The 72,089-nt window shown below is 49.1% G+C and overlaps 1 protein-coding gene across 1 annotated transcript; it reads right to left on the bottom strand.

Annotated features, from left to right (window-relative positions):
- Positions 1–21,610: 21,610 nt before the first annotated feature.
- Positions 21,611–51,019, bottom strand: LOC142295703 (WD repeat and coiled-coil-containing protein-like). The gene is made up of 3 exons (XM_075338799.1): positions 49,196–51,019; positions 27,939–28,053; positions 21,611–21,904 (listed from the first exon to the last, which is right to left on the bottom strand). The coding sequence occupies exons 1-3, from the start codon at positions 51,005–51,007 to the stop codon at positions 21,771–21,773; spliced, it is 2,061 nt and encodes a 686-aa protein (XP_075194914.1). The 5' UTR covers positions 51,008–51,019; the 3' UTR covers positions 21,611–21,770.
- Between the last annotated feature and the right edge of the window lie 21,070 nt (positions 51,020–72,089).

Here is a 72,089-nt window from a genome sequence, read left to right as displayed (position 1 = left end):
ACCCAGACACTCTACACTTCACTCCTCTCACTTCAACCTCCTGAACTAAACTGCTCCTTTTCCCGCCTCCAGGCCTGTGAACTCCTCGGTGGGCGGGACCAACCGCCTGGCTCCGCCCCACCTGGTGTGGACATCAGACCCTGGAGGGAGGCAACAAGGGTTTTGTGTTTGGCTAATGTTACTGTCTAGGGGGGTGGGTGTGTGTGTGTGTTACCTGTGACGATCTGGCTAGTCCAGGGCACCACAAGGTGGCTTTACATGCTACGATATCGCTAAAGCGATCTCTTTGGGGTCACGGAATTTGTGACGCAAATCCGGCCGCTTTAGCGATGTCGATGCGTGTGACACCTATGAGCGATTTTGCATCGTCGCAAAAACATTAAAAATCGCTAATCGGTGACATGCCCCCCTATTCCCAATTATCGTTGCTGCTGCTTGGACGATGTAGCTCGTCGTTCCTGCGGCAGCACACATCGCTGTGTGTGACACCGCAGGAACGAGAAACCTCACCTTACCTGCGTCCCGCCAGCAATGAGGAAGGAAAGAGGTGGGCGGGATATTACGGCCGCTCATCTCCACCCCTCGCTTTGATTGGGCGGCCGCTTAGTGACGTCGCTGTGACCCCGAACGAACCGCCCCCTTAGAAAGGAGGCGGTTCGCCGGTCACAGCGACGTCGCTAGGCAGGTAAGTATGTGTGATGGGTCCGCGCAATTTTGTGCACCACGGACAATGATTTGCCCATGATGCACAACCGATGGGGGCGGGTACGCGAGATCGCAGCATGTAAAGCGGCCCTAAGGCTGATTTTGGAGTTAAGGTGACTCATTATTTCTATCAATATTTTTGACATGATTATTGTCTATGTCCCTGTATGATTCTATGATAACAAAGGCTGCTTTCACGCATCAGTTTTTTGACATTAGGCACAATCTAGCAAAAAACGGATAAAACGGATCCGGCGTCGGATCCCTTTTTTTACACATTAAATTGTATTAGCACCAGATTGTGCCTGATGCCCTTGCGTTGCATCCGTCGTGCGCCAGATCTGGCGAAATTTCTGTGTCCAGCTGCCGGAAAGGACGCAGCATGCAGCATTTTTTGGTAGCGGTAAAAAAATGGACTGCGCCGGCATCATATACAATGAAAGCCTATGGGCGCCAGATCCGTCGTAATGCGGCATACAACACATTACAGTGTCGGATTAGTTTTTTTTCTACTGAGCATGATCAGTAGCAAAACGGATCTGTCCAAAAACTGAAGGAACTGATGGAAAAAACTGATGCAACGGATCAGTTTTTTGCCTGATTCGTTGCATCAGTTTTTACACCAATGCAAAAAAACTGATGTGTAAAAGCATCCTTACTTTACTCCCAATTATTGTCATATATAGCAGTATGATTTTTTGTATCTATTGATGACAAAGAGTAATTTGTGTATATTTATGTTGAGACCATCACATGTGTTAGGGCCTACAGTATATTGCCTTAATTGGCAACCTTCCGGTTGGTTGGGTTAAAATTAATACCTTTGGCACTTTATCTTCTCATTACATGAGTTATACTTTATGATGATAATAGTATTGTTTAACTAATTTCTGAATAATTGTCCTTTAAGAGCAATATGTATAAAATCTTACAGAGGTCGTATTTTTGGATTATTTGTTTTTAATTGTTTTTTTTATATGTGTGTGTGTTTTCTATGGATTCAATAAAATTCTAAATTAATTCCAATTGGATGTGCGCTTCTGTTATGTGTGACCTTTTCTCTTGTTTGAGACAGAGACAGACAGACACAGACAGACAGAGACAGACAGACAGGGAAAGAGACAGACAGGGAAAGAGACAGACAGGGAAAGATACAGACAGACAGGGAAAGACAGAGACAAAGAGACAGACACAGACAAAGAGACAGGCAGACGGGAAAGAGACAGACAGGGAAAGATACAGACAGAGAGAGACAGACAGAGACAGACAGAGACAGGCAGGGAAAGAGGCAGACAGGGAAAGATACAGGGAAAAAGATAGACAGACAGAGATAGACAGGGAAAGAAGCAGACAGGAAAAGAGACAAACAGGGAAAGAGACAGACAGGGAAAGATACAAACAGACAGAGACAGACAGAGAGATAGAGAGAAACAGAGAGCGACAGAGACAGAAAGGGAAACAGATAGACAGACAGACACACAGAGACAGACAGATACAGACACAGAGACAGACAGGGAAAGAGAAAGGCAGAGACAGACAGAGAGAGACAGACAGAGAGACACAGACAGAGACAAAGAGATAGAATGGCAGACAGAAAGAGACAGACAGAGAGACAGACAGAAAGACAGATAGAGAGAGACACAGACAGAGAGATAGAGGGAGACAGAAAGAGACTGGGAGAGAGGGAGAGTGGAATAGAGACAAAGAGACCGTTACTATCCCGGACAACGCCGGGTACTACAGCTAGTCTTTAGTATATAACACATGATCAACCATTTACAATTGGTGATGTCCCAATGTCCCGAGCGCGCCCCCGTCCCAGAAGCGCTCCGACCGCTCGGATCCGGACACCACTGCTTGGGTGGCTCGAAGGTCTCCGAGCCCTGGGGCTCGGGGGGTCGTGCCGCTACAAACTGAAGGGGTTATTTACAGGGGAATTTAGGTCGTTCGTGACTCCACCCGTGGTGTGCGATAATGGGGAGTACCGCCGCTGTCAGGAGTACCCGGGGCGATGGAGTGTGGCAGCTAGATGACATGACTCTACACGGGTAGGGGATTCCCCCGGGACTCTGGATGGTGTCTAGGGAATGCAGGGGCTCACAGGCTTGCTGGTTGCAGGGGTTAATCAGGTACTTACTCAGAAGAATGCAGACACTGACAACGTAGTAAACCAAGTCTCTGACTGCCGCTGTCTCCTGAGGGTAGCTTGTGCGGGTCCCGTCCCCTACAGCACTGGCTAGTGGTCTGTGGCCTATCTCCTGGCACCTGAATTTAGATTATCCGTTGTGGCCCGTCAGCCTAGAGCTTTCCGGGCCCCGCTCCATGTTGTAGCTAGCAAAAGGAGCTTGCTCTCAGGAGCTCACGCTTGGGATTTCAGTGGGCTGCTTTATTTGGAAAGCCCTATCCCCCTTATTGCGCTAGTGCCCCCAATCTCTGAGCTGGTGGGAACAGTCCATATAGGCCCTGTCCTCTGGAGGTTAATTGCCGGATTGCTTGAAGCTTCTCCCCGACCTAGGGTCCGTGTACCCCAATGTGCCTTCAGTCCCAGCCCGGCTGTTGAACTGTGGCTGATCGCTATCCTCCGAGATTAGCCCAACACCCAGTCACAACCTCCCGCAACCAGGTCTCTGACTCCTCCGGGCCCAGACCACTGTCTGTGACTTAGTTTCCTTTCCCATGGGAACTCCAACTCCAGCTTCCTCGAGCTCCTCACTGCTCGAGGGCTACCACAGACTGACTTGTCACCTCCCACCTCCCTGCCTGACCCCTGGGTGGGCGGCCCTATTCCAGCTTAAGCAGCCCACTGGTGTGCCTGACAGGGTGTGGTGCGAGGTGTAACTAGGATTTGTGAATGCTGGTGGAGGCAGTACTGCAAGATGGGGACCCACAACCATGGTGGTTGAGCCCTGCACGGGGAAAGATTGTGCAGAACCCTGTGACGACCTGACTAGTCCAGGGCGTCACACCAGCTCATCTCCTCCTCCTGTACAATGACTGATAACACCTCTATATATGGTTTATAACACAGGATCCACCATTCACAGTATGTGATATCACTGCTCACATCCTCCCCTTCCTGTACAATGACAGATACCACATCTATATACAGTAGATAATAAAGGATTCACTATTTACAATAGGTGATATCATAGCTCACCTCCTCCCTCTCTCTCTCTACAATGACTTCTGCTCAGATAAAAGCATGATGAGATTACACTTCAAGAGAAAAAAAACTGTCAGTCTATTGCTGCAAATGTCTATGTAACAAACAGAAGTAGGAGTCAAATTAAGCCTACTGACCAGTGTTAAAAGTGCACATTTTTTCTCTATTTTTAATATAGCGAAATAAAAAAAACAACTTAAATTTAAACAGAATAAATTTAACTTGAAAACTTGATGTAATTTAATGTCATCTTTTGATCATTTTGATCATTTCCCTATAAAGTGCTATTATCATTTAGTTCAGGATATACACACGTGGTCAAAATTGTTGGTACCCCTCGTTTAATGAAAGTAGAACCCACAATGGTCACAGAAATAACTTGAGTCTGATAAAAGTAATAATAAAAAATCTATGAAAATGAACAAATGAAAGTCAAACATTGCTTTTCTGCTTCCACAGAATTTAAAGAAAAATAAAACTTGTGAAATAGGCCTGGACAGAAATGATGGTACCCCTGAAAATAATGGGACAAAAGGGACATGCTAAATCAAGGTGTGTCCACTAATTAGCATCACAGGTGTCTACAATGTTGTAATCAGTCAGTGGGCCTGTATAGAGGACTACAGATACTCACTGTGCTGTTTGGTAACATGGTGTGTACCACACTTAACATGGACAAGATGAAGCAAAGGAAAGAGTTGTCTCAGGAGATTAGAAAGAAAATTATAGACAAGCATGTTAAAGGTAAAGGTTATATGACCCTCTCCAAGCAGCTTGATGTTCCTGTGACTACAGTTGCACGTATTGCTGCGCTAGAGTTTGTCTCCTGTCCTGGAGAGACAATTTGGTCGTATTATTCAGAAATGTAAGATCCATGTGACTGTAGCCAACCTCCCTGGACCTGGCCGCAGGAGGAAAATTGATGACAAATCAAAGAGACTGATAATATGAATGGTAACAAAAGAGCCCAGAAAAAAACTTCTAAAGAGATTAGAGGTGAACTTCAAGGTCAAAGAACATCAGTGTCAGATTGCACCATCCGTCATTGTTTGAGCCAAAGTGAACTTCATGGGAGACAACCAAGGAGGACACCATTGTTGAAAAAAAATCATAAAAATGCCAGACTGGAATTTGCCAAACTACATGTTGACAAGTCACAAAGCTTCTGGGTGAATGTCCTATGGACAGATGAGACAAAAATTGAACTTTTTGGCAAGGCACATTAGCTCTATGTTCACAGATGGAAAAATGAAGCATATCAGTAAAAGAACACTGTCCCTACTGTGAAATATGGAGGAGGCTCTGTTATGTTCTGGGGCTGCTTTGCTGCATCTGGCACAGGGTGTCTTGAATCTGTGCAGGGTACAATGAAATCTCAAGACTATCAGGGAATTCTAGAGAGAAATGTGCTGCCCAGTGTCAGAAAGCTTGGGCTCAGTCGCAGGTCATGGGTCTTATAACAGGATAATGACCCAAAACACACAGCTAAAAACACCCAAGAATGGCTAAGACTGGACTATTCTGAAATGGCTGTCTATGAGTCATGACCTAATCCTATTGAGCATCTTTGGAAAGAACTGAAATGTCTGGAAAAGGCAACCTTTAAACACGAGACAACTGGAGCAATTTGCTCTTGAGGAGCGGCCAAAATACCTGTCGAGAGGAGCAGAAGTCTCACTGACAGTTACAGGAATTGTTTGATTGCAGTGATTGCCTCAAAAGGTTGTGCAACAAAATATTAAGAGGAGGAGGAGGAGGAGGAGGAGGAGAACGAGGAGGAGGAGGAGTAGGAGGAGGAAGACGAGGAGGAGGAAGAGGAGGAGGAAGAAGAGGAGGAAGAAGAGGAGGAAGAGGAGGAGGAAGAGGAGGAGGAGAAAGAAGAGGAGGAGGAGGAGCAGGAAGAGGAGGACGCCATCATTTCTGTCCAGGCCTATGAGTTTTGGGGGTTTTTTTAGATTCTTTAGAAGCAGAAAAGCAGCAATGTCTGACTGTCATTTGTTCATTTTCATAGATTTTTTATTTATTATTACTTTTGTCAGATTCACGTTATTTCTGTGGCCATTGTGGGTTTTTCTTTCATTGAAGGAGGGGTACCAACAATTTTGACCACGTGTGTAAGCAGTTATTATGGTGGAATGTGCCTTTAAATTCTTTTAAAAAATATTAGTTCTACAGATGAGTTCTGTACTGCATGTGTATATATACACATGTATAATAGCTACTCAATGATATGGGTCTTTGTCTCTAACCCCCAACCTTGATTTACAAAGCAGTCTGGTTATATTGTATAATGAAGGCTGCTTTTCCCGCTTTCATTGATTCCCAAGGAGATGAAATAAAGACATTTGTGCAGGTTTTATAAGCCCTGACATCTGGAGTCAAGGAGAGAAGCATGCAAATAGCGAAAGCGTGGCGAATAATGACTGTACAAAGCGAAAACACGTAGGAATGTGTATACAAAATGTATAGCGCTTTGGAAAAGCATGTGCCTATTGTATATCAGTCCTGCCCATTGGTTTCTATTCCTTCTGTAATATATGATATTACTTGCAGTCACATGATGATTTCTTTAACCTTGTATGGTTGTTTTGGCCTTGAGGGCGAAACTTTTTTTTTCTTCCTTTTTTTGACTTCAGAATATTTTGATTTTTCTGCTATCTTTGCTCCATGGGATCTTGATTTTTTTTTTACAATTCGTCATTTTCTGATTGTACTTGTATGTATACACTTTGAGGTCCCTGTCGGCTTGAAATGTACTCGGCGCAAAGTGTGCATTATACAAGAGTTTTGCAATGAATTAGACCAGAATTTGAAGGGACCTGAAGGTAACTGGATGCATAGATACTGAAAACAATGTTTCAGTTTCTCTTCACTTTCACCCCTATAATACTTCATTTCCTACTGCCCCCTCTAATCCCTACACCCAGTAATTAACTGGTCATCTCTCCCTCCATACTCCCCACCCATCTCACCTTCTCCTCAGATTTGTTCCTCCACATTACACCCTGTATCTCCAGACACAAACAGCCACCTCATGGACTCTCCTGCTCCCACTTTCTCTACTTCTTCTCATTTCTGGTGACATCTCTCCAAATCCTGGCCCACCTTCCACATCCCCACAGTCATTTCTAACTCCATTCCACGATCCATCACACTTTCGCAACCTTTTCAAGCTTACGCTCATTCACTCGGCCCCAGCTCCCCAGGCCCTCTAACAGGAGATCTATGGAACACCAACTCTGTCTACAATAATCTTTCATAGATCCATGACCTTTTCATCACCAACAAGTTTTCCTTCCTCGGTATCACTGAAACCCGGTTCACACCCTCTGACACAGCCTCTCCTGCTGCACCTTCTTATGGTGGTCTCCATCTTTCTCCCCCCCGCCCCAGTAACCAGCACAGTGGAGGAGTTGGTTTTCTCCTGTGTGACTAATACACCTTCACACCAATTCCACTACCACCCTCTGTTACTCTTCCCTCTTTTGAGGTGCACTCCATCCACATCTACTTCCCCTCCAACCTCCAACTGGCTGTCATTTACCACCCTCCAGGACCGGCCACCACCTTTTTTTGACCATTTCACCACCTGGCTAATACATTTCCTTTCCACCGACATCCCCACTATATATCATCATGGGAGATTTCAACATCTCCATTGACACTTCCCACTGAACTGTCTCCAAACCTTTACCACTTACTTCCTCCTTCGGCCTCACCCAATGGTCCTCTGCAGCTACTCACAAAGATGTCCACACGCTGGATCTCATCTTCACTCGTCTCTGTTCCCTATCTAACCTCGCAAATTGACTTTTCCCCCTTTCTGATCACAACCCACTCACATGCTCTTCCCTCTCTTCTTTTAGCATTTATTTTATACAAATGTCCCAAAAATTTTATTCTAACTTTTTGTCCTTTTAGTTCTCTGAACACGTTACATTATTTTAAATTTAAGTGAATAGGGCATGTACTGTATGTATCTTTATATGACTTTGTCTTATTAGCCTTCCTTATGAAGGAGGGGGGGGCGCTCCGTAGTCAAGCAGACTCTGTGTGCAGATGTGACTTTTGGTGGGGTCTTTAGGCCAGTGTCGACCACCCCGCTGGCAGTCATCATCGTAGGCAGTCTGTAACACACGCAACACCAGAGTTCACTTTGCCAACCAGAACCTTTTATTCTTCTCACTGTTATGACAGACATGGCCTTGCTTTCCTTCCTTCCTCTCAATGTAGGATACTGCTCCTCGACCTATTCCCCCCGCTATCTTGGATCTCGTCCTCAAGATCCTCCAGGTCTTTTCATCTTTCCCTTTGATTCCATTCACCTTCATCTGATTCTTGGCCCCGGTGTTTCTCTACCTGGATAGCTAAGCCCGTCGGGGTGAGCAATAGGTCCCGGACCTCTCAAGGATACCTCAGGGTTCTTTGACTAGCCCTAGCACCGAGACCACGTCTTCTCACACTGGAAACCTATTCTTCACTAGTCTCGTCTCCAGCCTTCCCTCTTGTTTTCTTTCCCGCCATCTGCTACTCCTCCTTTCCACTGCCTTAACCCTATTTTATCTAACATATAATCAAAAATCGACTTGCCACTGGATGGCAGTCGTTGGTACAAACATATATTTATTATAATATTCATCAGTCTATAAAACATGGTACATGTACACGGTGGGGCGCAGACCCCCTACTATTTTTGTATTACAGCAATGCTTTGTAAATAGAAAACGGTTGCAACTGAAAAGAACAACATTTACGCACACACAGGTTTAAGTATAAGGAAGTCTCCTAAGTGGTCATTAAGCCGTCCGTCTTTTACTATGCTTGTGTGACGCCACTGCACTAATCAGGGTGTCGCAGGGAACTGCACTCCTGTCATTATAGTGCAGAACCCACCCTCCTTGGTTCTAGGTTCCACCCTATGGTATTGCTAAGAACCGAGCAGATAGAATCGGTTCCTTTGTCCACCCCAGCGGAGGTAAAGCCTGTGGAGGGGCTAGTTCCACCGCCACGCGGCCACCCGGTGGCTGTCGGGGCCACAGGAATCCGTATGCAGTAGTGGTAGCTGAACCAGGATGGGTACCCACCAGTTTTGTTGAAAGTTTGAAAACTGACTGTTTCAGGACTTGTCACCCTTGTTGAACCTTACCGTGTTAATTGGAGAAGACCATCTGAAGCCCCAGGTGGAGGGTGGCAAAGGAGTTAATATTTCAAGAGGTGCCATCCTTTTTGAACCTATTTATAATGCTTTGTTAAAAATAAAAAGGCCATCAGTGGTGTGCCATGAGGAGGTGGTACCAGAGGCCCTTGGTGGGGGATGGTGTAGAGGACAACGGCTGTACGGGCTTAACCGGTTCGTCTGAAGAACTGAAAGCAGCTGCAGCCGTCACGACGGACAACTACAGGGAACTCAGGACAGTGCAGCACCATGAGTGAAGGTGGCACTGGGGATCCGGGTGGTTGGGGTGGCGGGTTGAGGGAAGGAAAGCTGCAAGTGGAGGTAGCATTCATACCTATGTTAATTTTTTCTGTTTTTTCACCATTGAAAGCAATGAGTATGAAAAATCAAAGCTGCGTTTTTGTTTGCTGCATTTTTTGCTCTTGGTCAAAACAGTAGGCTGCGGATATGCAGTACCCGGCCGAGGCAGCTCCGTCCTATCATAAGGATAGGCCATCAATGTAAAAGTAGTGGACATGCTGGCCATGCAAAAAAAACTCACGCAATTCCATCATTGGTGGTATAAAAATGGAGACACAAAATATTTTTTTTTTTTTTATAAAGTTCAGAATTTTTTTCACTGCTGAAATAAAAACCAAACAAACTGTACAAGTTTGGTATCATATTAATCGTATTCGCCTAGTGAACAACCCTATGAGGTTATTTTAACGGAATAATGTAGTTTTTTTTAAAAAAACATGGTGGAATTCCGTTTTGTTCAACATTTTTATTGCAAAACGAACGATGTGAAAAACAATAAATAGAAAATCAAAGTGTTTTTGTTTCACCATTTTACCACACCAGGAGCTTTTTTCCTGTTTGTCAGTGCATGAAATTGTAAATCGAATGGTGTCATTCTAAACTATAAATAGTCCCCCATAAAAGCCTTTTTACAGATATGTCGATATAGAAATTGTCATGAATGTGTCGCATCCGCATGTTACCTCTGGGAGATCTGGAATCAGGAGGACTCAATGCTTAAGTGGCATCCACGTGACTGTTATCATGTATTAGAATGGATTTACTTTCATTTGATGCTGAAGGGGTTAAGGAGCCTTCCTTTTCTGGCTGAGATTACTCATAACCTTAATCAGAGCTGCAGCATCATATCATCACTCCTTTCAGCTATATTTACCTACTTGTGGCTTCACTCCATGCCGGTTATAGATTTTCTATACCAGTGTTTCTCAACTCCAGTCCTGAAGACCCACCAACAGATCATGTTTTCAGGTTTTCCTCAATCAGGTTTCTAGGATTGCACAAGTGATGGAATTATTCCCTGTCTAATATTGAGAAAAACCTAAAAACATGATCTGTTGTTGGGTCTTGAGGACTTGAGTTGAGAAACACTGTTCTATACTGACCACTTTGAAGGAGCCTGCCTATGGAGAAGCTGACGTGTTTGTTTCAGTTACAGTTGTGAAGTTTCCAGCTGGAGAAGCTGAGAAGTGCTATTTGTTGTGTCTTTTCTCACCCATTTGTCTTACCTTCCTCCTGTTGTATTACTGCAGTAGCGAGACTAGCCTACACACTAGTCAGGGTGAGTTCAGGGCCAGCAAGGGCTTAAGCATGTGACGGCACACGGGGAAGGACCAGTCTAAAGACGTTAGGGAGTGCGGGGATCAGACTCAGGTGAGTGTTGTGAGATGACCCCTCTTCCCTCTCCCTATCGCCAGGACGTTCCATTGTATTTCTTCACTGGTTTTCAGTTTGAGTTGTGCCGCCCACTGGGTATCTTCTCGCACTCTGCGTGACAGGAATACAAACTTTATAGGTTTTAAAAAAAGAGAAGGTAAAATAATATAACAAAAATTAGTTTGCCGGTTGGAAAGGTAGTTCAAGTTTTCTCTTTTGCTACACATAATGATGTTATCTACCTTACCCATTGCTGCCGGTATTAGCACCGGTCGTCATATATGCACCATGGCGTACACCGTGACTACTTGGATCATACAGTGTCGGCTGGAAGGCGGCGTCTCTTCACTTTCCCATGATTGCCGCAATATGAGTCTTGACAATCACTCCATTCCAAGTTCTCCTGTGCTTGTTAGGATAAATTGGACTAAGGACCCCTTTTTCGGGGGATATCACTAGGACCCCCAAGGGTTAGACTTTTATCACCCATCATATGGATATCACCTTTAATTTTATAGTTTGCATATATTGTGGCTATGACCTGACAGCTCCTGGTCTAGGACTTTAATGTTCCAACTTCTGAGTAATCAGCTCTGTGCACAATCAATACCATCAGCCTGACCTATGATACGGACTTTGTTAATGTAGGATGGAGCATTATTTATGATGACATTTATATAATATTATATATCGTGCACAGCAATTAACCTATAAATTCTGCCATCCGCGCTGTTAACTGCTTATGGACATGATATACTTATTAATGGTGCACTTCTTCATCCCGCCATTTAAAGGGTTTCTTTACCTAGGTCAGTTTAAAAAGCCTCTGTCGTCATTTGCTTTTGACAGGATTATATATAAAGATCAGAAAATGTAGCTCCACTTTATAAATGTTAACCATTTCCCACATTAATCGCAGATATCCTAGCATAGGCCGAATCCCAGCTGTGGGACACTCATCCTTCTGTCACACAGTCCTGTTAAAAAGTTTGGAGAATACCTTGTTCTTATCGGAATGTGCAGATTGTAGATTCAGACTGAAGGCAGCAAAATCACCAAGAAAGGAACACATGAAAATAAGGAGTAAAGAAACATGTGTGAAGTGTCGCGGGCGGAGGGGACGTGCTCGCCACGCTCGGGTCCGGGGCTTCTGCTGCTGCTTGGTGGCTCGAGCGGTGGGCCGGACCCGGGGACTCGAGCAGCGCTCCTCGTCCACGAGTAAAAAGGGGGTTGTTTGTTTAGGGAGATGGTTCGTGACGCCACCCACGGGTCGTGGTGATAAAGGTACAGCTCGTTCTTTCCACAGCCGCTGGGCCTCAGAGGGAGCTGCAGGATCCATTCTGGAGGAGCCCTGCTCAATCATGGTCTTGACCAGCTGGACGGCAGGCGCTTGGTCTTGGGCTTCTTGCCATCCCTGACTGGGTAGCGGGTCCAGGTTCGCCTGTTGTTGTTTGACATATAGTTTTTCGACCGAAGGCCGATGGAATGCGGGCAACTCAATTTCTTCGAGGTCATCATCTTCCGACCCCCCATCCGGCAGGTGGGGCATCCGGGATAACGCGTCCGCGTTGGTGTTCTTGCGGCTGGCTCTGTATTTGATAGTGAAGTCATAATTAGACAGCCTAGCCACACACCGTTGTTCCAGAGAGCCCAGTTTGGCTGTGTCCAGATGGGTCAACGGATTATTGTCCGTGTAGGCAGTAAATTTTGCCGCTGCGAGGTAATGTCGGAACCTCTCGGTGATTGCCCACACTAGAGCCAGGAACTCAAGCTTGAAGGAGCTGTAATTTTCGGGGTTCCTTTCCGCAGGCCGGAGTTTTCTGCTGGCATAGGCGATCACCTTTTCTCTCCAGTCCTGGACCTGGGACAGAACTGCTCCCAAGCCCACATTGCTGGCGTCGGTGTAGAGGACGAACGGGAGGCTGTAGTCGGGGTACGCCAGGACTTCTTCTCCGGTCAAGGCCGTCTTTAGCTGGTGAAAGGACTCTTCATGCTTCTCCTCCCACACAAACGGGGGCCCAGGGGCCCTGCCACCCTTGGTCTGTCCCAAGAGGAGGTCTTGCATAGGTGCAGCCATCTTCGTATACCCCTTGATGAAGCGGCGATAATAGCCCACCAGGCCCAGGAACTGTCTCACCTCTCTCACTGTGGTCGGTCTCGGCCATTCCTGGATAGCAGTGATCTTCTCGGGATCTGGGGCGACACCTTCTGCGCTCACCATATGTCCGAGGTACTGTACCCTAGGCTTCAGTAGGTGGCACTTGGAGGGCTTCAGCTTCATCCCATACTTGGCTAGGGACGCGAATACTTCAGCCAGGTGTTCCAGGTGGGCCTCGTACGTCTGGGAGTATACGATCACATCATCTAGATACAGCAGAACAGTTTTGAAATTGAGATGTCCCAGGCAACACTCCATGAGCCGTTGGAAGGTTACAGGGGCATTGCACAGCCCAAACGGCATGCTGTTGAACTCGCAGAATCCGATGGGAGTGGAGAATGCAGTCTTCTCACGGTCCTCTGGTGCGACCGCCACCTGCCAGTATGCGCTAGTAAGGTCAAGGGTAGAGAAGATGCTAGCAGTTCTCAGCGCAGCTAGCGACTCTTCGATACGGGGGAGCGGATAGGCATCTTTATGCTTTATCTGGTTGATCTTCCGGTAATCCACACACATTCTCATGGTGCCATTCTTCTTCTTCACCAGCACCAGTGGGGCTGCCCAGGGACTACAACTATCCCGAATGACCCCTGCCTCCTTCATGTTCCTCAACATGTCTTTGGCGCATTGATAATGTGCTGGCGGGATGGGCCTATACCTTTCTTTGATGGGTGGATGTATGCCTGTAGGGATATGGTGTTGAACCCCTTTAATCCTCCCGAAATCTAATGGGTGCTTGCTGAAAACCTGTTCATACTCCTGTACTACCCTGTATACCCCCTCTTTGTGATGCGTGGGTGTGGCTTCAGTGCCTACATGTAGTTCCTGGCACCACTCCTCTAACTGTTTGGGGGGTATATGGTTACTGGCAGGGGGTGCTGAGGTAGGAGGGGAGGCTTCGTGAATGGTGTGAGGGTCTAGGGTAAGCAACTTGGCAAGGGTAGCGTAACAGGGAAGCCTAACGTCCTCCTCTCCACAATTCAGCACTCTCACAGGCACTCTTCCCTTTTTGACGTCAACCACCCCTCTGGCCGCCATCACCGTGGGCCAGTGTTCAGAAGGCGTGGGTTCCACCATCGTCGGGTAGTCGCGCCCCTGGGGGCCTACTGCTGCCCTGCATCAAATCATCATCTTGCTTCTGGGTGGCACTACCAAGGGGGGCACATCCATCACCCTTACTCCACCAATCTCTCCACACGTCGAATTCACTTGTTGCCGATATAGGAGGGCCCGGATATCACGCTGCACAGCCCTCTGTCGGCCTCCTCCTGCTGTAGCGGCCAACTGCTGCAACAAACTCAGCACCTCACTCATACAATGCTCTATCACATTAGTCCCTAGAATTACTTTTGGGTTATGGTCACTAGGTTCATTCATCACCACAATCATTCCTTGGTGCTTTAACTCCGCACGTCCCACGGTCAGGGTAACTTGTTTGTATCCCACCTGGGTCAGAGGGAGTCCATTGGCCGCGACAAGGGTCAGGCTGTCATCAGGGGGGGCAAGTTCATCAGTACCCCAATACTGCTGGTATAATGTATATGGTATAGTGTTTACCTGTGATCCTTTGTCCATTAGGGCCATGAGCGGAATGCCGTCCACTGCCAGAGGGATGATGGGGCGAGCTCCAACGTACCGGTCTCGCCAGTCAGGGGGGCCATTGGTGTCTACTCCTGAGGATTGGCTCTTGGCCCCAGGGGTTGCTCGTTTAACGGGCATCGCCTAGAGTAGTGGCCAGGCTTGCTGCACCTGTAACAGATAGGAGGCCCATACCGTGAGTCATTGGTCCTTCTCCGCTGCATCCAGGGGACGTCCTCCGGGTTGTCGGCAAGCTGGATCCTCCCTGGGGGCTTGACTCTCGTCTGAAACTGGAGTGCGACGAGGATCTGGGCTAAGTCTCAATCCATGCGGCGGACCTGGGCAGCCAGCTCCTCTATCATCCCGACAGGCGCTGCAGGGGACGGGAGAGCCGGGAGAGGAGGTGCCACCGAGATGGGAGCAGTTTCAGCCGGCCATGGGGTCGCCTCAGGAGCGTCTGGTGTTGGGGCTTGCAGGGCCTTAATGGCCCGCTCTTTCAATACTGCAAAGTCCAGATTGGGGTGTTCCAGGGCCCACAGCCGTAGTTGCTTGCGGTCTTCCGCAGACCCCAGCCCTTGCAAGAATTGTTCCACTAGCATCTTCTTGCTGTCCGCATCGTTAATAGTGTCCACCTGCTTCAGCGTACGGAGGGCTGTTTGCAGGCGCAGGGCAGAGTCTCTTATATTATCCGCAGGCCGCTGTCGGCACTGATAAAACTGCATCCGCAATTCTGCTTCCGTGCGGGTCTCAAAAGCGATTTGGAGTTTCTCAAAAATGGTAGTCACTGAGGCCCGGTCCGCGTCGGTCCAGGTCTCCGTCTCCTGCTCAGCCACGCCGGTTAGCTGCTCTAGCACTACCGCTGCCCGTTGCCTGTCAGTCAAGGGATACAAATCGAGGACCGAGCTAATCTTTTTCTGGAACACCTGCAAAGCATCAGGCTTCCCATCGTACTGCGGCAGCCAGGTAGCACCAGGCACATAGGGCAGGGAGCTCTGGCGGCCGGAGCACGGGCTACCCCATTTCCATCTGCGGGCGCCACTGCGGCTGCGACCTCCACTCCTCCAACGGCTCCGTCGGGCGCAGACATCTTTTTCCCGTCCCCCCTTGGTTCTTTCTAGCACTTCCTCTTTGGGGGTGGGGCTTCACTTTCGCGCCTTCCCTGCTTTGGAAAGACGCTTGAGCGGGAAATTTTTGCGCCAAAGATGGCGGCACTTCAAATTTTTCGGCCGGACGCCGCTGGCGGGGACTGCAAGGCACACTTCTACCGGTAGGTAGATCGGTTCTATCCTGTTCGTGACGCCAAGTTGTCGTGGGCTGAGGGGCCGCGCTCGCCACGCTCGGGTCCGGGGCTTCTGCTGCTGCTTGATGGCTCGAGCGGTGGGCCGGACCCGGGGACTCGAGCAGCGCTCCTCGTCCATGAGTGAAAAGGGGATGGTTTGTTTAGGGAGATAATTCATGACGCCACCCTTGGGTCGTGATGATAAAGGGCACCACCACTGCTGGTGACGGGGATGCCGGGAACGATGGTAGGGAGCAGCTAGGATGTTGTCCCCTCCGTGGGTAGGGGTTGGTGATCCCGGGGCCCGGTGGTGTAACGGGGAGGCTGGATGGCTGGGGTGCAGGGTTGCAGGGGCAGCGCGGCGCGGTGCCGGATGGCACTGGTGTACTCACTCAGGCAGTCAATGACAGAGTCTCTGGTAAACCAAACGGCTGGATGGACGGGTCCCGCAGCCGGCTGCAGTGGTTGTGCTCTCCCCAGACAGTGTGATGGTGGCTGTCTTTCCCTGCACCTGGTTAGAATGTTCTGACTCCTGTGGTTGCCCACCGGTAGTCCGCTCCCCGGTCTATAGGTACCGATGAAGCTCGTTTTGCTCGCAGGCACTGGCCCTTGGATCTCTAGCCTATGGCGGTGGCTGTATATCTTCACAGTGTGGACTGTTGCCTTCTGTCGGGTCTTTGTTGTTAGGAAACCCCTGGGGTTCCGGTCACACTCTGATTTGACTGTTGTCAGTGGCTCCAAGCCTAGTCGGGGTCCGATGGCCCTGCCTGTGTGCTTAGCTTCACTCCACTCCCCGGTTCGGTACCGGCGGGCCACCGCCCGACCCCGGTCCTACGGTTCCGCAGAGATCCACCAACTCCTGCAGATGGCCACCACCGTCTGCCAACCTTCCTGTTTGTGTCTGGGCCCCTACCCAGACACCGACAGTTTCTGACCTCTCACTTTCACCTCTAAACTCAATATCTGTCTGTTTTCCCGCCTCCAGGCCTGTGAACTCCTCGGTGGGTGGGGCCAACCACCTGGCTCCGCCCCACCTGGTGTGGACATCAGACTCTGGAGGGAGGCAACAAGGGTTTTTGTTTGACTGGTGTAACTATCCAGGGGAGGGGGTGTGTGTGGTGTTATGTCTGTGACCACCTGGCTAGTCCAGTACCTTTACTCCGATGACAGCTCTACACCCCATTGTCATACTCCATAATAGAAAAGTAAAAATCAAAAACCTTTTTACATGACTGTGGAGATCTGAGGTTGTCCGTTGTATTAATCTGGGCAGGCTGACGAAGCAACAATTTTTATTTCTGCTGTACACGGTCTTACAGCAACCATAGTCATTATGCTTCTCCAGACGTCAGATATCACAACCGTAGCGCATATATCCAGCTCCAGCTGATAGCAACAGTCCTTAGGATAGTTCCTCAGATCCAGGCAACAGATACCATGATCGTAGCACGTGTATCTGTGGCGCCCCTGAGGCTCAGGTCGCCACAGGGTACTGCACCCCACTCAGGGTGAGGTGCTGATCATGGATCCAAAAGGAGGTTGGTACCGGTTTCACCATCCACAACCACATACACACATGGGTTGCCCCTTTGCCACTGGGGAATGGGCTAGTGTTGGGTATAAAGAGGGTTTCCAACAGTGTGGCATTTACAGGATGCCTCAAAACAGGGGCCCCAATCCACTAGCTTACCAAAACTTAAGGAGTTCTCCAGCAAAATTCACAGTGAGCAGACATGTTTCCTGGTAGCTCCTGTGGGACAATGGAGTTTAACGGTCGCTGAGGAGGATACTGTGTCAGTTCCCCTGGGGCCGACAGTGTTCAGGGTGCAGTACCCTAGGGTGGTGTAATTCCACGTTGCATCCACCAGTATCTGCCGGACGGAGAAGTTCCACGCTTCTTCGATCACCCATATTTCCCGAGCCAGGTGGCATATAGGACTCCCGGGCCTCGATCACGGTAAGACTCCACTACAGCCAGAGGGAACAGTACTCTACCTAGTACAGAAGGGACTCTAAGTGCTTCAAGCCACAGGGACCCGCACTAAAAAGCGCAGTGAGGAAGGGACCACAGACTACCTGGCCTGTTCTGACCTCCCGCGGATCGACCTGAGCCCATCACCGCGGTGACCAGTGTGACACGGGCTGGCAGGTGAAGTTGTGAGTAAACTACAGCTTGAACCCACAGAGACTGTGTTGGCTCATCCTTACCGGCGCCGCAACCCAGCGCTTAGGCGCCAACGGCCATTACTACTCTCGTCATCCACCCGGGGCCCGCTCCGCCTGTTGGGAGCGACACCATCCTAGCTGCCTTAACACCTGCCCCAGAGAGGAACCCAGCAGCGGCGGCTATTCCCTGGCCACATACCACAGGTAGCGTCATGACAAACTTTCCCCAATACCCCGATTTCCCCCACCATTTACTGAACGCCTCAGGGCAATGGAACCAGGCAAGGCCACCCCGTGACAACGTCTGACCCGACCCGAAACGGCCCGGCAACGAGTAGGTTAACCACCTGCCCCGTGGGGCACTACATATCCAGCTCTTATCTCTATAGTCCATTCATGGACAACAGATCCTCAGCCTTCAATGTCACAGCACCAACTACCCCCAAAAATGTGTCTCCTTGCTTTCCTACCTCTATTTGGATCAGCCCCATGAATGAGGAGGTGATCAGATCCCACCCAATAAAACACTGGTTTCATGTAACTCCAAGTATGAAGGAGAGCATGGAAGTCCAGTCTCTGGCCAGTTTGCAGGATTGTGTATCAGTGAGGCCCTCTGCAGAGGGCAACAATATACAGTGGGGAAAAAAGTATTTAGTCAGCCCCTATTGTGCAAGTTCTCCCACTTAAAAAGATGAGAGAGGTCTGTAATTGCCATCATAGGTAGACCACAACTATGAGAGACAAAATGAGAAAACAAATCCAGAAAATCACCGCGTCTGATTTGGCAAGAATTTTTTCTGCAAATTATGGTGGAAAATAAGTATTTGGTCACCTAAAAATATGCAAGATTTCTGGTTCTCACAGACCTGTAACTTCTTCTTTAAGAGGTTCCTCTGTCCTCCACTCATTACCTGTAGTAATGGCATCTGTTTGAACTTATTATCAATATTAAAGACACCTGTCCACACCCTCAAACAGTCCAAACTAAACTATAGTGAAGACCAAAGAGCTGTCAAAGGACACCAGAAACAAAATTGTAGCTTTGCACAAGACTGGGAAGACTGAATCTGCAGTAGGCAAGCAGCTTGGTGTGATTAAATCAACTCTGGGATCAATAATAAAAAAATGGAAGACATACAAGACCACTGATAATCTCCCTCGATCTGGGGCTGCACAAAAAATCTCACCTCGTGGGGTTAAAATGATCACAAGAACGGTGATCAAAAATCCCAGAACCACACGAGGGGACCTAGTGAATGACCTGCATAGAGCTGGGACCACCGTAACAAAGGCTACCATCAGTAACACACTACGCTGCCAGGGACTCAAATCCTGCAGTGCCAGACGTGTTCCCCTGCTTAAGCCAGTACATGTCCGGGCTCGTCTGAAGTTTCCTACAGAGCATTTGGATTATCCAGAAGAGATTTGGGAGAATGTCATATGGTCTGATGAAACTAAAGTAGAACTGTTTGGTAGAAAGACAACTCATCGTATTTGGAGGAGACATAATGCTAAGTTGCAGTCAAAGAACACCATACCTTCTGTGAAGCATGATGGTGGCAATATCATGCTTTGTGGCTGTATCTCTACAAAAGGGACTAGGACGACTGATCCGTGTACATGAAAGAATGAATGGGGCCATGTATCGTGAAATTTTGAGTGCCTAGCCAGTCTCCAGATCTCAACCCCATAGAAAACCTCTCTAGGGAGTTAAAAGTCGTGTTGCCCAGCGACAAGCCAAAAACATCACTGCTCTAGAGGGGATCTGCGTGGAGGAATGGTCCAACATACCACCAACAGTGTGTGCCAACCTTGTGAAGACTTACAGAAAATGTTTGACCTCTGTCATTGCCATTAAGGATATATAACAAAATATTGAAATGAACTTTTGTTATTGACCAAATACTTATTTTCCATCATGATTTGCAAAAAAAATCTTCCAAATCAGACAAGGTTTTTTTCTGATTTTCTGGATTTGTTTTCTCATTTTGTCTCTATAGTTGTGGTCTACCTATGATGTCAATTACAGGCCGACCTCATCTTTATAAGTGGGAGAACTTGCACTATTGGTGGCTGACTAAATACTTTTTTCCCCACTGTATGCCCAACCTCCCACCAGATACAGGACAATGAACCCTACTTTATAACTGATTACATTAGTGTTCACACATTTACAACCCCTTCCCCTAAACTGATTAGCAAGTAATCTTTAATAAAACACAACAATAAGACTGAAGTAACCGGTGCTCCATGCTGTAAAAAGTCTGCACCCCTTAGAGCTGTAGACTGCACTCTATAGGGTGCTTTACACGCTGCGACATCGCTAACGATATATCGTCGGGGTCACGGTGTTTGTGACGCACATCCGGCGCCGTTAGCGACATCGCAGCGTGTGACAGCTAGGAGCGACAATCAACGATCGCAAAAACGTCAAAAATCGTTGATCATTGACATGTCGCTCCTTTTCATAATATCGTTGGTGGTGCATACCGCTAGTTGTTCGTCGTTCCTGCAGCATCACACATCGCTATGTGTGACACCGCAGGAACGACGAACATCTCCTTACCTGCGTCCACCAGCAATGAGGAAGGAAGGAGGTGGGCGGGATATTCCGCCCGCTCATCTCCGCCCCTCCTCTGCTATTGGACGGCTGCCGTTTGACGTCGCTGTGACGCCGCATGAACCGCCCCCTTAGAAAGGAGGCGGTTCGTCGGCCACAGCGACGTCGCAAAGGAAGGTAAGTCCGTGTGACGGGTGTAAGTGATGTTGTGCGCCACGGGCAGTGATTTGCCCGTGACGCACAACCGACGGGGCGGGTACACTCGCTAGCGATATTGATAGTGATATCGCACCGTGTAAAGAGCCCTTATGTCCATTGGTCCAATAGTCTTTAGTCCACAACCAGCACCTCACAGTAACTACTAAACACTCAATGGGATGTAGTTTTATTGGGTTTCAACTCGCAATCAGCTTCTTCATAGGGCATAGCTTTCCTTGAATCTATGCCCTTTGAAGAAGCAACAAAGATGAAACCCCAGGGGGAGATGAATGCTGAGTGTTCCACCAAGAAAATTCTTTAAGTGTAATGGTTATTTTTGATATACATTATTACTGCCACAATGCAACAAGCCCCTAAGAGACACTGCGATAGCTGTTTTCCATCTCAGACAACACCTTCAGGAATAAGTATATCTCTGGTGAAATTATACGTTGAAACTCATTCAGACTGGATACTACTGAGTGCTGAGCGGTTACTTTAAAAAACAAATTAATCATAATTTCACTACTTAATCCAATCTCATTCTTCAATGTATAGACAGACAAGGGGGCTGGCTTTGCTATTGAAATATGCATTTAATGATCATTTTTCTATCTTTTTGTTTTAAAAACTCCTTTAATAGTATTAATTTTTTGTATGACACATAAAGGAATTCAAAGAGAGGAATCAATTTATTTACTCAATTTACACTTTAGTATGGTTGACAAATTATGAGACAAATATGTTTTGAAAGGTCAAGACAAAGGAAGTACGGTAATTGGAAAAACAGGAAGGCTAAAGTTCTTCCAACATCGTTTTTATAATCTTAGAACTGGCTAAATCACAAGAAAGTACAGTATAGGTAGATGCCAAACACATATAGCCTCCATGACCCCTCCTTAAGGCCTACCCCTCCACACCCATTCTACTCCCCCCACCTACACATTATCTGCCCCCTGAATGACCGTTTAGATGCTGGGGCTCCATCTGATTAAGAAGCATCCCAACATTATACACAAGAGACCTTAGCCCAGGACACGGTTGGATATTATAACAATAGACATATAGTATAAAAGATGGCGATCACAACAGATTGCTATTGTAGATCGTGTCTCACTAGGGCTCCATATGTTCATTAATTGAATCTCCAGAGTTTTCTGTAACCTCCCTAATTATAACTTCTTGGTTAGCTCGGAAAGTAACTGGGACAAACCCTTCTCCGTCTTCGGTGAGGACCAGCCATTTTGAACCTAGAAATAATGATAATGTAGTTTAGAGCAATCCTGGAAAATATATCCGTTTTATCTGAACAGTTAATTTTTTCAGAGTCACTGGTTGTTATCATTGAAATGGAGTGACTGCATCCAGGTCATATGAAGTCCAAAATGTGATTTTGTAATGAGCCGTTAACGTAAGTACCCGTCATATGACCTGGACAGATTACCACCTGGAAGCACTGGAGTAAGCAGAGTTCTTGGAATCATGAGGACTTTATACAGACAATATATTCAAAAATTGTTTAAAATTTAATAAAAGAGAGAATAAGCTTCATTTTGAATAGAGCCGGTGACGCAAACTGTCCCACTATATGAAGCAAATGCAACATAAGAGGTGTCCCCAAGACTCACAGACACTGAACAAAAATAAAGACGCAAAACTTTTTGTTTTTACTACTATTTTTCACGAGCTGAACTCAAAAGGTGTAAGACTTTTTTATGGACACAAAAAGCCTTTTTCTCTCAAATATTATTCATAAATTTGTCTAAATCTGTGCTAGTGGACACTCCTCCTTTGCGGAGATAATCCATCCATCTCACAGGTGTGGCAGATCAAGATGCTGATTAGACAGCATTATTATTGCACAGATGTGCCTTAAGGGTGCTTTACACGCTGTGACATCGCTAACGATATATCGTCAGGGTCACGTCGTTAGTGACGCACATCCGGCGCTGTTATGGATATCGCAGCGCGTGACAGCAAGGAGCGACGATCAACGAGCGCAAAAACATCAAAAAGCGTTGATCGTTGACACGTAGCTCCTTTTTATAATATCGTTGGTGGTGCATGCCGCTGGTTGTTCGTCGTTCCTGCGGCATCACACATCACTATGTGTGACACCGCAGGAACGACGAACATCTCCTTACCTGCGTCCACCGGCAATGCGGAAGGAAGGAGGTGGGCGGGATATTCCGCCCGCTCATCTCCGCCCCTCCGCTTCTATTGGACGGCTGCCGTGTGACGTCACTGTGACGCCTCACAAACCGCCCCCTTAGAAAGGAGGCAGTTCGCCGGCAAGAGCGACGTCGCAGGGAAGGCAAGTCCGTGTGAAATCGATGTTGTGCGCCATGGGCAGCGATTTGCCCGTGACGCACAACCGACGGGTACGCTTGCTAGCGATATCGCAGCGTGTAAAGTGCACTTTAGGTTGGCCACATTAAAAGGCCACTGAAAAATATGCAGTTATCACATAGGGAAATGCCACATTTGTCACAAGTCTTGAGTTTACTACAGGAATGTCCATCAAAGATTTCTCTACCATAAACCATCTCCAAAGTCGTTTCAGATAATTTGGGACTACATCCAACCGACCTCACAACCGCTGATTACGTGTAACCACACCAGCCCAGGACCTCCACATCTAGCATCTTCACCTCCATGATCCTCTGAGACCGGACACCCGCACAGCTGCTGCAACAATCGGTGCAGAACCAAAGAATTTCTGCACAAACTGTCAGACACTGTCTCAGGGAAGCTCATCTGCTGGTTGTCGTGCTCATCGGAGTCTCCACGACTGCAGTTCGTTGTCTTTACTTGAGTGGGCAAATGCTCACACTTGATGGCATCTGGCACATTAAAGAGTGGCTCACTTCATGGATGAATCCCGGTTTTCACTGTCTTGGGCAGATGGCAGATTGTGTGTGGCATTGTGAGGGTTTGCTGATGTCAATGATGTGAATCGAGTGGCCCATGATAGAGGTGTGGTTATGGTATGGGCAGGCGTATGTTATGGACATTGAACACAGGTGCATTTTATTGATGCCATTTTGAATGCACAGAGATACCGTAATGAGGTCCCGAGGCCCGTTGTTGTGCCATTCATCCATGACCATCACCCCATGTTGCAGCATGATAATGCACAGCCCCATGTCCCAAGGTTTTGTACACAATTCCTGGAGGCTGAAAACATCCCAGTTCTTGTATGGCAGCATACTCACCAGCATGTCACCCATTGAGCATGTTTGGGATGCTCTGGATCGACAAATACAACACTGTGCTCAAGTTCCTTCCTATATCCCGAAACTTTGCAACCACTCAGGAGGAATGGACCAACATTACACAGGCCACAATCAAGAACCTGATCATCTCTATGCAAAGGAGATGTGCTGCACTTTGTGAGGCAAATAGTGGGGACACCAGATACTGACTGTGTTTCTGATCCCCCTGGACTTCCTCAATACTGCACATTTTAGAGTGGACTTTTATTGTGGCCAGCCTAAGACGCACCTGTGCAATAATCATGCTGTCTAATCAGCAGATTGATATGTCACACCTGTGAGGTGGATGGACTATCTCCGCAGAGAAGTGCTCACTAACATAGATTTAGACAAATTTATGAACAATATTTGAGAGAAAAATGCCTTTTGTCTACATAGAAAAAATCTTATATTATTGTTCAGTGTAGTTGCCAACTATCCTGGATTTCTCAGGACTCCTGAGCCAAAAGTGGGCAGGTTTTATATGGGCATTCCCCGGAAGTTATTGGGATAGGGCTTTCCCAGGTACGGTTTGTGGGCAGGACTAAAACATCTCCAGAAATGTTGGCAACTAACTATGCATTAGTCTTTTAAGGGCGCTTTACACGCAGGGATATCGCTAGCGATGTCGCTCGTGAAAGCACCCGCTCCCGTCGTTTGTGCATCATGGGCAAATCGCTGCCCGTGGCGCACAATATCGCTAATACCCGTCACACGTACTTACCCTCCAAGCGACGTCGCTGTGGCCGACGAACAGCCTCTTTTGTAAGGGGGCGGTTCGTGCGGCGTCACAGCGACGTTTCACAGCAGGCGTCCAATAGAAGCGGAGAGCAGCCACATAGACACGCCCACCTCGTTGCCGGAGGATGCAGGTACGGTGTTGTTCATCGTTCCTGGAGTGTCACACGTAGCGATGTGTGCTGCCTCAGGAACGACGAACAACCTGCGTCCAAAAGCAGCAACGACATTTGGGAAATGGACGACATGTCAACAATCAACGATTTGGTATTTTGCATTGTTAGCGGTCACTCGTACGTGTCACACGCTACGACGGCGCTAACGAGGCCGGATGTGCGTCACGAATTCCGTGACCCCAACGACATCTCGTTAGCGATGTTGTTGCGTGTAACGGGGCCTTTAAAAGGTCATTCAAATGCATTGCTCCATTCCAAAGTGTCAGGTGTAATAACTATTCGTAGTAAAATAGAGTCCTCCTTTCTGTAATATCCATATACTGTAATTAAAAGGATCTTCCGATTTTGAAAAACACCTCTCTTGCAGTTACAGTTAAAAAACAAACAAACAGTTCTTTGCTCTTCCTTCCCGGATCCATCCCTGGATCTCTGCTGTTGCTCTCAGTCTCTGTTGTTGGAAGTAGCACTGACGTCACATCAACAGAGCTGCAGCCAATAACTGAGCTCAGATGACGGCACGAGCCACTCATAACCACTGAACTCAATGATTGGCTGCAGAGTTATCGATGTAACATGACACTTAGAAATGGAAATTACCGCTAAAATACTACTGCATAATTCTCAATGTTTCTGGAGTTGTTTTAGTCCTGCCTGTCAACCCTGCCTCGCCTTCCGCGGAAAACCCTACCCCGATACTCAGTGCTGGACTCAGAGAGCGTGAGTAAAGCACAGTCTGGGTTTTTTTTAAAGGGAACCTGTCAATTCCCATATGCACTCTAACCTACAAACAGGGTGATGTGTGACCTAAAAAACCCTTCCTAACAATCCCTATGTTGTAATACTGTGTAAAATGAATTTATAAAAAAAGTTTTATAACTTACATGTTCCGTATGTAAATGAGCAGGGGGACTAGTCCCCAGGGTGTCACTTCGCCCCGTCTAGTTTGCCCTCTTTCCGTGGTATCTTTCCATTGATTTACATGAGCAATATCACAGTCAGTTCCTGGAGATCCCGCACGCGCGCGCTTCTGATTCGCGCAGCCTTCTTAGCTGAGTGTTTGCTTGGCGGTTTTAGACGCGCACTGCGCATGGTCGGAAGCGCAGGAGCCTTCAGATAAGGCTAAGAAGGCCACGCGAATCAGAATCAGCATGTGAGGGACGGAGACGTCGCTCGTGTAAATCCATGGTGTCACGTCCACAGGGGCATCATACCACGGAAAGAGGGCAAACTAGATGGGGCGAAGCCCTAGACCCTCTGCTCATTTACATACGGAACAAGTAAGTTATAAAACGTTTTTTTATGAATTCATTTTACACAATATTACAACACAGGGAGGGGTAGGAAGGTGTTTCTAGGCCACACATCATCCGGGTTGTAGGTTAGAACACATAAGGGACCTGAGAGGTTCCCTTTAACACTAGAAGTCCCAGGAATTTCGAGCTCCATAGGGTTCCAATGGTAGAAATGTTAAATGACCCCACTCTGGGACTTCTAGTGTTACAGCGAGCTGCAGCAGAGAACAGAGGTTTTCCAAAAAACCCTTTTAAAACAATGGGCACAAAATACTATTCTCAGGTGAATTCCACCACAGAAACCACCAGCAAGACTAAGGCTACTTTGACACATCCGGTTTTTGCTCTGCGGCACAATACGGCGCTGTGCAGAAAAACCGCAACCGTTTTTTTTTGCCGCCGGTTGCGGGTTTTTTTGCATAGACTTACATTAGTGCCGTATTGTGCCGCATGGGCTTGCGTTCGGTCCGGTTTTTTGCCGCATGCGGCAGATTTAGCCGATGCCGCGGCCAGATGGAACGTTGCCTGCAACGTTTTTTGCTCCGGCAAAAAAACCGCATTGCGCCGCTGCGGCGCATTTTTCAATGCATGCCTATGGACGCCGGATGCGGCGCGATGCGGAAAAAACGCATCCAGCCGCCGCATGCGGTTTCTTCCACTGCGCATGCTCAGTAGTGTGCCGCAACCGGAAAAAAACGGACCGGCCGCATGTAAAAACTTATGCAAAGGATGCGGTGTTTTCGCCGCATCCGTTGCATAGGTTTCAAAGCCGGATTGAGCCGCACGGCTCAAACCGGATGTGTGAAAGTAGCCTTATAAGAAAACACTCAAAAGAAAGGATATAAGCAAGTGCACATTTTCAGGATTTTGAACATCTTTTAACTATTTCAGATTTCTAAAAATGTCAAGGGTTTTAAAGAAGTGACCTGTCCATTCTTTTGTACTTTTCCACTTGGAAGACGCTGTGTATTTTACAATACAAGTCAATAGGAAAACTCAAAAGATGCCCGGATGACTGTTGAAGTATTTTTCCGTAATTTTTGGTTATAAAACCACTAGTACTTTTTTCATTATTGAAATGAGTGGAAAAAAACTATTGGAAAAATGACAGTAAAAAAGAAGCCACAAAAACCATGGGAAACACTGAAAAGAACGCTTATGAAACTATGAAAAAAAAAGACACAAAAGACACTAAAGGAGAAAAACGCCAGAGGTTCCTGAAGAGTCTTCTATTTAAAAAACTGAGAGGGTTCACCTGACTTTAAAAGATGTGATGTACACATACTCTAAAGGGTGGTTTTACATGCAGCGATATCGCTGTTGAAAGCACCCGCCCCCGTCAATTGTGCGTCACGAGCAAATCGCTGCCCGTGGCGCACAATATCGTTAGGAGCCGTCACACGGACTTACCTGCCTAGCAACATCCCAATAGAAGCGGAGGGGCGGAGATGAGTGGGACGTAACATCCTGACCACCTCCTTCCTTCTGCATTGCCGGCGGCCGCAGGTAAGCTGCAGTTCGTCATTCCCGAGGTGTCACATGTAGCGATGTGTGCTGCCTCGGGAACAACGAACAACCTGCGTGCTCAACAATCAATGATTTTTTAAAAAGGAACGACGTGTCAACGATGGACGATTTGGTGAGTATTTTCCATCGTTAACGGTCGCTCGGTGGTGTCACACGCAACGATGTCACTAACGATGCCGGATGTGCATCATGGAATCCGTGACCCCGGCGATATATTGTTAGATCCATCGTTACGTGTAACGGGGCCTTTGTCAAATGAGAAACATTGAGCCAGTAATAGGTAATCAGAAATGTTACCAAACTTCATTTCAATGGTGTTAAAGTGGAAGATTTCCTGCAACGTTCTCAGATGAAGTTTTCCTTGACACAGCAGAACAGCTCGGACTTCATTTCCTCCACCATTGGATGAGTTCTTGGAATAAATAAAGAGAGAAATAAAATTATCAGCAGAAAATCATATACAAAATTATATATAATACTTTTCTCATCCAAGCCTGAAGAAGGACTATGTCTGAAACGTAGTAATGCTACATGTTCTGAAAACTCAATGTGCTAGCTGAAATAGCCACAAATAGCGTAGGCAGGCATTTGTCAAGATGGGTGACGCACAGAGTAGAATATGTCCGTATATAATGCATGACACACGTGATCAGACCAACGGGCATCTCACGCACGACCAAAAACACCACAAAAAAGGAGGAAACACCGAGGACACAATAAAAACAGAGGTCCCGGCCGCTAGGGTGAGGGGAACACATCCTTCACTCACCTCAAGCTGACTCCTGAGCTCTCTAGCATCCCTTTACAGGTTCTTTCACCCTGTCTGTGAGCAGGATACCTTGGTCCCTCAGCTGGCCCTAAACTCACCCTGTCTAGTGAGTAGGCCGACGAGTTCACTAGACTCGCCACTCAACTAATAAACACAGACGGAAAGGAAATACAGATGGGGGAATAAACAGAAGGTACAAAACACCAAACTTCACCAGAACAGACAGACTCAATAGTATCAGGTGGATGGGCGCAGGAGAAAACCTTAGCAGATCCTTCCACCGGGCTGGCCAAAGTAAAAATGACTTCTAACAGCAGCAAGGACTGCTAGGAAGTATTTAACCTGCCCTGCTCAGAGCTGCTGGCAGCAAAACCTGAAATTAACTCATGAGACGCCAAAGGAAAGTAAACCTCATTTAAATGAGCAGTCAAGATGGAGATGGAAGACTCCAGTCCTAAGGCTGTCACTGTTCTCAAAACAGCAGAGAGGTGACCAAGACAAGATGACAGCTGTTACATCTATAGGTATATGACACGCCCGCCTCAGGGCCTTAGGGATACTCGGAACCGGGCCGGACTAGTCCGGGGATGTCAGCGGTAGCGGGGGTCCGGCTCCGTGACCCTGGCCGTGTCTTTTAAATAATAAAGGCGAGATGAATATGGGAGTTGTAGTTAATATTTAATAAAATTTGTGATGGCACCTGTGGTATTTTGCTGCTATGAGGCCGCGGCTGCTGGGCGGGACTCCCGGGGCTGGTGTTGTGGCAGCTGAGGTGTTTCTTGCTCCCCACAGATGGAGCGGGACCCTGGGGGCGACCGTTAGGAAAGTCTATGGTGGATGTTGATGGGGCATAATGTCGACAGTCATGTCACATCAACAGAAGAGAAGCTGCTACTCTGTTAACGTGACATCAGTGGAAGCGGTGAGAGATCGGTACTGGGCACAAAAGGCATGTTAGTTCTAGGTCCATAGAAAAAAAATTAAATAGTCCTGGGTAGCCCTATATCTGCAGGTTAGTAGTGTTACTATGCTCTCCGGCTACTTACTGAGAGTGTAGCTACCGGAGAAAAATTAACTTAAGTTCTCTTGGCATCCGGAGGCTTGCAGTCATTGAGGCATTCGTGGGATGGCAGTCACCACTTAGTACACAGTGAGCGGTGTCTATAAGCATGATCTGACTCACATGATCTGAGTTGACTGCTCACTCAGCACAGATATGCTGCAGAGCCAGCAAATCAAAGCGCCATGTCGTGCTTACAGCCATCGCTCACTGTATACTGAGTGGTAACTGAAATCTCGCCGGCATGCCTCTATGACTGATATGCCGGTGGTTCCTGGCAGAAATAAAGTTGATTTTCTCCCAGTAGCTGGGCTTTCGTCTGGTGGCTGAAAAGCATAATAATGTTATTAACCTGCAGGTTAATGACATAACGATTGAGGACATGACATGTTCTTTTTAATGGGTATATCTTTTTCTTTAGGGAGTAGTCAGTCATACTGTGATCATTCTGTGCTCTTAATAATTAAAAAATGTGTGACGCCCTGGCAAAACCAGGGTGTCACAGAGCCTGCAGAAATCCAGCAAAGTGCAGGCCTTTCTCCTCTTTGGTAACCTGATCCCACACCAGTGCAGCAGGACAGACCCCCCCCCCCCCCCCGCCTCCCCCAGTGTAAGAGCAAAACAGAGCAGCGGGGGAGGGGCTGGAGCAGAATGAGTGAGGAGAGTGAAGAGAGCAGACCAGGGGAGGATAACTCTTAGCTGCTGTGAGGAAGGGGCCTGAGGTGACCGGGCCAGGGTAGCGGCCCGCCGGCATCAAGGGAAGACCCGGATCACTGCAGGGGGAGTGGGCTCACCGTTCCCAACTGAGGAGAGAGAATGGAGAACAAGGCAGTAGAAAGAGGCATCTGGCTGCAGGGAAAGAACAGGGGTCTGCTGTACCGTGTGTGGGATCTCAAAAACACCCTTCGTACCGAAGGCTGCGGACACCGGCAGTTCCTAATTTACCAGTGACTCTGTGTGGTTTAATCGTGAGTACAACAGTGCCATCCGGCACCGCGCTGCGCTGCACCGCAACCCTGCACCCGGCCAAAACCCATCCTGCGGAATCCTCCTATCGGGCCCCGGGAGCACCAGCCCCTACCCACGTAGGGGTCAACACCTAGCTGCTCCCCGCCATCGCTCCCGGGAACCCCATCACCAGCAGCGGTGGTGCCCACCATCACCACAACCCGTGGGTGGCATCACGAACTCTCCACATCCCGAAAGAAACCCAATTCCCTCTTTCAATCGAGGGCGAGGAGCGCTGCTCGAGCCCCGGGTCCTGCCCGCTCGAGCCATCGAGGAGGAGGCACCGGATCTGAGCTTGATCTCCCCGAGCAGCCCCCCGCAACGGGGAAGCTGGCCCTCACCCCCGACAACTTGGCGTCTGCGAACGGGATTGAACCAGTCTACTTACTGGTAGAAGTGCGCCTTGTGATCCCCGTCAGCGGCGTCCCGCTGAAAAATCTGAAGATCTGCCATTTTGGGCGCGAAGATTTCCCGCTCGAGTCATCTTCTCGAGCAGTGAAGGCGCGAAAAGTGAAGCCCCGCCCCCGAAAAGGTGAAGTGCTGTAGAAATACCAAGGGGGGGTCGGGTGAACCAGCTGCTGCTGATGTCCGCGGGAAGAGAAAAGGAGAATGTCAGCGTCCAGGGAGGCGAGCGGAGCGGCACCCGTCACCGGAGTGGTGAGGCCTGAAGGTAAATCAGCTAGCCAGCAGGCGGCTCCCGCTCTGGTCGCAGGAGCGGAGGTCCCGGGGATGCCAGCAAGCCCAGGGGCACACACCGAAGGACCCGCCGGTGGTGACGACCCTGCGACGGTAACAGAGCAGGCACCGGTAGGCCGCCTGGCTGCACCTGAGAGGCCAGAATCGGAGAGCAGCGACCCCGATAGCAGCATCCCGGTGGCTACGTATATCCTGCAGGATGGCGGGAACGGCTACCCTATGGCTTCATTGCCCAGAGTGTGCCCCAACGGTGCCGAACCATAAAGCTGCAAGTTAACCCCTGAAGTTCCAGTTTTAAAGTTTTGATTGTTTATTCCCCGAGGCCGGTTCACTGTACCCGCACCGCAGGTGATGGAGAGAGGGGTCTTTCGGACAGTGTCACCAGGAGTGAGGTGGCATTGGGGACCCAAACGGACCTGTGGTGGACTGGGGAAAGTGGTTGGAGAAAGGTTGCGACGGCAGCAAAGCCCCGTAGTTAATGGGTCCCCCATCCGTAACCGTTCCCGCTTGGGTGGCCTGGGCCAGTTCCCGTTTCCGGACTGGGGAAAATGGGTGCTGCCTGTTTCTTAGGGGCAGCATCAAGGCTCAGGTTGTTTGGGTGCACCCTGCACCCGGCCAAAACCCATCCTGCGGAATCCTCCTCCCTCCTATCGGGCCCCGGGACCACCAGCCCCTACCCACGTAGGGGTCAACACCTAGCTGCTCCCCGCCATCGCTCCCGGGAACCCCGTCACCAGCAGCGGTGGTGCCCACCATCACCACAACCCGTGGGTGGTGTCACGAACTCTCCACATCCCGAAAGAAACCCAATTCCCCCTTTCACTTGAGGGCGAGGAGCGCTGCTCGAGCCCCGGGTCCGGCCCGCTCGAGCCACCGAGGAGGAGGCACCGGATCCGAGCTTGATGTCACCGAGCAGCCCCCCGCAACGGGGAAGCTGGCTCCCGCCCCCGACAAATGCCCTATTGAATATGCAATGCCCCAAAGTGGTTGTGTATGTGTCTTCAAGGAAACTTTCACACTTGCGTTGAACGGCATCCGTTGCATTGCGTTGTGTGACGGATGCAATAGATGTGTTGCATTTACTGGCACAACGGATGCAACGGATCGTACAAAACAACGGAATCTTTATTTATTTATTTTTTTCTTCTTTCATACCGGCGGCAGACTATTGTGAACGATCAGCTGATCGCTCACAGCAACCGGTCGCCGGGTGATCAGCTGATCGTTCGGCCGCCAAGAATGTGTGAGGGAGGCGGAGTGCAGTGGTGGAGTGCGGGGTTTGTGGAGCCGAGCAGGACCATGGCACTGAGGACGTCAGTGCAGCGAGGAATGCAAGGCTGGGGACAGGTGAGTGTGAGTGTGTGTGTGTGTGTGTGTGTGTGTGTGCGCGCGTGTGTACACGTGGAGTGAAGTGCGGGAGGGGGCGGAGCCGAGCGGGAAAGTGTCGGGCTCCCTGCACCCGCAGCCAGGGTAAATATCGGGTAACTAGGGAAAGCACATTGCTTCGTAACCCGAAGTTTACCCTGGTAAAGGGAGCCAGAGAGCATGCGCAGCAAAATCCTACGGATTGCGCTACTCAAAAAACGTTACATGCAGCGTTCCCTCCGCTCAACGCAGCGTCAAAATAACGACACTGCGTCATGCAGCGGATGCAACGCAACACCATCCGTTGCTATCCGTAGCTAATAGAAGTCTATGAGGAATATAACGGTTTCCTGCAACGGTTACCGTAATCCCTCAAGAATGCTGATAGCAACGGAAGCCGTCCAACGCAAGTGTGAAAGTAGCCTAAGATATAGCAGAGCTGATAGCTCCCTAATTATGTTTGCACTCTGCTAACATTTCCATTTGTAGATATTGCACATGAGAATTCAGCACATAGAAGTGGTTTATATACTCACAAAGTGATGCACCTGTTATGTTCTGCTATTAGGAAGCTCTTAAGTGTTAATGAAGCAGCCCTGCTTTTCATACATGGCATACAGGTCACCTGCTAGAACCACATGACTGTGTCTCTGGGTTTAACAGGGAAGCAGAGGAGACATTTTGTCTTTGTGGGAGTTGATCTGGAGAAGCCGAGGGGGAAGGCAAGGGAGCAGCCATAGCTCGTGTAAATATATCAGAACCCAGAGCCTAAGCTGCAGATAATTGCATTATTAGGATTGTGCTTACCGGCAAAAAGAACAGCTGAGGAAGTAGTGCATCTGATGTATAACCATATGACTACCCTGGAAAGTAACTGTGATGGCTGAATAGGAATTGAGCCTCTGTGCGAGCATCATTCAGCTAGATGTACCTATGCAAACTTGCAACAAGTAAGGCTAAGTTCACACTTCCGTTGTTTTGCATCAGTCACAATCCGTAGCCTTGAGGAATTACGGTATCCTGCAAAATATTTTGCAGGAATCCTGTTTTCCCCCATAGGCTTCTATTAGTGACGGATTGTGACTGATGATGCTGCGTTGCATCCGCTGCGTTCCGGTCAGTCGTTTTTTAACTGACCGCCGGGCAGGAGCAACGCAGCATGTAACGTTTTTTGAGCAGCGCGATCCGTAGGATTTCGCTGCGCATGCGCTCTCTGGCTCCCCGCCCCCGTAACCAGGATAAACATCGCGTAACCAAGCAATGCACTTTGGTTGGTTATCCGATATTTACAGTGGTTACGGGTGCAGGGAGCCAGCACTAAGCTGGTATCCAAGATAAATATCGGGTAACCAAGCAAAAAGTTCTTTGCTTTTACCCGATATTTACCCTGGATACAGTGTGCAAGGAGGCTGACACTTCACCACTCGGCTCCGCCCCCTCCCGCACTCCGCATGTGTACACACACACACTCACTCACTCGTCCCCAGCCCTGCAGTCCCCGCGGCACTGACGTCCTCAGCTCCACGGCTCCACCCCCTCATGCTCCGCCCCCTCCCGCACTCCGCATGTACACACGCATGTAGACAAACACACATACACACACACACACACACTCACCTGTCCCCAGCCATGCAGACCGCGGCACTGACGTCCTCAGCTCCGCCCCCTGAACTCCGCCCCCCGAACTCCGTCCCCCCCGCACACAACGGAGTCCGACAAAGAAATTCTTTTCTTTGTCACCGTTGTCATCCGTTGTACAACGCATCAGTCAAGCAATGCATGTGACTGATGCAAAACAACGGAAGTGTGAACTTAGCCTAAATGTGTTGTTTTCTACTGCTCCACTGGCTTCCCTGTTTTCTGAATTAATTTGCACCACGTTACACCACACTGCCAGGAAAAAGAGGTAAATTGGGTGCTCCATGTTATCACAACCTCTTTTCCCTTTATTTGTTTAGTTCTTTTTGTCGCTGCAATGATGGTTTGGTAACTACCGCAGACCACATGGTTCATGGTACGGGACATATTTTTGGTATCATGAATAGGAGGATCCTGCTAAATTAAAGGTGTACTAAGAACCGCAGCCAATCTTTACCTCAGAGCTTGAGTATTAACAGTGAATGTCTAATGACTTTAGCGAGGGCGCGCACAGCACCAAAAACAAGCCCCACCTTCTTCATTGTACCATAGCCAATCACAGCAGAGTATGCCAAAAAAAAGTTAAAATTCCTGAGAACCCTTGGTGAGAAGAGATTCAGGTGGGAAATCAGAAAATCCCAGATGAGTGAAGGAGTGGATTTCTGAGGCCTTCAATAAGAATTACAGTACATGGACTTTGGGAAAGGGGAGATCATCCAGCACAACATCCCCACTTGCCCCATCGGCAAAAACACCGGCCCATCCCTCCATACATGTACCAACCGAAGAAGAAGTTAATCCAGCACATAGGCACAGACGTCAAAGACAGTAATAGTTCTTGGTTGGCACCACTAGTCCTCATGAGGAGGAAAGACGGAAACATCTACTACTGTGTAAACTATAGGAAGTTGAATAGTGGCACACAAAGGCATACCTCATGCCACATATTAAAGAGTCCTTCACAGCCTTAAAGTCAGCTGCATTCTTCACAACACTGGATCTGACCAGCCAATATTGGCAACTGCCTGTAGCACCAGATGACTGAGAGAAAACAGCCTTCACAACCTGTCATGCGATCTTCGGCTCTGCACGTGTCGCGGGCGGGGAGGAGGGTGTCAGCACACCGCGCTCACCCCTTCTGCTCGGGTCCGGCAGTTGCTCCTGGTGGCTCGAGCTGTGGGCCGGATCCCGGGGTGTCTCGAGCGAAACTCCTCGCCCGTGAGTGAAAAGGGGGGTGTTTGTTGGGGTTATAGTTCATGACGCCACCCACGGTTGTGGTGATTGCACCACCGCTGCTTTGGATGGGGATCCCGGGGATGGTGATGGGAGCAGCCAGGTGTTGTGTTGCCCCTCCGTGGGTAGGGGTTGGTGATCCCGGGGCCCAGTGGGGTGCAGGGGCGCAGGGGCAGCGCTGTGCCTTGCGGCACTGAGGTACTCACTCAGCCAGTAAACACGACACAGTTCTCGGTAAACAAACGGCTGGTTGGACGGGTCCCTCGGACGGTTCACGGTGCTGCGGTTCCCTGCAGTTAGCGGTGACGGTCTCTTCCCTGCACCTTTGAAATGTCTTGTGGTATTGGTGGATTCCCTCCGGTTACCCGCTCCCCGGCTGCAATCTGGGCCGGAGGAGCTCTACACTTTGCCCGCAGGCGCCGGCCCTGGGAAACTGGTGCCTTGGCGGTGGCGGTGTTTCCCCGTTGTGGTTGGACCTTTGCCGTCAATCAGGACTTGCTTGTTGGGAGATCTACGTCCCCTTCACTAACGGATTTAGCAATTTACAGCGACTCCAAGCCTTGCTGGGATCCGAAAGCCCCTGCTCTGGTACTGACTGCCCTTTGTATACTGCTCCAGGCCCTGGATACACACAGCCTCCGCGGCCCTTTCAGCAACCTCCAGACAGTCCCACTGCAGATCTTCACCGCTGACTGCTGACCTTGCTGTTCTGGCCCTACACAAAGCTGGGCTCTCAGGCTTTCTTTCTTTCTGTCACTTTACTGGCTTCTCTCCTTTACACTTCTCTACTTTCACCACTTTCACTTCTCCGTTTACTCTAGCCCTCTGCTAGACTTCACTCTGTCTTCACTCTTGCATGTCCCTAGCTGGACTCCTCACTCAAGCTCTCCCTGAGCTCTTCTGCACTCTAGCCCTGCCTGGGCTCTAACTCTCTGGTTCCTTCCTGCCTCCAGTGTTGTGAGCTCCTTGGTGGGCGGAGCCAACCGCCTGGCCCACCCCCTGGTGTGCATCATCAACCTCTGGAGGAAGGCAACAAGGATTTATGGTAGTGATGGGAAATCTAGTTCATTTTGGTGATTAGTTCACCATGAACTAGTTCACTGAAAAGATTAGTTCAAAAGATTAGCTCATTTAGTTCATCTAGTTCAGTATTTCTCTCCACGCTATCCTGAGGAGCTGATAGGAAATGCATCATGTGACCTGTGAACTAAATGAACTATATGAGCTGCTGAACTGAATGTTTTACTGAGAATGAATCAGGACGGTCTAGTTCAGTCTGATGCATCTCACTGAGCCCAGCAGCGCCCCCTGTGGTAGTGTAGAGTACTGACTCATAATGAATGTGTATGAGGGAGTGAGAAGCAGTTCAGCAGCCACCATTTTGAGAACAGAACAGGAGCCAGTGGTAAAGATTTTAGCAAGACTGATCTAGGCTACAGGAGGGTGATCCTCTACAGGAGGCTGATCCTCTACAGGAGGCTGATCCTATCACACAGACGGGTGAGGGGCATGAACCACACACACAAACACTCTCTCTCATACACACATATGAGCTGTGTCTGTCTACTGTGCAATTTCAGTTTTTATTAATATTATTATTACTATTCTATTTGTATTTGATGTGTGGTCTAGTGTTTTACTACTTTCTTTTCCAGCATCAGGGGCTATAAAGAGCCAGTGTGAGAGCAGGAGCCTCCTGGAGCTGTAGAGAATCACTCTCTGTCTCCTCACACTGCTGTTTAGTTCAGTATTTCTCTCCACCCTGTCCTATGAGCTGACAGGAAATACATCATGTGACCTGTGAACTAGATGAACTAGATGAGCTGCTGAACTAAATGTTCTACTGAGAATGACTCAGGACGGTCTAGTTCAATCTGATGCATCTCACTGAGCCCAGCAGCGCCCCATGTGGTAGTGTAGAGTACTGACCCATAATGAATGGGTATGAGGGAGCTGAGGAGCAGTTCAGCATTCACCATTTTGAGAACAGAACAGGAGCCAATGGTAAAGTTTTTAGCAAGACTGATCTTCTAGACTACAGGAGGCTGATCCTCTACAGGAGGCTGATCCTCTACAGGAGGCTGATCCTATCACACAGACAGGTGAGGGGCATAAACCACACACAGAAAAACTCTCTCATACACACATATGAGCTGTGTCTGTCTACTGTGCAATTTCAGTTTTTATTAATATTATTATTACTATTATATTTGTATTTGATGTGTGCTAGTGTTTTACTACCTTCAAGTGTGAGAGCAGGAGCCTCCTGGAGCTGTAGAGGATCACTCTCTGTCTCCTCCCACTCTAGTTCATAATGAACTAATCTCTGTCAGGATGGTGACTAGATGAACTAGTTCACTCTGAAGATTAGTTCATTTTGAACTACTCACTCACGAACTACCCATCACTAATTTATGGGTTAGCTGGTGTACCTGCAGGGAATGTGGGGTGCGTGTGTGTTGTTATCTGTGTCCCCTGGCTTGCCCAGGGCGACACACACGCATTTGATGGCATAGCGGTGGCAGACTCTGTTCACACTACAGAGTCTGACGATCAGGAAGGGCGTAATTCCTGATCAATTAGCAGTGTGCTAACTAATTGATTGGGGATTACACCCTTCCTGCCCTCCTCCTCCTTCTTTGCTTCTTCTATGTTTTTTTATTTGTGTGTTACTTAGGTCACACATCCGGTTTGAGCAGTGCGGCTCAATCCGGCTGTCAAACCTATGCAACAGACGAAAACACCGCATCCTTTGCATAAGTTTTTACATGCGGCCCGTCCGTTTTTTTCCGGTTGCGGCACGCTACTGAGCATGCGCAGTGGAAGAAACCGCATGCGGCGGCCAGATGCGTTTTTTTCCGCATCCGGCGCCTATAGGCATGCATTGAAAAATGCGGCGCGATGCGGGTTCTTTTGCCGGAGCAAAAAACGTTGCAGGCAACGTTCCATCCGGCCGCGGCATCGGCTAAATCTGCGGCAAAAACCGGACCAAACGCAAGCCCATGCGGCACAATACGGCACTAATGTAAGTCTATGCAAAAAAAAAACGAAACCGGCGCCAAAAAAATGGTTGCGGTTTTTCTGCATAGCGCCGTATTGTGCCGCAGAGGAAAAACCGGATGTGTGAAAGTAGCCTTACAGGTTTCTGCTGTCATGATTAAGAGCGAGATCGCACGAAACACGTGTAGACCGGAACCAACCTGTGTCTATGTTTATAAGCTTTTCTATGGAATCAATAAAGTGAAGATTTTATGAAGGGATTTTGCGGATGCTGGTTTTCTCTATATTGGACTCCCGTTTCACCTTTATACCAATGCTAGCAAGAAAGTTCTATGTGCTTTCCTTGCTCAAGTCCAAAATGGTAATGAGAAGGTGATTGTCACTCCCTCAGACCAACAGAATGGAATCCAAAGAACTACAGTTCTTTCAAACTTGAGTTCCTTGCATTGGTATGGGCAGTAACAGAGAAGTTCAAAGAGACCTTCATAGCCTTCACAGACAACAACCCGTTGTCACACCTGAACACAGCCCGTCTAGGAGCCCTAGAGCAGAGATTGGCATCAAGACTGGCAAATTATCTATTCACTATCAAATACAGAGCAGGGAGATCTAACAGAAATGCTGATGTGTTATCCTACCATCCTACTTGTCAAGAGCCTGAGGGTGATTAATGAGAAGAAGTGGACATACCAGATGTTCATCTGTTCTCTGAAAAGCAAGGTGCCTGGGTGTTGAGATGAGATCCTCAGCCTTTTATCTGATCAGCAAGAGCAACAGTTGGAGTCCAATGGATTTGTCTCCAGAGAGAGTAGAGTGCTGGATACTGTAAGGAACCTTCTCACCATGAGGAAAGGACTCCATAGTGACCAGTGCAGCTAGATAAACATTGAATTGACAAGACTCTGGGAACAGATAAAATAGCTAATTTGAAAGAGGTCTGTTGGTTCGAAGAACTATTGACCCAAATAACCATCAGCAAGTAGTCCAGATTATTGTACCAAGACAAGATGCCACCATTGGCCTAGAAGCCTATCACGACCAATTCAGACATTTTGCTTGCAACAACACTGAGGCCAACATCTGAGGCCCTGTGCGCACTTACCGGATTTTGCCGCGGATTTGCTGCATATTTCGCTGCAGAAAATGTTCATAACATCTCTGCAGTGGATCACCAGCAAAACCTATGGGAAAAGAAAATCCTGTGCGCACTGGGCGGAATTTGACAGCTGCATGTTTTGCATGTCAATTCTTTTCCGCACGTCGCTGCGGGATTTCACTCCATTGATTCCAATGTAATCGTAAAATCCCGCAGGGAATAACGCAGGCAGCAAATTCTGTGCGGTTCGCTGTGTTTTCCTGCGTTATTCCCTGCGGTATTTCGCGGTTTACCAGTGGTAATGTACATCGCTTGCCTGCGGTTTTGCAGGGAAGTGATGTCATTATGACAGGAAGAGGAAGCGGAGCAGAGTAAACACATACAGACATCACACACACAGACATCACACACAGACATAGAACACAGACACAGACATAGACATATGGAACACACATAGAAAGCAAACGGAAATATAGAAAACAAAGCACGTGGGCTCAGCTGTATATTTACCGTCCAGCCGAGGTAAGCACATAGCGGCGGCCCGGTATTCTCAGGCAGGGTTAATGTCCCCCGCCTCCCTCCCACCTCCCGCAGCCGAGAATATCAGCCGCAGCTGCCCCGGGACTGTCGCATGCATTATGCGACAGTACCGGAGTGTCCCCGGCTCTTCCTGCTGCCGTGATGCAGTGGCAGTCAGGGTAATACAAGGAGTTAATGGCGGCGGATCACCGCCATTAACTCCAGGCTTGATCATGGCAGCGTCTATGTGACAGCTGACATGATCAACCCGTAAGTAAAGTGAAAAAACACACACATCGAAAAATCCTTTATTTTAAATAAAACACAAATAAGCCTTGTTCACCCTTTTATTAACCCCTCCCGAAACAAAGCTCCGGCGTAATCCACAGCTCCGGCGTAATCCACAGGTCCTGCGCTGCTTACATCCAGCCGCGACTGACACACAGCGCTGAATGAATGCAGCCTCGCAGCGAGACAGCAGAGGTAATTACCGGTCATTTCCCACGGCCGGTAATGTGAACTCACTACCGACCGTGAGAAATGCAGCGATCTGTCCTCTATCTATCTATCCCTCTATCTATTCTTCTATTTGTATCTATCTATCTATCCCTCTATCCCTCTATCTATCTATCTATCTATCTATCTATCTCAGAAGGAAATTATTATTTTTTTTTTCAATGTGCTTTATTGCATTGAATGCAATAAAGCACACGTACCAACCCGCACGCGGCAAAACCGCAGCAATACCGCAAACAATACCGCAGTAAAACCGCAGCAAACCGCATGCGGTTTGCCGCGGTTTTTTACCGCGGGTGCGGTAATCTTTCAGTGCCTGCGGAATTTTCTTGAGAAAATTCCATTTTCCAGTGCGCACATAGCCTGAAGGAGATTCTATTGGATCAGTATGAGAAGCGACATGTAGAAATGGTACCATGAATAGAGTTGAGCGAACCTTAGGCTCGAGGCTCGGGAAAAGACGTGAAACTCAGCCCGGTGAGTATAGCGCTGTGCTTGTATCTGAGTGATTACCTGCATTATGTGCACTACGAGATGTGTTTCTTCAGCTCAAATTTGGCTTTCATTCAGCGTTCTAAGATATGTTTTGTTCACGGAGATTTAAAAAAAAAAAACAAAAAAAAAAACAACCACAACAACGCTCATCCACCTCTCAAGATGTTTTGCTATGGGACATGCAAAACACTTCCGGAGGTGGGTGGGCGGTGTTTATTGTTTTTGTTTTTTTTGTTTGTTTTTTTAAATCTCTGTGAACAAAACATCTTAACAGGAATATAGAGGTAATACCTCTATCTACAGTGCATAATATAGGATTCACCAATCACAACTGGTGAAGTCACAGCTCACCTTCTCCTCCTGTACAATGGCTGATAACACGTCTATATAAAGTAGATATCACAGGCTCAACCATTCACAAAAGGTGAAGTCACAGCTCACCTCCCCCCTCCCTTCAAAATGACCTGTGTCAGAATTACAACATGCCCACAAATATGGGTAAAGAACGGTTGCTAAAAATGTTGAAGTGACGAGTAGGAAGTTGGACTGTAAGAGTATGTGGCTTGATGTTCAGTGTAAAATTAACAGATTTTTTTTATAATCGCTAGAGCTGTGAAAAATAGATCTCAAAAATGTAAAAAATTCCTACAACATAAAACATGATTTAAACAATAGATTGTTTTCTGTTTACACATTCCCTTTAAAATGAAGCACAGCGTATGATCATTTGCCATGGAGCTATGTGGTGTGCCCAGCCATCACCCTGCATTGCAACATACTACGGTAGTAAAAAAAGACATGGCCGCACATCCAAAAATCATCAGGTGATCTGATGCTGCTAGGCAAAATTTAAATACCTTAACATGAGGTTCTTGATGTAACATTCTGATCAGACTGTATGAAGCCACTGCCATATCACCTCTGATTGGGTCCCTAACTTTAATGACTTAAAGGGAACCTGTCATCAGAAATTTCGCCTAAAACCTAACAGATTCCCCCTCTGCAGCTCCTGGGCTGCATTCTATAAAGGTCCCTGTTATGATTGTGCCCACTTTCTGACCGAAAAAAAGTGTTTATAAAGTTGTACCTTTTTGGCTTCTGATTCTGTAAATCCGTCACGGGGGCGGGCTGCCTGATGGCCGTTATTCTGCCCCCTGGTTCTGTATGCCGCCCCCATCGCTGATTTCAATACTTCTGGACGCCGCCCACTGCTCCAGCCATCCCCGCGCATGCCCAGTGCTCATCTCTCGGGGATGAGCACTGTGCCCAGCGTCACCGCTGGTGACGTGCACGCAGGGTTAAGATTATGGGCGGTGCTGTGATGTTTATTCCTAAGCAACCGCCCATAATCGCGGGGCCGCGCTTTTCCCCTCGGCCTGCTTCGTTCTGCGCAAGCGCGTTGCTGGCCGAAGCAGGCCGAGGGGAAAAGCGCGGCCCCGCGATTATGGGCGGTTGCTTAGGAATAAACATCACAGCACCGCCCATAATCTTAACCCTGCGTGCACGTCACCAGCGGTGACGCTGGGCACAGTGCTCATCCCCGAGAGATGAGCACTGGGCATGCGCGGGGATGGCTGGAGCAGTGGGCGGCGTCCAGAAGTATTGAAATCAGCGATGGGGGCGGCATACAGAACCAGGGGGCAGAATAACGGCCATCAGGCAGCCCGCCCCCGTGACGGATTTACAGAATCAGAAGCCAAAAAGGTACAACTTTATAAACACTTTTTTTCGGTCAGAAAGTGGGCACAATCATAACAGGGACCTTTATAGAATGCAGCCCAGGAGCTGCAGAGGGGGAATCTGTTAGGTTTTAGGCGAAATTTCTGATGACAGGTTCCCTTTAAAGGTGCAGTGATGTGTGCCAACCACCATCGCTGTGACAATGCACCAGCAGGGCAGGTGACCTGGTGCCTCACAGCGCCCATGCTGCATGGCTGAGTCCCCATGACTCCAGGCCCCACTGACACAAAACCACCGCAAAAATGACTGCCACACAGCACAAAGACCTTGGGAAAGGAGCTGAATAACTCAGGCTGCTTTCACACCTCCGTTTTTTCCTGTGCGGCACAATCCGGCACTTTGCAGGAAAAACGCAACCGTTTTTTTTTGCTGCCGGTTGCGTTTTTCCTGCATAGACTTTAATTAGTGCCCCATTGTGCCGCATGGGCTTGCGTTCTGTCCGTTTTTTGCCGCATGCGGCAGATTTAGCCGATGCGGCAGCCGGATGGAATGTTGCCTGGCACGTTTTTTTGTGCGGCAAAAAAAAACGCATCGCATTTTTTTCAATGCATGCCTATGGATGCCGGATGCGGCAAAAACCGCATCCGGCCGCCACATGCAGTTTTTGCCACTGCGCATGCTCAGTAGCATGCCGCAAGCGGCAAAAACCGGACGGGCCGCATGTAAAAAACTTATGCAAAGGATGCGGCTTTTTCGCCGCATCCGTTGCATAGGTTTTAGAGCCGGACTGGCCAGCTCTGCACCTACCGGATGTGTACAGCTTCTTTCACTGAGTGCTAGTGCTGTGTGGTGGTCATTGCAGTGGTCATACCTCCCAACTTTTAAAGAAGGGAAAGAGAGGCAAAGTTTGCGGCGCACAACGCGCGCCACGGCAATTTTTTAGGCCATGCCCCCTAACCACACAAAATTCACAAACAGCCACACCCATATCGACTCCACACCCATCCAGCAAACTGAAACTGCAGAAGCTGTGCGTGATCACTGTGAGCCGCCACAGATCAGCAATGTGCAGAACAGGCAGGGAGTTAACTACAGGATGTGCAGGCAGCTAGGACCCAGGAGGAGAGCTGAACAGGGTGTGCAGGCAGCTAGGACCCAGAAGGAGAGCTGAACAGGGTGTGCAGGCAGCTAGGACCCAGGAGGAGAGCTGAACAGGGTGTGCAGGCAGCTAGGACCCAGAAGGAGAGCTGAACAGGGTGTGCAGGCAGCTAGGACCCAGAAGGAGAGCTGAACAGGATGTGCAGGCAGCTAGGACCCAGAAGGAGAGCTGAACAGGATGTGCAGGCAGCTAGGACCCAGGAGGAGAGCTGAACAGGGTGTGTAGGCAGCTAGGACCCAGGAGGAGAGCTGAACAGGGTGTGCAGGCAGCTAGGAACCAGGAGGAGAGCTGAACAGGGTATGCAGGCAGCTAGGACCCAGGAGGAGAGCTGAACAGGTTGTGCAGGCAGCTAGGAACCAGGAGGAGAGCTGGACAGGGGGTGCAGGCAGCTAGGACCCAGGAGGAGAGCTGAACAGGGTGTGCAGGCAGCTAAGACCCAGAAGGAGAGCTGAACAGGGTGTGCAGGCAGCTAAGACCCAGGAGGAGAGCTGAACAGGGTGTGCAGGCAGCTAGGAACCAGGAGGAGAGCTGAACAGGGTATGCAGGCAGCTAGGACCCAGGAGGAGAGCTGAACAGGTTGTGCTGGCAGCTAGGACCCAGGAGGAGAGCTGAACAGGGTGTGCAGGCAGCTAGGACCCAGGAGGAGAGCTGAACAGGGTATGCAGGCAGCTAGGACCCAGGAGGAGAGCTGAACAGGGTGTGCAGGCAGCTAGGAACCAGGAGGAGAGCTGAACAGGGTATGCAGGCAGCTAGGACCCAGGAGGAGAGCTGAACAGGGGGTGCAGGGAGCTAGGACCCAGGAGGAGAGCTGAAGAGGGTTTGCAGGAAGCTAGAACCCAGGAGGAGAGCTGAACAGGGGGTGCAGGGAGCTAGGACTCAGGAGGAGAGATGAACAGGGTGTGCAGGCAGCTAGGACCCAGGAGAAGAGCTGAACAGGGTGTGCAGGCAGCTAGGACACAGGAGGAGAGCTGAACAGGGTGTGCAGGCAGCTAGGACCCAGGAGGAGAGCTGAACAGGGGGTGCAGGGAGCTAGGACCCAGGAGGAGAGCTGAACAGGGTGTGCAGGCAGCTAGGACCCAGGAGGAGAGCTGAACAGGGTGTGCAGGCAGCTAGGACCCTGGAGGAGAGCTGAACAGGGTGTGCAGGCAGCTAGGACCCAGGAGGAGAGCTGAACAGGGGGTGCAGGGAGCTAGGACCCAGGAGGAGAGCTGAACAGGGTGTGCAGGCAGCTAGGACCCAGGAGGAGAGCTGAACAGGGGGTGCAGGCAGCTAGGACCCAGGAGGAGAGCTGAACAGGGGGTGCAGGCAGCTAGGACACAGGAGGAGATATAGGGAGAGAAGCTCCGCGTCACCGATAAAGTAGGTGCTCTAGGGTAAAAATTAGCACATGAAAAAAGGGTAACCCCGGCACACTACAACTCCCAGAAAAAAAGCAAAATGCAAAAAGTTGTATGCAATATTTTTATTAACACAATAGTTCCTTGAATGCTTTTTTTCAGAAAAAATGAATGTAGTCCAACAAACTGGACGTTTCGGCCACAGGCCTTCGTCAACATGGACTATTATCTGATAAATACACAAGAATTACAGTCAAAATTACATCCATAAATAAAATGAAAAAGTTTTTTTCTGCCTGCCAACATCATTTCTACTAACAGACAAGGACACAGGAGGAGAGCTGAACAGGGTGTGCAGGCAGCTAGGACCCAGGAGGAGGGCTGTGCAGGGAGCTAGGACCCAGGGGGAGAGCTGAACAGGGTGTGCAGGCAGCTAGGACCCAGGAGGAGAGCTGTGCAGGGAGCTAGGACCCAGGGGGAGAGCTGAACAGGGTGTGCAGGCAGCTAGGACCCAGGAGGAGAGCTGAACAGGGTGTGCAGCTAATGTTCACACATCAGTTTTTTGCCATAAGGCGCAATCCGGCAGAAACAGGAAAAAACGCATCCAGTGACTGTTGCCGCCAGATGCGTTTTTTCCCCCATAGACTTTTATTAGCGTTGGATTGCGTCAGATGGCCTTGCGTTCCATCCGGTTTTCGCTGGATCCGGTAAAATTTGCTTGTCCGTCAGCCGGATGGAACGCTGAGGTGAACTGTTTTTTGTCTGGCAAAACAACAAATCGCACCGGATCCGGCACCGTACGACGTGCTTTATAATGGCAGCCTATGGACGCCGAATGCGGGGTCATCCGTCATATGCCGAAAGCCGGCGCCAGTTTCCGTTTTTTGTTTCTGGGCATGCCCAGACGGTGTGTAAATAGTCTCTCTCTTTCTGTCGGTCGGTCCGTCGGTCTCTCTCTCTGTCAGTCAGTCTCTCCCTCCCTCCTTTATACTCACCGATCACCGTCGCGGCACTGCACGGCTTTCACACTTCTCTTTTGAAAATGCCGGCCGCTCATTATTCCATCTAGTATTCACTGCTTACCCCGCCCACTGGCGCCTATGATTGGTTGCAGTCAGACACCCCCCCACGCTGTCTCACTGCAACTGTGGCGCCCCTGAGGCTACTGTCGCCACAGAGATATTGCACCTCAGCCAGAGGTGTGGTATCCCATCCTGGGTAAGAATGGGGTCCACTACCGGTGTACAGACTAAACTTGCACACACCAATTGGTAGGCATACACTGGGTCAGGGATAGTGGCAGCAACCCCCTTAGGCTATGTGCGCACGTTGCGTACAAGCCCTGCAGAAATTTCTGCAGCGATCTGAAGAGCACATGTGCGCTTTAGATCGCTGCAGAAATGTCCGTAGTGAGCGCCGATTCCATGCGCTCTGCCTGCAGCTCCTGCCATAGACAGAGCAGGAGCTGCCGGCAAAGCGCAGGAAAGAAGTGACATGTCACTTCTTTTTGCGCAGCGCTTCGGGTTTCGGGTAGTGCACTCCGCTCTGTAATGCTCACATCACGTGTTAGGATGGTAGGAGGGAAAAGCAGCGAGCTGGGGAGAGGGTGGGCAGAGCCACGGGATACATAGCTCCCGTGCGGGGCAATGGGACAAACCCTAGCCATGGGGGGCTCAGCCTTGCAGTATGGGTGTGGTGAGGCACCAGGTCACCTGCCCTGCTGATGCATTGCTGTTACTGCGGTGGTTGGCACACGGCGCTGCACATTTAAGGCATAGATTAGGGACCCACTCAGAGGTTTGTCGTGATGTGGCAGTGGGCTTCATACAGTCTGGTCAGAATATTAAACCATGAACCTCATGTTCAGGTATTTAATTTTTGCCTAGCGGTATTGGATCAAAGTATGTCTTTGGGTTGTGTGAGTCATGTCTTTTTCTCCATTTGTGCCCAGTCATCACCCTGTGTGTGGCAGTGTGTCTCTTAGCCGATCGCTGAAAGGCATTGGGTATATCAGGCACGCTTCCACTAGGGGAAGGGCCTTTTCAACACCATTTGTTCTGTTGGTCACTTGTTCTCTGTCTAGTTAGTTGTCATATCACCCACTCGCCTGTTCTGTCTGTTCCGATCCTGTCTGTTCTGATTCTGTTCCAGTCCTGTCTACCCTGTCAGTCCTGCTCCTGTCTACACCCGGTCCTAGCCCTTCCTGCCTGTTAGAGCCTGGTTCTAGTCTTGTCCCTGCCTGTACCTGGTCCCAGCCCGTCCTGACTGTTGGCACCTGGTTTCAGTCCTGTTCCTACCTGTACCTGGTCCCTGTCAGTCCTGCCCTGTTGGTGCTAGAGACTCTGCCTGTCTGTAATGTCCATGCCATCTGCCTGGCTAGTGACTCAGCTTGTCCATCCTGCCCTGTTGGTGCTAGAGACTCTGCCTGCCTGTCTGGTCTGTGTCATCTGCCTGCCTAGTGACTGCATGTCCATCCTGAATGTGCTGTCTGCCTCAGCTACCCTAGTGGTCCCTGACTGCACTTGAAACTCTTTCCCGTCTGCTCCTGTGTCCGCCCCTGTCCTGGGGGTCAGCTGCCTCAGTCCAGGACTTTACCCCATGAAATAGTAGGTCTGGGGTCTCCCTGTGGTCCAATGGGTCTATTTTTTTCTCACCGCAGCACCACCGTGCCCAGTCGTCGCCCCGTGTGTGGCGTGCCCAGTCGTCGTCCCGTGTGTAGCGTGCCCAGTCGTCGTCCCATGTGTGGCGTGCCCAGTCGTCGCCCCGTGTGTGGCGTGCCCAGTCGTCGCCCCGTGTGTGGCGTGCCCAGTCGTCGCCCCGTGTGTGGCGTGCCCAGTCGTCGCCCCGTGTGTGGCGTGCCCAGTCGTCGCCCCGTGTGTGGCGTGCCCAGTCGTCGCCCCGTGTGTGGCGTGCCCAGTCGTCGCCCCGTGTGTGGCGTGCCCAGTCGTCGCCCCGTGTGAGGCGTGACCCAGTCGTCGGCCCATGTGAAGCGTGCCCAGTCGTCGCCCCGACTTGAGACTTCTATACCAAACTTGACAATGAAATCAAAAGGCTGCAAAAAAAGTATTTTAAAACATTTAAAATGCATCTTTCATTAGATTTTTTTCATTAAATTGAGTACATCCTCCAATTACCACTGATTCTGGAACAGTTTTTCTCTTCTTGTGTGTCCCCCAACATTCCAAACTTATGGTGCAAATTTTACCTTCAACCAACAGGGCGTGTATCATAGAACTTCTCTGTGGGCGTTTGCTCCTATGACACCAGCCAATCAAAACATGGCTACACCCATAGAGACATTCTGTGATATACGCCCAGTTGGTTAAAGAGAAACATTGCAATAATATTACAGGGAGACATAACATTAGAATGAGGGGCACAGAAGAAAAACTGTTCTGGAATTAGTGCAACAGTAGAAATTGGAGGAGTTAGTAAATTAAAAAATAAAATTAAAATAAATACTTTGAATGGTCCTTTATTTTAAAAAAAAAATCAGATTTTTTTTTTTCGCCTCACAAAACAACTCCATGTGAACATACCCTAAGTCCTTGCATGACTGGATCTATTTTCAATCCATCTCAGATCGAGGCCTATGAGATTGTAGGGGCCATGGAGTTCTACAGAGCCCCCAGACACCTTCTACAATAACTGTGATCAGTCAATCACATTCTGAAGTGGTTTTAGCACTATACATTTTTTATACACTTCAGAAGTTTTATTTCATGGACCATTTTGGACCAGACCCTTTATTCTCGGAAGCCACAGTCCATAGTCAACTCACATTAATGGCTGGTCTACTATGACAATTATTATGGTCATGCAAGATTCCCACTCATTACATTTTTATGGCCATCAGGCTGCCACCCACATGACCTCAGATTTGTGTCTGGTACATGATACATTGACTGTAGAAGATACTCATTTAATAAATAATCAAAATTTACGCCAGTATTATCACAATGATATAGGAATATGAGGAATACCTGCAGACTTATGGAAATGTAAGGTGGGTCATCTGAAGATGGATACTGTAAAACTCTTGAACACATCTTCGAAGAATCTTTTGTTCCTGAAGGGTGAACTTGAAAATGTGTTGTCCCCTCGATATCATCCTTGGTGACTGTTGAAAAATGATTCTCGTTTGTTTCTTGAAGGTCATTGCTAGACCTCTGAGAAAATGATCTGTGCAACATCTTGGTAGTCATTACCTTTACCGGCCTCCGTACTGCTGGTTCAGCTTTAAGATTCTCAACAGTTATTGTACATTCGGCTGCCTTATTGTCATCAGTGTCATCCAGACTTGATGTTGGACTTTCCTCACCACTTGTCCCACGAACAAGATCTCTAATTTTCCTTCTCATACGTGGAGATCTATTTCCAATATGGTTTGGCATCCAAAACTCTTTGCCAACATTGAGGTCATCACCATATGGTTTGTAACCACCAATGGTCACGCTTGGTTGATCAGATATCAAAGTCTGGCCAGAGTTTAGTCGTGAGGGTACATATTCAATGGGCATTATTTGTCTGGTTGCTAAGTGCACGGTATATTTTTCAGAAACTAACATTTGCACAAACCCTAAATCACTGGACTTTGGTCTTCCAACTAAAATTAGTAGCAGCATATCATTAAGAAAACAAAGTCCTTTAGCTTTTTCATTCTCTTCCAGTCGAATTTGTTGAATATTGGGCATACATGATGGAGCAATGGGATAAATCAACACTAGGTTGCAAGTGTTAGATGCTACAGCAACTCTTTCGCAACGGGAATCGAGAGCTACGATGTCTGGGGAGGAGATACCTGGTATTGCCACTTTTCTAGTGGTGGTTGAGTTCTTCTCAAATGTTATAAGCAAGAGATTTGACAATTCTGACCTGTTTTCACCCGATATGCTCCTCTGTTTTAAGTTAATGAGTGGACTGGGATCAGACTTACGATGTCTGGCAAGGATCTGAGACATTTCTGATGGCATTAATGATGTGACCTTCAACATGTCAACTGGCTCTGATTTACCTGAATCAATAGAGACCCTCCTGTTGTTCCTGTTTAATTCTTCATCCAACATAAGCAGAGAAGATTGGAAAGTAGATCCTTCAGGATCCTTGTTATGGATGTATGGAGTTTTCACTGACGTTTCAGTAGTCACAACCACTTGGTAATCCATAATGGGTTGAAGTGCAACGATTGAAGCATCTATATTAAATATAGGGCAAAAGGAACAAGGACTTAAGGTTTTTTGGTTATCGTTCCAAATGTAGGAGTGAAGAGAGTCCTCCATGGCTACAACAACCCGACTACCATCTTTTGTCCAGCAAGCACATCGAATGACACTACTACATGTAATGTCCGCCTTAACACTACTACTGCTATTAGAGACTGTATACAAAACTGTGACATCCCTTTTTGTTACTACAGCTAAAATGTCTTTTTTTGGGTGCCATATGGATCCTTGGGGTAGAACAGGAAGAGGATCTCCATACTCACAGGTCTGGGAGACAACCAGTTTGTTCTTTTCCAAGGGGTTGTAGTAAAGCTGCCATATAGTGACATGTTTCTTATGTTGAACAGCCAACAATGCTGGAGTATCATTTGCAGGTGCCCAAAATAGGCCATGAACATGTTCAAATTGTCCGATAACCACAGAGCTGCCAAATTCTGCTTCGTCCTTTTGGAGGTGCAAAGCTGTAAGGATGACCTGTTTTCCATCTGTCCAAGCTAAACCATGGATGGTGTGAATGGCCTGATGAAGAGCATTCATCCCACATCTCAGAAGTTTTGCTCGTCCCAAGTCCATGTTTCGTTCTTGTATCAGAAGTGAGAAGACACAATAATTTTTAAGGACTCATTTCTTCAAAGCAAGTTGATGTCTGAATGCTTGAGAACCACACACTTCAGTTGCTACGTAGTAGAACCAGGTCCCATGTTGTCCTTGTAACAAGCCACCACGACTTCTGTAGTGTAGACCTCCTTACCAACATATTCTGCCGTGTTTACGTTTATCCCTGGAAGACTTAAACCCCTGAAGAATCAAAGAAGGTTTAGCTTATTACGTCTTACTTAGGAAGTAAAGCTGTCTGCCCCTCTCTAAATATAACTTTTTAATACATTTAACCCCTTGTAGAAGAAGATAAGAGATTATGACATAACCCACCAGCAGAAGTCAGGAGGTAATGTGAGTTTCCATGAAGATCCCTTTAGTTCTTCAACTAAATTAACAAAAGAGGTCAAGTATTAATCCTCTGCTTCAAGATAAAGCTCAATTTCTGAAGTTATACAGAGTTCAATAGGTGCTCTCTCCTGGGTAAAAAAGATATATAAATTTATTTATAAAAAGCTGTATAGTTCTTTTATTTTACGGAATTGGATTTGACTGCTGCTATTTTTACTTTTGTGTGGATCAAAGAGAATATTCAATCACTATCCTGAAGCTTCCACCCAGCAATACTATTGAGATTTCCTCATCTCATACAATTTATTGAAACAAAAGCCGACAGCAGCGGTGGGTATAGTCCCCCCCCAAAAAAATGTAAATGTCTCAATGACTTGTCATGTGGCCTCGAGCATCAATTACAGCTGACAACGACATCTGTAGTTCACAAGTGGATTTATTGTCTGCGGAGGCATGGAATCCCACTATTCTAGAAGAGCAGCCCTCAGGTCGTTGAGGTTCTGGGGTACAGAGTTATGGCCTCTACACGACAACTCAGCTGATATCATAGTTTTTCTATGGGATTCAGGTCTGGAGAAAGTGTAGGCCGCTCCATCTGAGATCCCCCAGTCTCCAGCAGACGTTCCCTAATGATGTGACCTCAATGTCCTGGTGCATTGTTGTCTATGAAGATGACATCAGACCTGTGTTGTTCATGCAAAGGCCCAATGACTGGATTAATGAGGTTATTCAAGTAGTAGAGGCTGTCACTGTACCATTCACAAAGTGTAGTGTTGTTCTGTATTAATAATAATCTTTATTTCTATAGTGCCAATGAAGCACCCCATGGGGCCGGGGTTTCTTTTACTCATCACCGAGCCGGTGATGAAGGAGGGTTTTTGGGGGATGTCACAGCGGCCTGGCCCAGCTTCGTGGCCCCGAGGTGTCCACGAAATGCAGAGGGAGATGTGAAGGAGGGGAGATTGTGGGGGTATTTATCTTGTGACGCCACCTGTGGTATGCGGCTAGGAGGGGAGCCGCCTCTGTGGGATGTCGCTCTCCTCCAGGGCAGATGGTAACGCAGCTCGGGTGTTTGAACTCTCCACAGGTAGAGCTATTTCCCGGGAGGATGACTGGGGTAGTAGTGGTGGCCGATTGCGCCGGAGCGGGGGACATTGGCACCGGCAATGACAGGGATGACACAGGGGCTGCGGTTCAAAGTTCTCTTTACTCACTGTAACTGTCGTCACCCTTGGAGTGCCGGTTTCCAATATTAAGGGCTCCAGCCGATCCCGGATAGTTCAGAGGTCACCACCGGTGTTCCCACTGTGTGTCCTTCCTCGTAGGGGACCCCTCCACATCCGTGTCTGGTATATGGAATGGGCTTCGGGTGCTTCCTGCACGCTCTGCGGACCCTGGGATTCCCCTTTGTTGTGCAGAGCACGGGCTGAGCTGCCTGCGCCAAGCCTAGGGGCCCCGCTGAGCTCCCAGAAGTTAAAAGGCAGTTGCTTTGGACCGAGGTCCCGACTTGTCTCCCTACTCTGAGCTGTGCCCGGGGTTGACTGACTATGTGAGAAGATGCCCTTTCCTTTACCCCAAGTGGTGTCCGCCCCCCCAATTGGTTGCCCTAGTGACCGGAAAGTCCCATGCCTCATGGCCACCCCCTGTCTTCCCTAGGCTAATCCCAGTGGGAAAGCACCTAACTGTATGTTGTGTGTGAATGTGATAAACACCAGCGGTTAACCCCTTCCTTACCCGGGATGATTACTGCACCTTAAGTGAGATGCAATACCCTGTGGCGACTGAAGCCTCAGGGGCACCACACCAACATATTCCACAGTGCTTTACAATTCAGAGATTCATATATAAACTGTTATAGAAAATACAATAATTGAAACAAAAATAAAGACAACCCTGCTCCTAAGAGCTTACAATCTACAATGTGGTGAGGTGGGAGTGACACAAGGTTCAAGTGCTTATTTACAATGACGATCCAGCCATCTCCAAAAAATGGGGGGATGCATAAAGGCCGCATGAACCAGTCATCAGTCAATCTTTAATGCTTTGGGTGCGGTGAAGTTTGAGGGAGAGTTATGTTCTGAGAAATAGTGGAGGGGATATATATGAATTGACTTCGATTAGGGAGGGTGATGGGCCACTCAAAAAAGATGTGTTTTTAGGGGGCGTCTGAAGGTGTGTAAGTTGTGGATCGTCCTAGTTTCTTTGGGTAGAACATTCAAGAGGATTGTTGCAGCTCAGGAGAAGTACTGGAGGCGGTGGTGGGAGATTCGGATTAGTGTGGATGTTAGACGAAAGTCATTTGCGGCGCATGGAGAACAAGTAGAGTGATAGACAGAGATGAGGGTGGAGATGTAGGGGGGTGCTGCACTGTGGAGAGCTTTGTGGGTGAGAACAAGAAGTTTAAATTGGATCCTGTAATGTATGGGCAGCCAGTGCAATGACTGGCACAGAGTGGAAGCATCTGAGTAATGATTAGTCAGATAGATGACCCTAACTGCAGCATTAAGGATTAACTGTAGAGGAGAAGGTCTAGTGAGGGGGAGGCCAAATTATAGAAAATTACAGTAATCAAGGCAGGAGAGGATGAGGGCCACAGTGAGGCCTCTGCAAGTACAGTAGCCTCCGTAAGTGGTAAAATGTGCAAGATAGATATGATTTAGACAATATTGTACAAACGTTTTAGACAGGTGTAGGAAAATACAGCAAAGTAAAAATGCTTTAAAAAATAGAAGTTGTAGCAGTTTATTTTTATCAATTAACAAAATAAAAGGGGGTAAACAAATGACAAATCTAAATCACATTTGGGGTGACCGCCCTTTGCCTTCAAGACAGCATCAATTCTTCAAAATACATTGACCAATGTCAGGGATTTGGTAGGTGTATAGTCATCAAAGGTATAAGTAAACAATTATACCAAACAGGTAATATTGATCATCATTTTCATATGTAGGTTGAAACACAGGCATTAACTAAAACAGAAACAGGTGTGTTGGAGGCTAAACAATGGATGGGGAAGAGCCAAACGTTGCTGTAAAGGTCAGGTGGTGGAGGATAGTTTGTGGAAAGCATTGTGACGCCCTGGTCCCCCAGGGGTCACAGTACACTAACACCACACACACCCCCTCCCCTGGTTAGGTGACACCAGTCAAACAAAATCCTTGTTGCCTCCCTCCAGGCTTGATGTCCACACCAGGTGGGGCGGAGCCAGGCGGTTGACCCCACCCACCGAGGAGTTCACAGGCCTGGAGGCGGGAAAAGTTGTCAGTTCAGTGAAGTTCAGTTAGTGGAGTGGAAGTGGAGAGGTGGAAGTGAGAGGAGCAAAGACTGTGTGTCTGGGTCGGAGCCCAGGCACAATTCAGCAAGGTCGGCAGATGGTGGTGGCCATCTGCAGGAGTTGGTGGAGGTCAGCGGAACCGTAGGACCGGGGTCGGGCGGTGGCCCGCCGGTACCGAACCGGGGAGCAGATCGAAGCCAAGCACCATGGCAGGGTACTCAGACCCCGACTAGGCTAGGAGCCGCCGTAAAGGTCAAATTCTCTGATTGCGGTCTGGACCTCAGGGGTTCATTCCCAACCAAGTCCCGTCAGAAGGCAACAGCCCAACCCGTCCGGATAAGAGCCACCGCCAAGGGCCAGAGATCCAAGAGCCAGTACCTGCGGGCAAAACGGGCTCTCCCGACACGTACACGCCGGGGAGCGGACTACCCATGGGAAGCCATAGGAGTCAAACACACATACAGGTGCAGGAAACGACAGCCACCATCAACCCGTCCGGGGAGAGTGAGAACACCACAGCCGGCTGCGGGCCCCGTCCATCCAGCCGTTTGGTTTACCAGAGACTCTGTCCTTCTCTGTCTGAGTGAGTACAACAGTGCCATCCGGCACTGCGCTGCACCGCAACGTTGCACCCGCGCCCACGCTGCCTCCCCGCATCGGCACCTGCACCTATACCTCCTCCCAGCTCCCCAATCGGGGCCCCGGGACCAACAGCCCCTACCCACGGAGGGGTCAACACCTTAGCTGCTCTCCGCCATCGCTAAACCTTCCCCCTTTTCACTCCTGGGCGAGGAGGCGCTGCTCGAGCCCCTGGGTCCGGCCCCGTGCTCGAGCCACCGAGGAGCAGAAGCACCGGACCCGAGCGCTAGCGAACCCCCGGGCGACCGGCATTCCCGACCCCTCCGCCCACGACACAGCGCCGGCCCTTTAAGAGCAGAACAGGCGCGTGTTCCCTAGGCGCATTCCCGGTGGACCTTCGCGGCATGCACAGGCCCTGGGAAGAGGAGGCAGACAAGCACATGGATGGTCGTTGGAGTACGGGGGGGGGGGCACTGTCTGGCCGCTGGGTTAAGTAAGTCGGTGTCCCTGCAGGGGAGAGGTTGGGTGGTGCAAGGATGCTCTCGCTACATAATATTGTATAATTTTCCTCATCTTTCTTTTTTTTTCTCTTATATAGATAATTTATTTAACAGAGCTTTTGCAAAGGATTCTAAAAGATCTCTAGAGTAGATTATGCCTTTCTTTATTGTGCATGTTTTCAACTGTAATGGGGGCTCAAAAGGAACCCCAATAGCGGGAAATAAGGAGCCTCAATAACAAAGAAAATAAGAAGCCACAGTATCAGGGTAAATAAGGTGGCCCAATTACAGTGAGTGAAATGTGACTGGCAAAACTGATCTGGGTTTGCTGGGACCCAGCAGCTCTGCCATGCCACACAGATATTGGGTGATCGTGTGACAACTTGGTCTAACATAACCATTAACTTTTCAGATGCTTCTGTTCACTATATAGCATTCGTTAACGTCTATGTGTCTAAAAAAGTGAAGACAGAAGCGGTAATAAACTGCTTCTGTCTTCTTTGGGAAGAGCAGAATGAGCACACTGCAGCTCCTCATGTTAGAAGTGGAAATGTTGTACACAGGACTGGGATCAGACCTGCTATGAGAATTCTGCAGCGCCAGCTCAGCAAGGCAGTGACATGCTCACATTGCACAGCGCTACACTGTATGAATGGAGGAGATGGCAGAGGGGCGTAGTCAGATGCAAGAGGGGTTGTGGAGGCAGGAGGCCTAAGGTTCAGGACATTGTGCAGACCAACTGAGAACAGCATTGCAGAGACCCAAATTCCAGACTGTTGGCCTGTATCCCATGCAGTTGGGGCCTATGTGTGTTACAATGTGACTATTAGGAAAGCACGGGGACCGGGGCTCCTATCCTGTCCCTCATGCTAGGAGACCTCAGGCTACCCCTATTCTCAGGGTTACAACTAATAGTAGTGATTCCTGAGTCCTGTTCCTGGCTATGCTTCTGACCAGTACTACTTTGATAACCTCCCTCTACCAGGGAAGGATGGGGCAGGAGTGTGATGGAAAACAGATAAAGACAGACAAGGGAAAACCAAAGGTCTGACACACAGTATACACACAGGAGTAGACAATGAGAGACTCAGGAGTAAAGCAAGAGCAGGAAGGAACCAAAAAGGCTACAAGGGTTAACTCCACAACCACACTTAGCCAGAAGTATAACAGCCAACAGAAAGTCTAGATCACAACACCTCACCAGACGAGCTGAGATAAACTATAGCTGGCATAGGTGTTAGGATCTAGCCAGCATACTGTATATAGAAGGGGAGCAGATGTGATTGACTTATCCACAGCATGTGATCAAAGGAGACTAACAAGCAGACTAGCAGAGATTGAACTGTTGCTAGCCTGCCTATGAATTACCACTCTGCAGGTCGATGGCTGAGTCTGCCTGCGTTGATCACAGACACCGGAGAAGTTATCAGGCGGAGTGTCAGAATCTGTAGTCTGAACAGAACCCGATGCCGCCATTACAGTCGTCTCTCTTTCTCTCTGTTTCTCTCTTTTTCTCTCTCTCATCCTGACAGTGCATAGTGCACACGCCATAAGGATTTGGAAGTCTTCAGTCACATATAGTGACTGCAAACTTTAATGGCAAACTTGGACAAACCCCTATAATGCTCCTAACATTAATACAAATTATGTAACCCTTAACTTATCAGGTGGCACAATACTTTATTAACATAGCACTCCATGTATCTCATAATCTTACAAGTTATGGAATGTTACATCCCAACCCCCATTAGTACATAAATACATAACCAGAACAAGCATGAGTACATGAATACATCATGATGAATACATCACCAGAACCACCATCAGTACATAAATACATCATCAGAACTACAATCAGTACACGACTTACTATACCCACTGTTATGATCCGGAACCATGGAAGATCACCACACATCATTGGCAAAAAGGTGACAAGAGCCTTGGCAACTAATCTGGCCGCCATCCCCTTACTAACCAACACAACTAGAAGTAGCCGAGGGGTGAACTAACATCCTGTGCACCGCGAACCCAGCCGGAGAACTAACTATCCTAAAGGTAGGAAAGATGAATAACTCTCTGCCTCAGAAAATAGACAAGAATAGCAAGCCCCCCACATTCAAAGACTGCGGTGATATAGGAAAAACACAATACACAGGTAGATGACAGGATTAGCAAAAGGTGAGGCCCCCGCTGACTAAAATAGGAAAGGACAGGAAAGGGACTGATGGTAGCCAGAGAAAAACCCTACAAAATACCAGCTTCCTGATAGTACAAAAAGGCCCTCAGATCGCTCGATCTGAACTCCGTCCTATACCAGGTGCCCTTGTCATACCAATGAACAGAAAACAAGAATTATAACAAATTCAACAAGCCATAAACACATGGACCCAAAGGAGCTATACTCCACACAGAACTGCAGGGAGTTCCTCAACAATCCACTGAGGGGAAAATCCCTGGAAGGAAATAAACTGAAACCAACCACAACAAATGACAAACCCAGATAAACAAAAGAACCAGACAATAAATAAAGAGCAAGCACTTATCTGGGGAAGATGTGGTGTAGAGCAGGATTAAGCAGGCTGAAAATACAAAGTACAACTGATATCCGGCAACAGCCTGCAATCAGACCAGGACTTAAATAAGCAGAGAATTAGGAAAGGAAACACCCACTGCACAACCCACCTGGTCTCTGTCCAAACCCTTCCTGGCCACCAGAGGGAGCCTCCCAGCAGCCAAGACATAACTAACATTCACAACAGTACCCCCCCCTTGAGGAGGGGTCACCGAACCCTCACCCACGCCACCGGGTCGCTCGGGATGAGCATGATGGAAGGCGCGAACCAACCTGTCCGCATGAATGTCAGAAGCCACAACCCAAGAGTTATCCTCCTGCCCATAACCCTTCCATTTCACAAGATACTGAAGCTGACGCCTACTGCAACGGGAATCCAGAATTTTTTCAACCTCATACTCCAGATCCCCTTGTACCAAAACAGGGTCAGGAGGCGCTGCTGCAGGAACTGCCGGCTCCACATGTTTCTTCAACAAGGACTTATGGAAGACATTGTGAATCTTAAATGACGCAGGCAGAGTCAAACGGAAAGATACAGAGTTAATAATCTCCGAAATCTTATAAGGTCCAATAAATCTGGGCTTAAATTTAGGAGACGGAACTCTCATAGGAATATTTTTAGAGGACAACCACACCATGTCCCCTACTTTAAACCGGGGACCAACAGTCCGACGCCGGTTGGCAAACTTTTGGGCAGTTTCTTGGGACTGAAACAATTTATCCACTACCTGCCCCCAAATCTGCTGCATTCTGTCGACCACCGAATCCACCCCCGGACAGTCAGACGCCTCAAGCTGCCCTGAGAGGAACCTAGGGTGATACCCAAAATTGCAGAAAAAGGGGGACACCAACGTGGTAGAGCTAGCTCTATTGTTAAGGGCAAATTCAGCCAAAGGCAAAAACGAAACCCAGTCATCCTGATCCGCAGAAACAAAACACCGTAAATAGGTCTCCAGGGTCTGGTTAGCCCTTTCAGTCTGACCGTTGGTCTGGGGATGAAACGCCGAGGAGAAAGACAGCTGAACACCCAATTTGGAGCAAAAAATCCTCCAAAACCTGATACAAACTGCACCCCTCTGTCAGAAACAATGTTTTCGGGAATACCATGCAAACGGACAACATGTTGCAAAAACAAAGGCACCAACTCTGATGAAGACGGCAACTTAGATAGGGGAACCAAGTGGACCATCTTGGAGAATCTGTCACAGATCACCCAAATCACAGTCATTTTCTGAGAGACGGGAAGCTCTGAAATAAAATCCATAGAGATGTGCGTCCAAGGTTTCTTAGGTACAGGCAAAGGCAATAATAGCCCACTAGAACGTGAACAACAGGGCTTGGACCTAGAACAAACTCCACACGACTGCACAAAACGACGGACATCTTGGGACAGGGAAGGCCACCAAAAAGAGCGTCTCACAAGATCCCGAGTACCAAAAATGCCAGGATGACCCGCCAAAACAGAGCAATGAACCTCAGAGACAACTCGGTCTCTCCATTGGTCTGGGACAAACAGTTTCCCTGTAGGACATCTCTCAGGTTTATCCCCCTGAAATTCCGCCAGTGCCAACCGCAGATCAGGCGAAATAGCCGAGAAAACTACACCATCATTCAGGATAGTAGACGGTTCGACAACCTCCAAAGAGTCAGCGCAGAAACTCCTGGAAAGGGCATCGGCCTTAACATTCTTGGTGCCCGGCAAAAAAGAGACCACAAAATTAAACCGGGTAAAAAACAAAGCCCACCTGGCCTGCCGAGGATTGAACCTCTTGGCCGATTCCAGATAGATGAGATTCTTGTGGTCCGTAAGCACCACCACTTGATGCCTAGCCCCCTCCAACCAATGCCTCCACTCTTCAAATGCCCACTTCATAGCCAATAATTCCCGGCTCCCCACATCATAATTCCGTTCAGAAGGAGCAAACTTCCGAGAGAAAAAGGCACAGGGCTTAAGTTTACCCGAAGTCGCGTCTCATTGAGACAGAACAGCACCTGCTCCGATCTCTGAGGCATCGATCTCAACTTGAAATGGGCGAGACACATCAGGTTGCTGCAGAACTGGGGCAGAAGTGAATCGCCTTTTAAGCTCCTGGAAGGCCACAATAGCCTCAGGGGTCCAATGCTCAGCATCAGCTCCCTTCTTTGTCAAATCTGTCAGAGGTTTGACAATGGCAGAAAAATTGGCTATAAATTTACGGTAAAAATTAGCAAACCCCAAAAACCGCTGCAAGGATTTTAGAGAAGTCGGTTGCACCCAGTCGTAAGTAGTCTGAACCTTAACCGGGTCCATTTCAATAGCGGAGGGAGACAGGATGAAGCCCAAAAAGGAAATCCTTTGCACCCCAAAGAGGCACTTTGACCCCTTAACGTACAGTGCATTATCCTTAAGTATCTGAAAAACCTCCCGTACTTGCCCCACATGAGAGTCCCAATCATCAGAAAAAATCAGGATGTCATCCAAATACACAATCAAAAATTTACCAATAAGGTCCCGAAAAATATCATTCATGAAGGCCTGGAAGACGGAGGGTGCATTAGTGAGCCCAAACGGCATCACTAGGTACTCAAAATGCCCCTCAGGAGTATTAAAAGCCGTCTTCCATTCATCACCCTCCTTAATACGGATGAGATTATACGCACCCTTGAGATCCAGTTTCGTAAACCATTTGGCACTCTGCACTCTAGAAAACAGATCAGACATCAGAGGCAAAGGGTACTGATATTTGACTGTAATTTTATTAAGAAGACGGTAATCAATACAAGGCCTCAACGAACCATCTTTCTTAGCAACAAAGAAGAAGCCAGCACCCAAAGGAGAAGATGAGGGCCGAATGTGCCCCTTCTCCAATGATTCTCTGATGTATGACCGCATGGCATCATGTTCGGGCACAGACAAGTTGAAAATCCGCCCCTTAGGAAATTTACAACCGGGCACCAACTCAATGGCACAGTCACAGTCCCGGTGTGAGGGCAGAGAATCAGATTCCTGGTCATTAAATACATCACGGAAATCAGACAAGAAAGCCGGAACATCAACTGCCTGAGCAGACGTGGACGACACGGAAAGGTCCTGATGCAAACCTTGACAACCCCAACTAACTACCGACAAGGATCTCCAGTCAAGAACCGGATTATGGGTCTGCAACCACGGAAATCCCAGTACCAAGGTATCCTGTAGATTATGCAATACTAAAAATGTACAAGTTTCCTGATGCGCTGGTGCAACTCTCATATGCACCTGGGTCCAAAATTGGGGTTTATGTTCTGCCAAAGGGGTAGCATCAATGCCCCTTAAAGGAATAGGAGTTTGCAAAGGAACCATGGGAAAACCACAATCCCTAGCAAACCCAAAATCCATCAAATTGAGCGCTGCCCCTGAGTCCACAAAGGCAAATGCAGAAAAGGAAGACAATGAGCAAATCAATGTGACAGACAAAAGAAACTTTGGTTGCAAAGAACCCACAGTAACAGAAGTAGCCAATCTCCTTTCACGTTTAGGGCAGACAGAGATGTTATGAGAAGCGTCTCCACAATAGAAGCACAGTCTATTCTTCCGTCTGAACCCCTGCCGACTTGCATTAGAAAGGACCCTATCACACTCCATAGGCTCCAAAGGCTGTCCCACAGGCACAAAACCAGCAGGTATCTTCCTGCGCTCACGTAAACGCCTATCAATCTGAATGGCCAAGGTCATAGAGGCATCAAGACCAGAAGGGACGGGAAATCCTACCATTACATCCTTCACAGCATCCGCAATACCCTTGCGAAAAAGAGCCGCAAGCGCATCATCATTCCATTTGGTAAGGACCGCCCACTTTCGAAATTTCTGACAAAACGTTTCTGCAGAATCCAAACCCTGAGTTAAGGACAAAAAGACCTTTTCTGCTTGGTCCACAATATTGGGTTCGTCATATAATAATCCCAAGGCTTGAAAAAAGGAGTCCACATCATTGAGAATCGGATCATCAGACGCTAAAGAGAAGGCCCAGTCCTGAGGGTCACCACGCAGCAAGGAGATGACAATCTTAACCTGCTGTACAGGATTCCCTGAGGACTTAGGGCGCAGGTCAAAAAATAATCTACAATTATTTTTGAAGCTCAAAAATCTCGACCTATCTCCCGAAAAAAATTCAGGAACGGGAATTTTAGGCTCTGCAAGGGGAGTCTGTGCAAGATAAGACTCTATATGACGAACCTTAGCATCAAGATGAGCAACACGCTCACCCAATTCATCCATGCTAGACAAAAGAAATCTTCCACAGAACCCAAAGAAGAAGAGGAAAAACACCAAAAAAAATAAATAAATAAATAAATCTCAGCAGCTTTTTTTTTTTTTTTTTTTTTCCTTCTTAAGAGTACCCTTTAAATTTGTTTGGCCGGATGTACTGTTATGATCCGGAACCATGGAAGATCACCACACATCATTGGCAAAAAGGTGACAAGAGCCTTGGCAACTAATCTGGCCGCCATCCCCTTACTAACTGTCACGGCCGGGCGGTCGGGCAGACCCAGGAGGTGGATCCACTGGACCGAACTCGAAGATGGTGGTAGGGAGTCCGGCAGCTGAAGCACTGATGGGCAGCAGAACAGTCCGTGCAAGTGAAGGCAGCGGAGGAGTCCCTGGGACCACGGAGTCACAGATGGTAGTCCTGGTGACGTAGCTCAGGTTCGGAAGCCGAGATGATATCAGGCGGGGTCCGGAACCTCAGGAGCGAGATGACGGGTCACCGCAGGGATCCGAGATGGTACGGACTGTCAGATGGCAGACGGACAGTGTGCGGGGTTCAGGATACGGCTGACTGGATGGCGAGGCAGGTACGGCTCTACAAAGAGAGATAGGTGAGTACAGGCACATAAACACCAGGAGACCTGACTCCTAGCTCAGGGAACACGAAGATCAGGCCCCGCCCCCTTGGACAATAACCCCCTTTATACCCAGTACCTGTTCAACCTCATTTCCTGTTAATGGACGCTGGCCCTTTAAGAAAGGGTCAGTGACCGCGCGCGCGCCCTAACGCGCATGCGCGCCGCCCGGGTGCCAGAAGCCAGGGAAGGAGGCTGAGAGGAGGACGCAGGAGAGCCGGCCAGGTCCTGGGAAGCCGTCGGGCGCCGGGATCGGGGACCAGGGGGCCTGGGACGGACGGAATCCGGGGGCTGAGGAGCGGGCAGCGTGGCAGGTGAGCCGGGGAGCGGGGGTGAGGACCCGGGGAGCGTGACAGTACCCCCCCCCCCCACGCCCCCCACCCCGCAACCGGGACATGAAGGCACGGATAAGAGGAGTGCCCACGTTCTCCCTGGGCTCCCAAGACCTATCCTCAGGACCATACCCTTCCCAGTCCACCAGGAAGAACTGCCGACCTCGAACAGTCTTCATGGCCACGATATCCCTTACCGCATAGATGTCGTCATCGGCAATAGGTGGAGGGGCCGGACTGGCAGCATCGGAGAAGGGACCAAGGATAACCGGCTTGAGCAGGGAGACGTGGAATGAGTTGGGTATCCTCATCGTGGCCGGGAGCTGTAGCTTGTAGGAAACCTCATTGATCTTGCTGAGGACTTTAAACGGCCCAATGTAGCGAGGACCCAGCTTGTATGATGGTATCTTCAGGCGGACGTACTGGGAAGCAAGCCAGACGAGGTCTCCAGGAGAGAAACACGGAGGGTCCAGACGTCTCTTGTCGGCGTGTCTTTTCATCCGCAGGGAAGCACGCCCAAGGGACGATTTGACAGAGTCCCAAATGTTTGCAAAGTCACGGGCTACTGTATCTGCAGCAGGGACATCCGAAGAGGGGGATACAGGCAATGGGATGGAAGGCTGAAGCCCGTAAACAACATGGAAGGGAGAGCTGGAGGACGACTCACTGAAGTGGTGGTTGTGGGAGAATTCAGCCCAAGGTAGAAGGGCGGACCAGTCGTCATGATGGGCATTGACGTAGTGACGTAAGAAAGAGGTCAAGATTTGATTGACCCTCTCTACCTGGCCATTAGACTGAGGATGGTATGCAGATGAAAAGTCCAGAGTCACTCCCAGATGGTTACAGAGAGCCCTCCAGAAGCGGGAAGTGAACTGAGTTCCTCTGTCTGATACGATGTGTAATGGAAAGCCATGCAAGCGGAAGATGTGTTGTATATAGGCGTCCGCGAGTTCCTGAGCAGAGGGCAGTCCAGCCATAGGGACGAAATGGGCCATTTTAGAGAACCGATCCACCACGACCCATATGACTGTGTGTCCGGATGACAATGGCAAGTCCGTAATAAAGTCCATAGCTATGTGTTGCCACGGAACTGAGGGTATCGGTAGAGGCAGAAGACGGCCATAGGGCAGGTGTTTGGGCGTCTTGTTCCTGGCACAAGAGGAGCAGGCAGAGACAAAGGCGGCGACGTCAGTGCGAAGGGATGGCCACCAGTAATGGCGTACAATCGCACCCCATGTTCTCTTCTGGCCTGCATGGCCGGCTGTTTTTGAGGCATGACCCCAGTGTAACACTTTTAGCCTGTCGGTCTCCGAGACATAGGTCTTCCCGGGTGGTATTTGGGCCAGAGTGACGGGAGCTACCGGAACAATCTTGCTAGGAGGGATGATAGGTTGGGTAGTCTCTTCCTCCTGCTCCATGGGCATGAGGGACCTAGACAAGGCATCGGCGCGTACATTCTTGTCCGCGGGTCGGAAGTGGAGCTGGAAGTCAAACCTGGCAAAGAATAAGGACCACCTGGCTTGCCGTGGGTTCAGTCGCTGAGCGGACCGCAGGTATTCCAGGTTCTTGTGGTCCGTGTAGATGGTCACGGGGTACACTGCTCCTTCCAGGAGGTAACGCCACTCCTCCAGAGCTAGTTTGACCGCCAATAATTCTCGGTCACCGATGGTGTAATTCCGTTCAGGTGCTGAGAAGCTCTTAGAAAAGAAACCGCAAGTCACCATCTTCCCGGAGGAGGATTTTTGCATGAGCACTGCTCCGGCTCCTGAGGAGGAGGCATCCACCTCCAAGGTGAACTGGCGGTTTAACTCCGGTCGGTGGAGTACAGGAGAGGAGGCGAAAGCTCGCTTCAAAGAGCAAAACGCGGCGTCGGCCGCAGGTGACCAGTCCTTTGGTTTAGCCTCCTTTTTGGTCAAAGCGGAGAGAGGAGCAGTCAGGGCGGAGAAGTGCGGGATAAACTGGCGGTAGTAGTTGGCGAATCCCAGGAACCGTTGGATTGCCTTCAGTCCAGAAGGAGGAGGCCAGTTGAGTATGGAGGAGACCTTCTTTGGATCCATCTGCAACCCAGTACCCGAGATGATGTATCCCAGGAAAGGAAGAGAAGACTGCTCAAAGACGCACTTCTCATATTTGGCGTAGAGACGATTCTCTCTCAGTCTTTGTAGAACCAGCTTTACGTTCTCTCTGTGGGTCTGGAGGTCCGGAGAGAAGACAAGGATGTCATCCAGATAAACTACTACACAGAGGTAGAGGAGGTCCCGGAAAATGTCGTTCACCAGTTCTTGGAATACGGCAGGAGCGTTACACAGACCGAAGGGCATCACGCAGTATTCGTAGTGCCCGTCGCGAGTATTAAATGCGGTCTTCCATTCGTCCCCAGAGCGGATACGAACTAGGTTGTAGGCACCCCGAAGATCCAGTTTGGTGAACACACGGGCTCCTCTGAGCCGGTCGAACAATTCGGGGATGAGCGGTAGGGGGTACTTGTTTTTTATGGTGATCTGATTCAAGCCCCGGTAGTCAATGCATGGGCGAAGGTCACCCTCTTTCTTCTTAACGAAGAAGAAGCCTGCTCCCGCAGGAGAGGAGGATCTCCGGATGAATCCCTTTGCCAGGCTTTCCGTGATGTATGTGGACATGGCCCTGGTTTCAGCTGGAGACAACGGATATATCCGTCCTCGAGGTGGTGTTGTTCCTGGGAGCAGGTCGATGGCGCAATCGTAGGGACGGTGTGGCGGAAGTACCTCAGACTCCTTCTTGTCAAAAACGTCCGCGAAGGACCAATAGGCCGAGGGCAGTTCCGGTAGGTTCTCTGGAGCCGGGGGACGTCGGATTGGTTGTAGGGACTTTAGACATCTCTCATGACAGGCAGAGCCCCAACGAGTGATTTCGCCAGTACCCCAGCTGACTGATGGTTCGTGTGTCCGCAACCAAGGAAGTCCCAGCAGGATTTGATGGGACATGTGTGGAAGGACGTAGAGAGCGATGTTCTCGGTGTGCAGAGCACCTATACGCAATTCCACCGGCTTGGTGATCCAGGAGATGGTATCAGAGAGGGGTCTCCCATCCACCGAGGCAATCACTAGGGGCTTATCGAGTGGAGTAACAGGCAGCTGGTACTTGTCCACCGTGGCCTGCTGGATAAAATTGCCTGCTGCTCCGGAGTCGAGGTATGCCTCAGCCGTGAAGCGCGTCTCTCCTGTTGACACTTGTACCGTCCACATAACTGGGTCTGAGAGAGTCCCAGCACCTAGGGTGGCCTCTCCTACCAACCCTAGGCTTTGGAGTTTCCCGGCCTTTCCGGACAGGAGCGTAAGAGATGAGTGCCCTCTCCGCAGTAAAAGCAGAGGCCTTTGGCGAGCCGCTCTGCTCTACGTTGGTCAGACTGTCGTACTCGGTCAACCTGCATGGGCTCGTGGACAGGAATCCCAGCTGTTGATGAGTGAGGCACAGAGGACTTCTGTGGAGGAGGGGAGTGCCGTACTGCACGTCTCTCACGATACAGCTCTTTGGAGCGTTCCTGGAAACGAATGTCCACTCGAGTGGCTAGGGCAATCAGGGCATCTAGGGTGGAGGGCACGTCACGACCCGCCAACTCATCCTTGATGCGACTCGAGAGTCCTTCCCAGAAGGCGGCTGTCAGGGCCTCATTATTCCACCCGAGTTCAGAAGCCAAAGTACGGAAACGGATGGCATATTGGCCCACCGTCAGTGTTCCTTGACGTAGGCGGAGGAGGGATGAAGCAGACGCAGAGGCGCGTCCCGGCTCGTCGAAGGTGCTGCGAAAGGCCTGCAGGAAGTCTTGAAGGTTCTTGGTCATGGGGTCCTCCTTCTCCCACAAGGGGTTCATCCACGCCAGCGCCTCGCCCTCCAGATGAGACATTATAAAGGCGACCTTGGCTTGGTCAGAGGCGAACAGATGTGGCAGCTGCGTGAAATGAAGGGAACACTGGTTTATGAAGCCCCTGCAGGTCTTGGGATCTCCAGCATAACGAGGTGGTGACGCCAAACGGAGACGGGGAGCATCTGAAGAGGCTGCCACTGGTGCGGGAGCCATGGCTTGCCTAGCTGGGGACCTGGGTGCCGCAGGCGTCATTGATGCTTGTAACGTGTACAGGCGGGTGTCCACGGAGGTCATAAATTGCAACATGCGGGTCTGGACTTCATGCTGACGTTGGAGTTCCTCTTGCAAGGCCGCTAGTGCTGCAGCGGGATCCATGGCCTGATCTTACTGTCACGGCCGGGCGGTCGGGCAGACCCAGGAGGTGGATCCACTGGACCGAACTCGAAGATGGTGGTAGGGAGTCCGGCAGCTGAAGCACTGATGGGCAGCAGAACAGTCCGTGCAAGTGAAGGCAGCGGAGGAGTCCCTGGGACCACGGAGTCACAGATGGTAGTCCTGGTGACGTAGCTCAGGTTCGGAAGCCGAGATGATATCAGGCGGGGTCCGGAACCTCAGGAGCGAGATGACGGGTCACCGCAGGGATCCGAGATGGTACGGACTGTCAGATGGCAGACGGACAGTGTGCGGGGTTCAGGATACGGCTGACTGGATGGCGAGGCAGGTACGGCTCTACAAAGAGAGATAGGTGAGTACAGGCACATAAACACCAGGAGACCTGACTCCTAGCTCAGGGAACACGAAGATCAGGCCCCGCCCCCTTGGACAATAACCCCCTTTATACCCAGTACCTGTTCAACCTCATTTCCTGTTAATGGACGCTGGCCCTTTAAGAAAGGGTCAGTGACCGCGCGCGCGCCCTAACGCGCATGCGCGCCGCCCGGGTGCCAGAAGCCAGGGAAGGAGGCTGAGAGGAGGACGCAGGAGAGCCGGCCAGGTCCTGGGAAGCCGTCGGGCGCCGGGATCGGGGACCAGGGGGCCTGGGACGGACGGAATCCGGGGGCTGAGGAGCGGGCAGCGTGGCAGGTGAGCCGGGGAGCGGGGGTGAGGACCCGGGGAGCGTGACACTAACCAACACAACTAGAAGTAGCCGAGGGGTGAACTAACATCCTGTGCACCGCGAACCCAGCCGGAGAACTAACTATCCTAAAGGTAGGAAAGATGAATAACTCTCTGCCTCAGAAAATAGACAAGAATAGCTAGCCCCCCACATTCAAAGACTGCGGTGATATAGGAAAAACACAATACACAGGTAGATGACACGATTAGCAAAAGGTGAGGCCCCCGCTGACTAAAATAGGAAAGGACAGGAAAGGGACTGATGGTAGCCAGAGAAAAACCCTACAAAATACCAACTTCCTGATAGTACAAAAAGGCCCTCAGATCGCTCGATCTGAACTCCGTCCTATACCAGGTGCCCTTGTCATACCAATGAACAGAAAACAAGAATTATAACAAATTCAACAAGCCATAAACACATGGACCCAAAGGAGCTATACTCAACACAGAACTGCAGGGAGTTCCCCAACAATCCACTGAGGGGGAAAATCCCTGGAAGCAAATAAACTGAAACCAACCACAACAAATGACAAACCCAGATAAACAAAAGAACCAGGCAATAAATAAAGAGCAAGCACTTATCTGGGGAAGATGTGGTGTAGAGCAGGATTAAGCAGGCTGAAAATACAAAGTACAACTGACATCCGGCAACAGCCTGCAATCAGACCAGGACGTAAATAAGCAGAGAATTAGGAAAAGAAACACCCACTGCACAACCCACCTGGTCTCTGTCCAAACCCTTCCTGGCCACCAGAGGGAGCCTCCCAGCAGCCAAGACATAACTAACATTCACAACAACCCACCATCAGTACATGAATACGTCATCAAGCTCAGTACAGCAATCAATTGCAATTTCAAGTTAACCAGTATACAATTGTATTGTATGAACCTACAATTCACATTATGTACTTAACAATGGTAAGAAGATGGTGGGAGTCATTGTTATCAGTCATCATCTGACTGTGGACCATATAGGATTCACAGTACTGCTGAGATGCATGCAGTATCACAAGTAAACATTGACATCCAAGAACCTTGAAGGTGACATATTTTCTGATTGGAGTCGTTCTCTTTTTCTTCTTCTGGTCCAGATACTATGATGACTTTTTGCATACAGAGCTTCCTCTCCATATTCCCTCTTCTCCGGTCTTCTACCAGTTTGCCTGACCCCCTAGGTGGGTGTCCCTTTTCCAGCTAGACCCACCCACTGGTCTGTCTGACAGGTCATGATGTAAGGTGTTGATTGGGATTTGTGGTTCTGTTGGTAGTGACACCGGTTTCTTAGGAACCTGGAAACATGAAGGCTTGGGGTAGGCCCTGCACCCTGGATAAGGATGCAGTACCCTGTGGCACCCTGAAGTACTCAGGGGCATCACATGATAATAATGCTGCTGAATAAAAATATCTACCCTACACTGTGCTCCTGAAAAAATGATTGCCCCTGTTTGTGCTCTTATAACTATTCTATTTATGGTATGTGTGCTCCCCACTACCCTCTCTTTTCCATACTTGACACCTGTCCTCTCACATAGTGTCCCCCTTTTACTGCATATTATTAGCAATGATCTATATGTTATTAACCCCTTTATTTTAAACTCATCAATTTAATATTAAAGTAGCATTTTGTGAGAATTTAATCTTATAATTAGTTAATATTAATAAAATGGGGTATTCTCTTTGGTAGATAGAACAACAGTTTTTTATTGGGGAGTGCTAAAGAGAGCATTCATAGGGATAATGTAAGGCTCTCGTGGACCGGATTGCCTTATATGTGTATGGAGGAGCAAGAATTAGGCTCCTAGGACCTTGATGGGTATCCTCATGTGCAACTAGATAGGTGAGACTGTTCCATCCATTTGGTGATTTACTGTATATTGTTGACTATTTTGCTGATGCGTGCCTATAGCTCATCCCTTATAGTCGGATTTATTCCCTTTCCCAGACAGGGAAAGGTGATTTTGTGTTTATTTTGTTTGATTTCTAACTTCTTATTTCAGAAGTGTGTGGGGGTTTTTTTATTTTATTTTTTGTATCTACCAAAGGAAATTCTACCTATACTGCCCAGCCTCTATTATGTGCCCCCTCCTCACACTGCCCCTCTTCGGTAAAACTGTCCCCTCCATACTATGCCCTCATACTGTCCTCCCAAGCTTCCCCCCTCTCCATGCTGCCCCATCAGACTACCTGGTCTCTAATCTCTGCTCGCTCACGCTCTTCTCACACTAGACTCCTCACACATCCCCACCCTCCCCATACTGTTTATTTAAACTTTCTTCCTCCCCTTCCCTTTAAGTCCTCATACTGTTGTAACGGGGTGCCAGGGGTGCCTCGGGGATTGTAGTCGTGGCCCCTTTTTCTAGTAGGCTTACCCCCGGCTCTGCCGTCACTATTGGGACAGGAGATGGCTTGGTGGGGCAGAGTGTGGTGGTGCAGATAACGCCGTCAGATGTACAGCCACTTTGCAGACGTAGGTTGGTTGAACTAGAAGGCATGTTTATTGTACACTTCTTCATAGCAGAGGCAACAATCGGATGGTTTCACAACTTCTGCTGGGGAAAAACCTTTTCTGGAAGTCTCCTCTAGTGGGGAAGTGTCCGGCTACTCCACTTCACCTAGGCTCCCACTCCGGCTAACACAGACTGGACCCACACCAATGCTGCTTCACCCTTGAGAACACTTCTTTTCTTCTTTTCCTTCGCTTTCCTGTCCACCCAGCTCCCACACTCTGCCCCTTCTGCTTCTTCTCTCCCGTCCCGGACTCAACTGCCCCTGACTCTAACCTTTTCCTTAACAACTCTCTTTTTCCCTCCCCTTTCTGCTGCCGGCTCCTCCTTTCCTCTGCCCTGTTTCTATGGGGACAGCCGTCCCACCCGGCCACTAGGGGAACCCACTAAAACAGTAAAACATTTTTATTAAATAACATCAGAATTAACAACTTTCAGGGGGAAACTGCACCTCCTTGTAAGGGGTCTGCCCACCCCTTACATTCCTCCCCTCTTTCTGCCTAAGCCTCCCGGCAAGGCACGACCCTGAAAAACACAATTTAGCAGCAAAGTCATTTTATAAAACTCTAAACATGTTCACATGAAGGCACCCTCAGGGGGCGCACAAGTCTGGCGCCCGGAGTCCCTCCTGGGAGCTCCCGGTCTTGGTAGATAGTGTGCCCGGAGGCTTTCACAGCACTCCCGGTCTTTGTAGACGGTGTGCCCGGAGGCTTTCACAGCACTCCCGGTCTTTGTAGGTAGGAGTACAAACAGTAAAGTCTCCGTTAACAACACAGAGGGAGCCCTGGGCTCAGTCCAGCATCAGGCTCCTTCCGGGCTCGGTAGCTTAAACTTAGTTGCAAACTGTGGAACTTTTCCGGCTCTTGAACAATGCCGGTATTCAACATGAGCATGTCCATTACCTCCGGTCATCACGGGTCCCTCGGGATGGTAAGCGCGCTGCCATTCGGCCCGCTGAGCCCTCACGTAATCAGAAAGGGACTGACCTGGCAAGCGGCGCAGCCTCCGGAACGGTTCGTAGTTGACGGGTGGTTCTGGCGCCTCTGTCTCCGGTTTTGCCTCCTCAACCCCCGACGGGGGTGACGGGGTCGCTGAATGGGACAGCTGAGGACTGCCCACGACA

This window comes from Anomaloglossus baeobatrachus, chromosome 3 (genome assembly GCF_048569485.1).
Source record: "Anomaloglossus baeobatrachus isolate aAnoBae1 chromosome 3, aAnoBae1.hap1, whole genome shotgun sequence".
NCBI lineage: Eukaryota > Metazoa > Chordata > Amphibia > Anura > Aromobatidae > Anomaloglossus > Anomaloglossus baeobatrachus.
This window is presented reverse-complemented; position numbering and strand designations above follow the sequence as displayed.

Excerpts from the sequence above, each read along its gene's own strand:
- LOC142295703 (XM_075338799.1), bottom strand. The coding sequence starts at position 51,007 with ATGGACTTGGGACGAGCAAAACTTCTGAGATGTGGGATGAATGCTCTT. Across the intron at positions 28,054-49,195 it reads ACATTTCCATAAGTCTGCAG|AACTCATCCAATGGTGGAGG; the intron begins GTATTCCTCATA and ends ATTTATTCCAAG. Across the intron at positions 21,905-27,938 it reads CACCATTGAAATGAAGTTTG|GTTCAAAATGGCTGGTCCTC; the intron begins GTAACATTTCTG and ends CATTATTTCTAG.